The sequence below is a fragment of the Parasteatoda tepidariorum genome, chromosome 9, assembly GCF_982258835.1.
Source record: "Parasteatoda tepidariorum strain Cologne lab strain chromosome 9, Ptep-v5.0, whole genome shotgun sequence".
Taxonomy (NCBI): domain Eukaryota; kingdom Metazoa; phylum Arthropoda; class Arachnida; order Araneae; family Theridiidae; genus Parasteatoda; species Parasteatoda tepidariorum.
In genome coordinates, this window is record NC_141763.1 from 71,958,974 (window position 1) to 72,029,988 (window position 71,015).

Genomic DNA, 71,015 nt, shown 5'->3' on the forward strand with positions numbered 1-71,015 from the left:
GAATAACGGTCGAATTTGGTCTTTTTTTAACCAGCTTTTCCACAGTATTTTTTTTAAATTATATTTTTTTGTATTCATATGATGTTTTGCACACATAAATCAAAATAAAAAAATTTCAACATTTTGTCTCCGAAAGTATACGGGTACCTTTAATAATCTACTGCCCATAATTTAACATTTATACTATATGCTACTTTAATCAGTTGTAATTATTTTTCTTTTAATTATATTTTAATATTTTAATAATTTGATTATTATTTTTTCAAAGCTTAGTTATTGCTCATAATAATTATAATTTTTATAACAGTTAAAACTCTCAAGTTTTGTATTATAATATTGTAGGAATTTTAAATAAGATATTCAAAGCCATTTACTATTTTGTGACTATTATTATTAGTATTATTATTTGCGATAGAGACATAAGATACAATTATAAAAAAGAGATCTGATAATTAAGTTATAATTTAGATAAGAAAATTCTAACTATTACAATTTAATTTACAAGAAATGTAATTTTAATTTACTAAATTTTTGTTTAAATATATCCTCTTCATTACATTAGTCCATGTATGTGGATCTTAGCTTCTAAAAGCATGCTATAGGAAAATTTATACATTTCTGGATATTTAGGCTTCATTGAAGCATTTGTGGATATTTAGGTTATCTGAGGATTCCGCAATCGACACACTTTATTACAAGTGATGCAACAATGACCATTAGAGTATTAACTCAATGGGGCGTATATACCGAAAATAATATTTTATGGCACTAATAACATGACGATATTCGATATGAATATATGAAAATTGGGAAAATAAATGTATACAATGTGTTGACTAAGGTCAACTCGATTTGAATCGCACTATTGATATGAGTATATGAATATGGGGAAATGTAAATGCATGATATGCATTGACTGAAATCGAATTGATTTGAATGGGGCATTAAGAAGACTAAGCTTTTTATTTGATAAAAGCGATATATTGTGATGTGATGTTTATGTGTAGTGATAAGTGGTTGAAACGTGCTTGCGTTGCCTTGTTGTACTGAGAAACTTCGTACAGGAAGTATAAATTTTGACTATTTTTTACATCTATGTGCTTATATATTTCATATTTATGTATTAGTTATTATATTTATGTACTTTCGAATTTCATCACTTCACATCTATTTGGGTAGAAATCCGCATGAGCATAAGTGATTTTCAAAAAATAACGCTAAATCCACATGCTCGAAAATAATTTCAAATGTTATATAATTTAGTCATTCTAAAAATAATTTCTCTCTTCCGACTTAGTAGTTTTGTGATGTGTATAAAGCTTTTGAATGCGTTTTTACTTAATATTTAAAAATAATACCGTCAAGAGCATGTAGGGCCAAGTATGTGGACCTTTGTAAGTAAGGCAAAATTTAGAGAAGTAGCCTAGTAGTCAAGTGAAATCTCATAGTATTATGAGTATTCAATTTTATATCTATTTAGTAATATTTTCATATATATTTTTATTAATTGCATTATAATATTATAATTATAATTTAATTGTAACATTATAATTATAATATACTATGATTATATAATAATTATAATATAGTTGTATCCTATGTCTCTATTATTTATAGTAGAGACATAAAATACAATTATAAAAAAAAAGATGTGATAAAAAGAGATCTGATGTATTTTAATTAATTGCATTATACATATGAAATTATATTAAAATTGTAATAAAATTACATTACAATTATATTATAATTATAATATAACAATTATAATATATTATAATTAGATAATATTATAATTATAATATAATTGTATCTTGTGTCTCTATTTGTTATAGAGATATAAGATACAATTATAAAAACGATATCTGGCACGTAAGGCAAAATTTATGACAGCCTAGTAGTCATAGTATTATGAACATTCATTTTTATATCTATTTAGTAATATTTTTATATGTATTTTAATTAATTGCATTATATTAAGGTACATACATATATTTAACAACTTTAACTATTTGTGTTTTCCCATAAGTTTTGACATTTCACCCCCAAAAATAAAATATTTTTTTTATAGTTAATGCTTAATTCTTTTTAATAATTATTTATTTTGTGTCGTTTGCATAATTAAAATAGTTCAGAAAGTGAGATTTCATGCATTAGTAAGCATTGATATTGCATTTAGTTTAGAATCTCATTGTAAAAACTTAGTATTTTTTAAAATTTAATTTTTTTTACAAATAATTATTAAATATATTCACCACTGTATTTAAATAAACCATAATATAATAATGCATGTTTGTTCCCACTTTAGGTGCAATTTAATAATTGAAATATTTCTATTCTTTTACCAAATAAAAACCTGAGGTCTACGTATGTGTACTTAAAATTATTAGCCCCCCTGGCACTGTAAATAGTATTTAATTTATCTTATTATGACTTGTGGCAGTGAAATTGAAATTCGGAATTGTAAAATAATTTTTGCTATACTTCATTTTCCAATAATTTTTGCTTTTCCCCTATACTTCAGTACTGAAGAGGTTAATAAAGTAATTCCAACACTAAAAAAATATTGATTTTATAAAAATAATATAAAAATGAAAAAAAAAGTTAAGCTTTACTTCGTGAGTAAAAATTTTTAAACCTTTGTTCATATATCAGAGATTTAACTAAAATTAATATCCAAAAACTATGAACCCAGTTATTGATTTACCATGTGATGCTGCTACGAATTATCTGAAAGACCGATGGAGCAATCAAATTAAACTCTCCTTTTTGGCAAGATTTTGATCAATGTTTAAAAAAAGAATTATTTTAAATCGTAAAAATAGGTCAAAATCTAATTTTCTTTCTTTGAAAAAAAATGAATATTGAAAAGAATAAGGCGTAAAACTACACAATACCACACTGTAAAAACTGTGATGTAATATCTCGCCAAACATGATGTTGAACAATCCAAAACGTTGTGTCGAGGAACACTTCATTCCGGGTTAAACAAAAAATCGAGCATTCATATACAGTTTAAACATTTAAAATTAAATAATCTTACACCGAAATCTCGAGCTCTCATACCATACGAGAATTATTTTACTTCTGAAAATACTGATGTTGGCGACCTTTGAATACCAAGAAACGCTAAATAGAATATCGCGAGTAGTTTGTTTACAATCTGGAATAAACTGAGAGTTCTTTATTATTTTCTATGCTGTTATTTATCAACAGAAACAAAAATTTGATGCCATATGAACTGTTTTTATTGTAAAGTTTCTGTCCTTTTCCATTTTCTTAAACCTAGTTCGAATTAATCTATTAATCTTTAGATTCTCTCTGTGCTGCTTGTTTGTTTGATTTACAAACTAATTTTATTTTAAGAATTAGTGTAGTGCGCAAAATAAAATTAAAAAAAAACGAACCACCCTGAATAACTTTTGATCTAATGATCGGATCTTCATGTTCTAGGGCTCAATCTTAATGGTTCGAGGGAGAGATTTCAAATAAACTACTTAATTAGTGCAGATAGTATTTTAAGTTACGAAATCAGGCACAGAAACGTACTTTTACCGTTTTTCAACGGATTTGGATTTTTGACCCCCAAAATAAAGTAGCCGAAATCTGGGAAATATGGTCTCAATAGTTTTGTCAGGAGAGCGGTCCAAAGTTTGGACTCTTTAATGATAATTTTACTTTATGCCTTGTTCACAATATACCGAGAACTTTTTTTTTATCGAATTAAAAAATTTCCACACTATAACAAAATTCGGTTATCTAAAGATTATTCGTTTATATAAAGATTATATATTCCATTCCAGAAAAGAACTTTTAGCAAGTTTCATATATTTTTTATTATTTTATCCAATAAAAGTTGAAAAATTTTTAAATAGTAAGGTATACAATTTCTTATATAATTTTAAAGTACGTAATTTTGCATAACAAAATACAAAATTTGTGCAAAATCGGTCGAATAATCCCCGAAAAACTGAATTTTGAAAACACGACTTTTTTAAAATTCAATTTCTCAGGAACAATTCGACCAATTTTGCTTAACTTTTTCTCGTTTGCATTTTGATAAAAATTCACAAAGACTAAGACCTATACAAATTATTCGAATTTAAATTTTTTATCGTTCGAATTTAAATTTTTTATCGTAATTAGTTTTATTAAAAATTTAATAATGCAGTAATCTTATTTAGCATTGATTTGTATAATATATCAATAAAGTTTCCATTATAGAGTCAATTTATAATATTCCTAGAGGTTCATATGTGTATTAAAAATGATACAGATTTTTTTTTAAACCCAAAATGCTCTAATAAGAAACTTTAGATTTACATACGTTTTCAATATGTTATACTTGATATTCATTCTAAACGGATAGTATTCGCTCTTTAAATAAAAAGAAATTAGTAAAATTTAAACTCCATTAATATTTAAATCTATTTAAAACAATATTAATTCCTTGTTCACATTTAAAAAATTGCTTCTAAAATAAATTCAAGCAGACGATCTTTAATTAACCCTTATTTCCAGAATAGCTTAATTTTAAAGGAAACTCTTCAACTCAACTCTATTCTATTCATCAAATAAATAAATTCGTACGATAGTTTGTCAATATATTTCCCCGTAAACATTCGTTCTGAATATAATCTGATTAGATGTTGTTTACTCAAGAGTAAACTTATTATGAGTTCTCGGACATGGCATTAAGTTTCCGAATAATGGCAACAATCTTAAGCAATATGACGAGTAAATGTACCGCTTTAATTAGGAACACAGAGCAGTGAATTCTCCACTGCTAGTTCTGTCTGTTTCTCAGTGATTCGGAGTTAATGGTCCTACAGTTACAACTCCTCTAATATATCAGAGTAGTTATTCTATATTGTTTAGGCCTTGTAAAGCGGACGAAAGATATAAATAGGTGATTACGGTGGTACTTTACGAACGGGAATTTGAGCTCGATCGATCGTCTTTTCAGTGTAATTTTGTTCTATACAGTAAGAGATGCTTTTTTACCATTTTAATACGTTTTTGTTCGTTTCTGTGTTACTTAGAAATCAATCAGTAACACATTATACTTTATTAATGTTATTGTATACATTCATCAATAAGTTAACCTTATACATATAATCTAATTTATTCATCAATCTATTTTAGGCGATGTTTAAAAATAAATGTTTTTACTTGAGAAAGAAAGAAAAAAATACAAAAATATGGAGAAAAATATTTCATTGAAAGGTTGTTAGTTACCATTGAAAGTTTGTTTCAGTATTCAAAAGCTAGGTGAAACTTTTCTAAATAACTAGAAGGTTTTGTTTACCAGCTTCAAGAGCTCACTCCACATTCAAAATTGTCTCTACCCAAAATGCAAACATTTCTTACAAAAACAATTTAAATTTTGTTTTGTTAAATATGTATTATTGTAAAACAAAGAAAAATTTTGTTAAGGAAATGTAATTATGAAGCAAAAAACACATTAATAAAAATTGTATAATACTGCTGTCGATACGATTCCAAATATTTTTGTCAAATTTTATTTAATATAGAGATTATTATAGTTAGAGTCCTAGCGTTGACGCCATAATATTTTCTCCATTCAGTTCACACGAAGAGTTTCCAGTGTTCTGTACTCCCCAATTTGTGACCCTGGATTATTAGAATATGATACTCTCGTTCTCGTATAGATTGCAGCACCATAAAAGTGCAAACTATCTCCAATATCCAGTCAAATTTCTTTTTTGCGGTTTTGAAACGGTGCTAGTTGTAAATGGTTAAAAAACCGCATGGTTTTTTTCCATGGGTTTTTAAGTTGTTGTAATCGGTTTTAAAACCGTGAAGGTAAAAAATGATTTTTACTGTAAACTTTACGGTTAATTAAATGCACAGATTGCAGCCGATTATTTTACTATATTTTGGAATGGAAATTCTAACAGTGCATAAGAATACAGGTTTTATTTATTTATTTATTATACTTACTACCATTTTGCATCCGCCATTTTTAATAATGAATTTGTAACATAACGTTTGAACTACATCGAAAACCAATATATTGATAATTGTTAGAAAATGTAATCAGAAGTAACAGTTTCTGACAGCCTTTTCCGAATTTCGAACCACTGTGCGTCGTTTTAAGTATTTTTATGAATATTAAAATTCAGAAATTCTAAGGAAAAGTAGACAGACTTAATATAATTTTATTTTCGATGAAAATAGTGGAAAAAAATTTAATCATTGTTACATTGAAAATTAGAAAAGATTACTAAACCTACTTTTTTTAAAACGTTTTTATCAATAGGGGCAACTTTAAGCAGCTATTTCTAATGTCCCCTGGTTTTGCATGGATTATTTTTTAAAAAACTTTTCTATTATGGACAAGCAGACAGGGGAACAAAGAACATCTCAGTTTCAAAAATTATATTGAAGCTGTGAAATTACATGAAATATTCAATTTCACATAAACGCTTTAAACTTGTGTAGTAGAACCGTGGTGGCTAAGGAGACAAGGCGCTCGCCTACCAAAGAGGTGACTCGGGTTCGAATCCCAGCGATGACTGGTCGATACGAATTCACAAAGGCAAAAACATAGGTTGTCGTGAACTCAAAATCGGGTCGGTTGTTCAATGACTGTTATAACTCTTGTAGAACCTGATTAAAAACTTCACAAGATGGTTTATTTAATAAAATTTTTGCAGTATACAAATTATTTGCAGGGCTTAATCTTTTCTATAAAAGTCATCGACAAAAATCTTTTTAAAATAGATAATACCTTATAAAGGTGCAATACATTTCATATTTTATGTCTAAATTGTCTTTTTTTAATTTTTTTTTTTAAATGGCTGTTAAATTTTGTGTTTTTCCTTCTTTCTCTTTTTAAAGAAAAAAAGGAATGAAAATATAGCTTAAATTTTAACGTAGCAAAAGATAGTTATTGAAATTGATAATACAAATTTGAATCTCGTAATCTTTATTTTTTGGGCATAAATAGACATTTTAATTACGTTTAGAAGTACAGACGTTTTTTTTTCTCGTTTTTTTTGTATAACTGAAAATCTTTTGTTATTTTCTAAAAAAAAATTATCTATATGATTTAAAAAGTTTAAAAAAATTTTTTAATGTTAATCAAACTTCGACTATGCATAACTTTTTTTAATATTTATCTAGAAGTAATTGGTGCAAATTGGTTTTCGCTGGATACATAAAAAGTTATTTAATTTTAATAAGATATATTTTTTTTTCTAAAATTATTTTACGGTAGCAATTTTTTTTATCGTTTATAGCGCCTCTAAAAAAATTGAAGTTTAATTTTAACTGTTCAAAAATTTGTTGTAAGCAATCTTGAGCTCTTAGCGATCTTTATTTTAAAAAAACAGTTTCTTTTAATAGTATTTTATTTCAAAAACTTAAATGAAAATTTAATCTTACTTCACTTTTCTACGCCGTGAAATATGTTTAAACGATATTCTTTCAAAAAATAAATAAATGGCAACACTTCAAAATATATAATTCTAGAAAAAATTCTTATTTGTTCGTAAAGTTAAACAAAGTTTGCATGTTCTTAAATCTTCACAACTCAGTAAGAAGTTTTAAGTACACAAGTATATATATCCAACTCTTTACCAGAAAATGTAATTTTTTGCTCTTCCTCGTTTAACATAAAAATTTTTTTGATTTTTTCCCTTTTTTTTTTTTTTGATTGAAAAGTCGGCGAGAAGAGTTCGTAAATATTTTCTTTCCAAAAACCTAACTTTAAATACATCTTTCAAAACAAACTAAAAGCAATAAAAATATTTTGAAAAGTTTTAGCGAAAGGAGAGAAAAAAAATACACTGGAAATAACAAAAGAAAATTGCATTTCTCATCTGACACAATTAGGATTCTTAGTGAATATTTTTGATTCTAAGTGAAACTTTAAATTGATGTCATGAAGATTTTTAAATACTTCTTTATGAAATATTTCTATTATTTGTTATTCTTAGTGAATATTTTTGACTTTTGGTGAAACCTTAAATTGATGCCATGAAGATTTTGAAATTTGTTGATTAGAAATTTCGAAATTTTTTGGCTATAAAATTCTTAATGATCAAGTTTCTCTCAGCAAAACAACGACTTAATAAAGTTTTTTTTTTTTTTTTTTTTTTTTTTTTTTTTTTTTTAATGGGGGTTGTTTTTTTTTACATTCACTTGGGGGTTGTTTTTTTTACATTTTCCTTCGGAACCACTTTTATTCTTCAACGGAATCCAAAGGTTCCGCGTAACACCATTTGGAAACTGGCGATAAAGACTGTTTTATAATAACTGGTTTTCATAAATGCCTTTAGCCTGTCAAAAAAGAAGTAATTGATACATCCAAAACATAAATAGAGTATACTTTGTGCTGCGAAGACAAAAGCAAAGAACAACGCGAATAAAATACAAAAATGGACATACTATAGTTTTGGTTCTCTAAATAAGAACCTTCCCAAGCGTCTAAACACCAAATAACAGCAGATGAGTAAAGAGATGACAAGTGCAACCAATAAGGACAAAGGAACAAGTTTTATTTATCTACTGCTATTTGGTGTTTATACACAGAGGAAGGTTCTTGTTTAGAGAACCAAAACTATAGCATGTCCATTTTTGTACTTTATTTGTGTTTTATTCGCGTTGTTTTTTGCTTTTGTCTACGCAGCACAGAGTACACCCGATTTTCGTTATTGTTCACGTTATTTTTTGCATTAATTAATACACGTAACAGCATGTACTATTTGCTATGATGGCGTGGTTCTATCTGCTTTCCCAAGCCAGTTCTGAAAGAAATTTTTATAATTATTAGCAGTGGTCGGAAAAACTAAATTATTTTTGTAGTAAACTACAACTACTTTATTACAAATGTAGAAAACGACAGCTACAAACTCCTTTTTTTTAAATGTAGTAACTACAAACTACTGTCAAAATATAGTCACTAATTCTACACTTTTAGGAGACCAACTTTGCTGGAGAACTAAATTTACATCCACGTTCACAATGGTTTTGAAAAATTGTTTTTTAAAAAACTCTCTTATCTATGGTGAGTTCAAATTTCTTGTTATGCAAGTTCATTTTTATTGAGAAATTACATATGAGGAGTTATTAATAGATAAATATTTATTCATCTTTACAAGAATCAGTTTGTTAATCTAAAGCATTATTTACAAATTTCTTCGATTTACCTTTAACTTTTTATGCCATTCTCGACAGCGAATAATTAATTTTAGAAGTGCTAGGAAATTATTAAATATTCGCAATTTTGTTAACTGTTTAATGTTTTTTCTTTATTTTCTCTAAGAAATTAAGTATATTGAAAATTATATACTCGCTTCCATTAAAATAACATCTATGTTTCGTGAGTATACATTCTCATTTGAAGGAGCGGCAAAACGGATAAATTAACTATTTTTCGTAATAGCTAGTTTAAATATTAGTGCTAATACATTATTCTTATCGTTGGGTTCATGTCTGAGAGGCCATGAGTTCGATCACCATGTACAAAATGGTGACTGGAGCACACTAAATCTGTCAGAGTCACAAAGTCCTCCAAGTTCCTAAAAAAATCATATACCTCTAGGTATACTGGATCTGAGATTGATCGTGCTCTGGTTTAGATCAAAATTACGATGTACGGATGGTGTGTTATGTGTACTCCCTGTAAAACAGGCCGTGACGTATGTATGTTTTCTCCGGATCATCCTCGGGGATGTTTCCAAGACCGTCGCCAATAGCTCAATATGCAGCTCTAGTTTGACGTAAATAAAGGTACCGTACATTATTCTTATTAACACTCGGACACGGGAGCATTTTCAACGCGGCTATTGACTGCCCAGCTATAATTTGAACCAAACAAGTTCGAAAACCAAACCTAGTTGCATGGCTTGTTCGCGATTCTCCCTTCCCTCAATGTAGCTTTCGACCCCATGTTCTATAATAAGTTTTCATCCTTTAAATGCCACCCCCCCCTCTTCTGAATTTGAAAAAACACGAAAATCTCCAACTGTTAGCTCGGAGTCAACAAGATTCTTTTCTAACCCAGGATTCGTCTACAGGGGTCTGTTTAGAAGAAATTTGGGTCCGTTAACGGACCCTTCACAAAATATCTTTTCATAAAAACGGACCCTTCACAAAATATCTTTTCATAAAAACGGACCCTTCACAAAATATCTTTTCATAAAAACGGACCCTTCACAAAATATTTTAACTTAAAAACGGACCCTTCACAAAATGATTTTTCTTTTAATCGGACCCTTTACAAATTTGTTTATCTTCGTTATTGTTTTGTTAATTGAATAAACCCTTCCCTGGGCAGAAAACAAGAAAGATGGATGAAAACGAATTAGGTTTTGTCTTCGGCAGACGTTTCTTCCATTATTCGTCCCGAAATGAAGACTCTGCTTTTAGCAGTATAGGCTAAATACCAAATATTTGTATGTTGCATCTCTAATTTAGAAGCAGCAATTACTGTTTATTTTTGAAAATTTAATTTTTTTATTATAATTTTACAGTGCTGAGCATAATCTTGTAACTATTTACAATTTAAAAACTCCTTGAAAAAGTTTTTTTTTTTTTTTTTTGCAATAACCGGACCCTATTTGCATAAGTTCATAAAAGCAGGACCCTGGTTGAAAGAATGTGAGTAATTTTTTCACAATTTCACAAAATGTCTGGATAGACCCCTGGTCTACCACTGAGGATATTTTACGTCAGCACTGTGGTTGGTGCGAGCCAGAAGCAGAATTCGTATCCTCCAGCCACCGCTAGAATTCGAACGTGGGTCACAACATAGGGAGCCGAAAGCTCTAACCTCTGAGCCATCGCGGATCCTTGCCATGCATTTGAAAAAAGAAAAAAAACTGCCTTACGATAGATTTTGAAAAAAGTGGCTTGCCAACTATTTTCTTTCGACTGCTCAATTCTGAAATAGAATTTCAATTTTTTTTTTTTTTATTATTATTCTTTTTAACAATAAATAGCTTGTCATACAAAAATGTAAAATACATAAAAGTCTTAAATTTGAATTTTTTGTCAGTCACGTTGATTTTTTTATTACAAGGCAGAATAATGATACATCATAATATTAGTATATCGTTAGATTAGTTTTAAGAAAATGTGCGGAAAAAAAAAAACGTTTTTAGAAATTGAACAAAAACTTCGTATTAAAACTAAACAAATCAAATTAAAAAAACGTGGCTTTTTTCAAAGTTAGTTAATAATAAAAATCACTAGCATATTTAATTATACAATATATAAGCTCGATTTATAAAATTTAATTATGTCAATATAGATAGATATCAAGTAAAATTGAACTTTTATTGATTAAACAAACATCATATTATGCAGTAATAATAATATCAAAATTAGTGTTGCATAAAAAATTTATATTATTTTAAAATTTCATCTTGTTTATATGATTAAGAAAAGGCAATATTTGAAAAAACGGTGTCATTTAGTCGGTATTATATGATTTATTATATTACAATTATGAAAGACGTATTTTAAATTTTCAGATTTTTGCTAGTTATAAATAAACATTTTTACATACGATTGGAAAAAAAACTTTTATAAGAGAAATGTATTAGAAATACATAGAACAGATATTTGACTATGAAATATAAATATACTTACACATAGCAATCTTTAAATAAAGTAACGAGAAAAATTAGTCATTATGTTCTTTATTTATTGAAACGCATTCATACAAGCTTGTGTACTCAATTACATAAGTACGTCTGATAAGCCTTTGTCATGTAGTTGTTGTTCATTTACGTCGCACTAGAGCTGCACAATGGGCTATTGGCGACAGTTTGGGAAACATCCCTGAGGATGATCCGAAGACATGCCATCACAATTTTCGTCCTCTGCAGAGAGGATGGCACCCCCGCTTCGCTAGCCCGACGAACTGCACGCGAAGTAAAGCACTTTACGGTAGAACAGTTTATCGAGGACCAATACCGCTCAACCTCGTTTCCTACGCAGACTGATCCAAGTGGTCACCCACCCGCACACTGACCGCAGCCAGTGATGCTTGATTTCGGTGATCTGCTGGGAACCGTTTCTTAACCATCAGTCCACTGCGGGACCCTTTGTCATGTAGAAAAACAGATAGTATAATTCAGAAAAGGACAGCACGAAGATACATCCAGGTTTACGGCAGGATTCGAACCCGTTACCTCTTCGCTACATACCGTTTAGCGGGTGTTACCGCACGTCTAAACAGGTCCTTTCCTATCTTTATACTTTTATTTATTGGCATAAATACACATGCCTGCTAGCGTGCTCATTACAAAGTAGGAGCACAGATGGACTTGCCAAATTGGAGAATAGATAACACAATTTAGAGAAGGGCAGCACAAAGATATTTGTACAACAGGGACAGCGATGGAATTCGAACCCGATACCACGCTTCAGGATATTTGGCGGACAGATAAGGTGACCTGATTTCTAAACCGTAATTCGTGGACAAATTCGTGGACTGTCATCAAAAAATTATGTGATTTGAGGACACCCATTCATTTATGAAAAATATTATTTCATATCTGTATAGGTATTTTGTTTTATAAAATTGATATCTAGTGCGTTTTTACTTGTTTTCATTGAAAACTTTAAAAAGCATGCACATTTCTGTTTTTTATATATATATATATTTCCTCGCTTATAAAAGTATGAGAAGTTTTCGAAGACATATTTAAAAACTAGAGAACATTTTCTGTGTTTCAAAGAGTTAGAAAGATTTTGAGGATAATTAAATTTTGAAGACTGGTCTCAAGATTTGAGAACGTCGGGTCACCTTACGGATAGGAGATAGCCATCGCCACTCCTTTATATATTATTAATAGGCTGGAATCGTTAACTAGACTAGGACAGAATACTTTTTACATTATTAATAGGCTTGAATCGTTTACTAGACAATAGCAGAATACTTTTTACATCATTTAACAGGTGGGCTGAAAAGTTCGTAGGCTAACATAGAAAAAAATTTTTTTTTGATAAAATTTCATTTTATTATTCAATATAGTTTCCTTCAAGGGCGATACAACGATTATAGCGGTCATATAATTTTTCGATACCAATTTTGTACTACGATTTGTCTTAAGCCTCAAAATAGGGCTTAGTTTCGGTGACTACTTCTTCATCGGCGCTAAATTTCCTTCCAGCGAGCATTCTCTTGAGGTCTGAGAACAGGAAAAAGTCGGACCAGATCTGGAGAATACCGTGGATGCGGAAGCAATTCGAAGACCAATTTATATAATTTTGCCATCGTTTTCATTGACTTGTGACATGGTGCATTGTCTTGATGAAACAGCACTCTCTTCTTCTTCAAATGGGGCCGTTTTTCTGCCATTTTGTAGTTCAAACGCTCCAATAACGCTATATAATAGTCGATGTTGATGGTTGTTCCTTTTTCAAGATAGTCAATGAATATTAAACCATGAGCATTCTAAAATACTGACGCCATAACTTTGCCTGCTGACTTTTGCATCTTTCCAAGCTTTGGAGTTGGTTCATCTCGTGCAGTTCACTCACTGACGGTCGATTGGACTCCGGTGTGAAATTATGGAGCCATGTTTCACCCATTGTCATATATCGCCACATAAATTCAGATTTATTACGATTAAACAGCTTCAAACACAGCTCAGAATCATCAATTCGTTGTTGTTTTTGGTCAATTGTGAGTTCGTGCGGCACCCACTTTGCCTGGAGCTTTCTCATACCCAAATATTCATTCACGATATGTCTAACACTTTCCTTTGATATCTTTAGTGTCTCAAATATTTTGATCAACTTCACTTTACGGCAATCTAAAATTATTTTGCGGACTTTTTTGATATTTTCGTCGCTAACAGCCTCTTTGGGTCGTCCACGGTGCGCATCTTCGTCAGTGTTCATTTCGATTCGTTTAAACTTAGCAAACCACTTCTCCATGGTTGATTTTCCTGGTACAGAGTTCGAATAATGTTTCTCAAGCCAAGCCTTGGCTTCAAGTGCATTTTTTTTCGCTAGAAAGCAATACTTTATAAACACGCGAAATTCCTTTTTATCCATTGTTTTTAAACTAACAAATGTTGCTTCACTAAATATACTATATCTCACAAACTGTTAGTCCGACAGCTGTCAAATTTATACACGCATCTTTCGAAGGCTAGAACTAACTAAAAATCATATGTTTTTAATAATAGTAGCCCCATCTATGTGTCAGCCTACGAACTTTTCAGCCCAACTGTTATAGGCTGGAATCGTAACTAAGACCGAACTAAACGCGTCAATTTTCACCCTTTTAGCTGTCTATGGGTCGTGAGAAAGAGTTCGGATCAGAGCAACACCTCCTAGAAGTAGGAAGGCCTCAGCACAGATCAATTTAGTAGTCCGATGTGACGGCGCAGTAGATGAAAAATAAGAAAGATGTCATTACGTTTGGACTACTAAAGGATATTTATGGTAACCCGTGCTGAGGAGGCCTGCTCTTTTCTAGGAGGTGTTGATCAGAGCGCGACTAAAGATACATGCAGCTGTTACACATTAACTTTCCTCGGGGTTTTGCTGGTGAGACTGGAAAAAATAGAAATGCAGCTGACTTCCTAAAGCTCTGTAGAGGGTTTGACTCCCGCCCTAACCCTGGATGTATCATCGTGCTGTTCTTCTTTAAATTTTACTATCTGTCTTTCTACCTGACAAAGGCTTCTAAGCCCTACTTATGTAATTGAGCACACAAGCCAGCATGTATATGTACCAATAAATAAATAAAATAAAGAAACCAAGACGTGGGATAGTTGGTATGGTTGATTAATTTTGCCAACTGCTTATTTTTAAACCTGTGCTGATTTGTTTTAGCAATTGTAAATTCTGTAATTCATTCGTCGCTCACACCTGAGACAATCAAGAAACACGTAGCTTTGATTGCTAGTCTAAATACCATCACTAGTCTAGCAGTACCACAGTAAAAGCTGATGTTCTTCAGTGGGCAAAAACGAATAAGTGGCATTGATTATCTCAGTGCTCATCGGTATAAAACAATAAACTCGGTTCGTTGACAAAATGTAGTCTTTATTCAATACATTTTTTGTATGCTACTTGCTGTTAGCGCAGAATACATTCCGGGCATGAACTTTTCTGTCGAGGACCACAAATTTAGTAGTTTTGCAACCATCTTAGCTAGTTGCTTCCTGCATTGTCAACTATCTTCAGAGTACTGATCCCATGTAAATACAAAGAATAGTGTAGACTCTTTATTTTGGTTTCTTTGTCAATGTTACACTAGAGCTAAACTAATGGGTTGTTTACAACGTTCTTGGATTCACCCTTGATGATTATCTATATAAAAAAAATACAAATGTAGGCGAGCACTACACTCTCAAAATCTAGATCGGAAGTTAGATAGTGGTTCAGTGGTCACCACCACTCAACCACCGAGACATAACAATAAATTCTAAACCACCAAGACACGATTGCAGAAATTACAGCTCAATCAAATGTTCAGCCTTAAGCACAAAGAATCAAATACCAGCTCAAGCCGTGGTATAAATCCACCACACCGACTTGACAGCTGTTTACATTGAAAACGGTCTTAACAAAAAATTTTTTGCATGATTTATATACATATAGTTAGTGAGGTAGGTATTTTATTTATGTCGCACTAGAGCTGCATAATAGGCTATTGGCGACGGCCTGGGAAACATCCTTGAGGATGATCAGAAGACGCACCATCGCAATTTTGAACCTCTGCAGAGGAGATGGATCAGAATTGCGGCTCCCCTGCTTTGGTAGCCCAACGACCTGCGCAAGAAGTCGAGCACTTTACAGTAGAACAGTTTAACAAGGACCCTCAGTCCCTTTGCAGGCTGATCAAAGTGGTCACCCACCCTCTTACTGACCACAGTCAGTGATGCTTTACATCAGTGTTCTACTGGGAACCGTGTCTTTACGATCAGTCCACTGCAGGTCGTATAGTTAGTGAGACTAGGTCTATTGTATTTTTTATTTTTGTCGTATGCCTGTTTAGGCAGTGGGGATGCGTTTGTTCCTGTTTTTCAGAGGCGCCATCTATGGCCAGGAATTCAACTTCTGTCACGCCATTCACACACAAAGGAGAAAGGACATAGAACACACAGAGAGAGAAAGAAACATCCATGCCTTTGCCCGGGATTGGAACCCAGGATCTTTCTGATGCAAGAACAGTTCCCTGCCCCCTACACAGACCGGTCGGCGACTACTGTATTGAAAATACCAAATAATCGTTTTAATAAAAATGGAATTATTTTTTATCTTTAGCACAAAGTGTAAGTATTTAAGACTAATGAAAATATGATAAAAGGAAACGATATTTATTTACAACTTACAATAGCATTTTACCAAAACAAATATATTTTATATAAGTCACATAGTTATAATCCACTTTCATAAAATGTAGCTATACACGAAAATAAAATGAAGACATAATACAATTCTACATAGATTTAGTTACAATAAAAACTATCCCTCACATGACATATACTCCAACATAATTATGCTACAACTAATAAGCAGTTAAAAAGTTTCAAATTCAAAAAAAAATAAGGTGTTATTATATTAAAAAATATAAAATTATTTCTTCATCAGTACTTACTAGACGTTTTATAAATTTTTTTAAAATAATAAGATATTCATAAAAATTATAGTTTTTTTTACATAATTAGTAGTTTAAAAAACACATAAAATAAATAATAAATCTTATCTTACTCATAAAAAAATGCCCACCTTTTCATGAATTAAGATAATTAAACTTTATATAAACGCTTTACCAAAAACTTTATCTCATATATACATGAGATCGAAAATTACAAGATATCTCTTCTATCACATGTTGTGACATAATATTAAAGAAAAAGTAACAATATTACCAAAACAAAGTATTACTATTGAAACAGAGTATCAATACTGTTAGATACATCTTATCAATACTAAATGACTGCTTTAGCTCATTGATGTTGATAGTAATACTATTATCAATATTGAACTGTGTTTCAACAAGCCTCGGGATTTCTATAATCGATCTTTTGATCTGTGGTTGGTGAGTAATTATTTCAACTATCACCTCTTAGATAAATTGAATTTAGCTTATTATAATTTGGATTAGACAGAATTCAAGAATTTAATTAATAGAAGAAATGATATAGCAACCATATTTCACACAGCAATTACAGAAATGCAAAATAAAACATTAATTTAGAATAGCTTTAATAATTAAGATTCTAAACATTATTTGAAATTTAACCGAGTCTGTGAGTTTTTAAGGTTGCAGCCAACTAGTTGTATCTTGCATGGGGAACTGTTATTTCTTATGACACTTAGTCAAACAAGGCACACCAGCCATTGGTCAGAGAATTATGCTAGGAAGGTGTGCCTTTCATTTGATAAGAGAGCACCCCAAGGGTGAAAGTAGGTCTTAGCTCAAAATCTCCCAGGTAAATGGCAGCATCACTCATTTGTGAAGCCACTTCCACATTTTTGACACAGATCTGAAGAGGAAGGGCATTTTTTCCAGATCTCTGTACCCATGGTACTGCTCAGCAACTGACCACAGGACTTTAGATTCCACAGATTGGCTAAATTGTGTACACTGGCAACTTAACTATAAACAAATATGTCTATATATATTTGAAAGAAAGAAAATAAAAAAGTTAATTGGAGATAAAGCACTTTGAATAATCCTTCAATAACACAGTGTTATGGAATAATAAAAAATTACTAATAAAATTTGCTACAGAGAAACAAGCTCAATCCATTATTAAGGAATAAATCATATTTAAATTGAAATATATGATTTAGGTAGGATTGTGTTCATGACGTCAAACGCCTCTTTTTGACTAAAAAAAAAAGTACCATAAATTTTTTTTTTTCTCAAAATTTTGCTTTTTATGATATGGTACAGCAGACGAATTTTTTGACAAAATCTTCTTTACAATTAGCAATTATGTATAGAATTTTACAATTATTTTAATAAACAATCAAATATAAATTATTAAAAGTTGTGATACTTGATACTGTATTTTGATTGGAGACAAAACTAATAATCAAAACTTTGCACATATAAAATATTAAAAACATGTTTTAAAAATTTATGTTCCATACAAATTTTGCTTTGCTATTGATAACCATTCAGCATCTATATTTTTTATATACACATGGATATTTGAATAGATCTTGAAATATTTATCCAAAAATTTATAACTAAAGATAAACTATTTGAAGAACCTCAGCTATTTTATCTCATTTATAAACTTTGATTTAATTGAAAATTCTCATTAATGCAAATCGCAATTGTATACAAAATGGCATTTTTAATAATCTATGTCATTGTGTCAAAGGATGAGATATCAAGTGATTAGTTTCGCACACTTTTGGATACATAGCTGTGAAAATACATTATATTTTATTAATTATCGTAAGTCATTTTTTTTTTTTTTTTTTTGTCAAATACCTTTTATAATTTTTTTTCTAATTTTAATGTTCTAAGATACACTTCACTTTTTATTTTAATATGTAGAAATAAAATTAAAATACTAAGTCACTAAATATTTGGGTTTTTAAAATGACCGTGAAAACAGTAACACGTAAAAAACATTCCAACCCTGTAGGAGTTAAGACAATTTCAATTGTTTAATATACTTTTTTACTATGCAAATATTTTGGATTGAACAAGCTCTCTCACTCAGTATTTATATTTATTTTTTAAAAAATTGTTTAATTATATAGATATAAATGGTATGAGTAGGTTTTTATAACTAAACATCTCCTTTAACCCCTTCCTTCTCGCTCCAATGAAAATGACGGGGTGAGTTTTCGCCCGCTATTTCTCGCTCACGTGATATTGACGGGCTGGAGTGTTCAGTAGTAACGCGTCAATAATAATAAAACTAATTCATTTCTTTTGACCGGAAAACATTTTATTTCCCATTTTACACACCTGATGGTAGTACCAGAATATTTTTAAGGTAATTGTAGATAGTTAGTTTATTTTAAACTAGTTGCAGCACTAATCAAATAAGTAATACAAATACAAAAGCCAAAAAAATAGGCACTTTTATGACCGGTTTTTTTGAAAATTAACCGATTGTTAAGGGGTTAAAAAATAGAAATCTCATAGAAATATAAATAAATTTTTAAAACTTTACAACACCATAGTTCTTAGAATTATTATAACTAAAGAAAATTGAAGGATTGGCTGCAAGAAGATAGCTCCAAATTTTATCTTTTCATAAAACTAGAATTTCTATTTTACTTAGTTTTATTTAAATATAAGAAACTTATAATATTGGGAGCTATTGTTCATTTTGAATAATATAGTACAAGAAACCCATAAAAGGTTTTCCTTTGTTTTATTATAAGATATATTCACCTTACTCCTGGTGGTGGTTCTCTCTCTTATCACCAGAAGGCAGCACAAAAAGATGCATTATTAGATGATATAAATGCATTAATTACTGAGATGTGAAGTTTATTTTATGCTTTTTTATTTTAAGTTTTAAAAAAAATTCTTAGAAATGGTTTAAGTTATCGTTAATATGTTATGAAGAAAAAAAATATTGATTAAAAAATGTGAATAAAGATATAATTAGGGTGATGTTAACATATTCCATAACATAAGTTTTTTTTAAAAATAATATACTAGCAGCTTATATAACGCGGATTACAGTTTTGCATCCAAAGGATAACTTTTTTTTATTTTTAAATGCAACGAACAAACTATATCGTTTTCTTGTTAAGAATGAAAATAAAGTGAATAACTTGTAGGAAAATATTCAATACAGTTTCAATTCCATTGTTTCAACCATATTAAGGAAACAAATGTAGAAGATTAAAAGAGAAAAAGCAACATACTACTATGTCACAGATGAGCAAGACTTACAGTAGAGTTCATTTTTTTTAAAGAATAAATGGTGAATATAACTAGAAAAAGCCAAATTATTTCCTTTTTGCAACAAAAACTCCAATTATCTCACAAGATTTATATCATTCTAGAATATAAGAATACATAAAAAAAATATTTTCATAAAGTAATCATGTGAAATTTCTCCCAGTTTTATTGCTGAGAAAGATCTATACACTTTTCATACATTTATATAAGATTATCCATGAAGATTGTCATTTTCAACAAATAGAATTCATGATACTACTATAGATTTTTACTTAATTTTTTTCTCTACAAAGAATGAATATAATTTAAACGCTTAAGAAAGGACAGTCAAACTTTTTATGGTACAGTTCGGTAAAAAAATAGAACATTCAGTCAGTCAAGTCATGAAATAAAGCCATTTTTAGTGGGGAGGGGGAATAATTTCTAAACCAAATTTTGATAGAGAAAATATACAAAAAACTCTTATATATGTTAAGGGAAATTTTGTAAGTATATTTATACAATAAAATGTATTGAATGGTAGTGTCTGTTCTTAATGCAGAACATTCATTTAATCTACCATGTCATAATAAGGTGGCGTTTAGGGGAAAAATTTGTTTTCTAAATCACATCCAGAGGTTGCTACATTTTTTAAAACTTATTTTATCAAAATTAGTACTTAACATATTTTTTCCACTGCGCTCTTTAATTATATAAAAACTTACATAAAAAGACTCGCATTTAATGTGCATGGTTATTTCATGAAAAAAAAATTTTGGAATTAATAAGATTATTAACATAAATTATTATTTTTTTTCTTTATTAAGTATATGGTTTACACCAAACGAGTGATTTGACAACAGAGCATGCTTTAAATCCAAAGTAAATAAAGTTTTCCAAATATTTTGATTATTTTAGACAAAATGAATTTAAATAAGGTGAAATACAAAAATTTTATAAATTAATTATATTTTATAAAGATACTCAATAAATTAAAAAAAAAAAAACGATGAGCATTTTATGAAATGAGGATAACAGAAAACATTATAGATGCACACTTTGTCAAACATCAAAATAAAATTTTGCGAAAAATATAATATACCTAAAGCTAGAGATGCAAAGAGTATTTTAATACAATTGATGGAAAATATCTTATTAGAACATACTTCAAACATAGAACTTCATACAAATCTTATTACTCAGTTAAACTTAAAAAAAAATTAAAAATACACGTGCTGATATCTAGGTTAAATTATAGCTAGTCTTGTATGGTAATCTAGCTTATAAAATACGAAGAAGAAGAAAAAAAAAGTCTGTGTACACATTTTTAATTTTTTGTCATAAATACACACAGTTTTACGAAATACCAGATTTTATTCAGATAAATATGACATGAACACAAAAACTGGTCAAATCTAAGCACATGTATTTTCTTTACTACTGTTTCAAAACAAAATTTTACAACTTCCTTAAGTTTAGAGTTTTTCCTGAGATTTAAAATTTATTTAAAAAAAAAAAAGATGAATTATTTATTTTTATATCGTTCAAAAGAAACTACAATTTTCTGTATAATAAAACTAGCCATGAGCTCTTTTCTTTTATTTAAAGAATTAAAAAAATATTTAATATTGAGAAAAGTTCAAAGCCAAAATTGCACAGTTTTGTAAGCCAAGAATCACTTGAATTATGACATCAAGAGAATTCTAAAATAAGGAACTCAACAATCACATTAAAAGGAGAATGGTGACAGCTTCCGTGTATAAAATTATTTAGAACATAGTTTTTATTAGAAATGAATCAACTTTGCCTCTGAAGGGTTTTGCTCCACTGGACAATAGGGACACTTTAACCTGTAAAAAGAAAATTATTATAAAATATACAATTTTTTAAAAATATAGTGATCTCACTTTAATTTAAATGTAAAATATCAGATAATTTGAGGAGTTGACATTATCACTCTTAAAATTTTATTTTCACACCTAGCTCAAACATTAATTTTCAATTAAAAGTTTTTTTTTCCAATTTTATTTGATTAAAAGCCTGATCCAGAGAAGAAAAAAAAAACCTTTTTGCTTAACTTAATAAAAAATGTTTGTTAATAAATTTTCTTTCAAAATTAATTATTTTATTTTAAATCTTCCCCTTAAAAATTAAATGGAAGATTTTATAAAAATTTTAAACTAAGCCTATTTAAGCAAAAAGATAACAAAGAGAGAATAAGTGGTTCTAAATAGTGTGTATGCACACAAAATGAACAGAGCACAAAATAAATAAAATATGGAACACTTTAACTTTTGATCGAATGCATTCTAAAATTCAAGTACCATATTTTCTAATCAAATTTAGAATTATATTTCATCAAATTTGCAATCATATTTTCCAGATTATCACTATCCTCATATTTTGAGAGTTACGAATCCAAATCCCTCAACAACAAAAAAAGGTACATTTATTCAGAGAAAGTACATTTTAAAATCTGATTATGTATCTTAAAATATCATCAGCAAAGCTGGTAAGGTTTAGGACAGAATGAATTAATCCACAGTTTAAACCATCCTGTCCAAAACCCTTTTACTCAAATTATGTCACAATTTAAAAAAAAAATTTGTAAAAAATAAAAAGTTAGTTTTTGAATAACAAACAAAATGAAAAAAAGATTTTTCTTTTATTAAAAAAGTTTATTATTACTTTCAATATTGTAATATTTATCCTTAAGCAAAAAACACAATTTATCAGTATTAAAAGTATATTTATTCATATTTAAAGGTATTCACTTTTGTTGTTCAATGAATTGTGGAGTTTCACAAGTTATAAATCTATTCCTATTACAGTAGAGCTCCGATTATCCAAACTGCTCGGGACCGAACGTGGTTTGGATAATTGGAAAGTTCTTTAAAATCTAGTTTAAATGATCATTATTTATGCACTAACTTCCCTTCACACTTTTTCCAGGTTTAGTACTGGCAGTACTATCTGAAATAGCTCTAGCGTGTTAAAAAAAAAAATTCTTCCAATTTTTAAAAATTTTTGTTTTGTTTATTTACTTATTTCACTTTTTTTTTCATTTTGAATTATTTTTATCATATTTCAGCCTTTTATAATTTTTCTGTCAAATACTGATTTTACCACATTTTTCTTTATTTTTCATTGCAAAAGAAATCCAGCTAAGACTTTTGTTTCAAAGAAGATGCTCTTTTTTGAGCAGCCATATCCCTTATTCTTTCTAAATAAACCAACTGAACTGGATCAACATCATTTTGACTGTCTATCCAATTTATTGCAATATCTAATGAATTGCATGCTTTTACATGAGAAGGTTCACTATCTTAAACTTGATCACCTACTTCTTCCCTTTTGTCTGTAGAGTTTCGAATTTCATTCAAAATTTCAGCATCAGCATTATTTAAAATGTGAAATTCTGGGTCATTTTCAGTGTCTCGACACCGGTCTTCTATTTCTTCTGCTGTATAACCTGGCATCTTTTCATCCAGAAGATCTACTGGTTCAGAAACTTCAGTTTTTGCTTTTCTGTTAAGAATTTTATTCCAAAATTTAAGATTCCAGGCACTGTAATCACTAATCATTAATCATAAGTGACAACTACCCATTCACCAATTATAGAACTTTAGCACTTATCTATTCATAAAATCTTTCCGCATTCCAACCATTGTAGACAGTCAAAATGAAGCTCGCATTTTTGGATGATAATTTTCAGTTGAAGAGGGCTAAAGGGGTATGTAGGTTTAACTGTATAACAATACATGTATGCATGGATACTATAAGAAAACTGCTAAAAAAGGTTGTAAATTAAATATGGTCGTCAGCTGTAGTCGATATTATTTATTCTTCTAAATTTAGAAAAACTGCAGATAAGTTAAAAAGTATTCTAAACATTAAAACAAAAACAAAAAAACAAATTCGGACATAGTTCGGATAATCGGCGCTCTACTGTATATTATATTATTTTCCTTCATAAGTTAAAGCAAATTGTATAAAGAACATCAAATATTTATTAATATATGTAATTACTATGTGTACAATGGTTACACATATAGAATTTTTACCTTTTACCAATGTTCAAGGTTTTGGACACTTAACGACGGTTCAGGACAAAAACCCACGTGTCCTGTCCAAAACTAGTTTAGGACGTCCAAAACCCCAACCTTGATCATCAATACAAATATTTTATTATACTTAAGGTCAGTCATTGGAATCATTAAGAGTACATCTTAGTATGTAAAATACAAAATTTAAATTACAAGTTATTAAGGTGTTAAATTTTTATTCTGTTCATAATAAATATGAAGGGCTTAGAACAATGTAGCGATAATCCAAACTTTATTAACAGGTAACACTTTTTACTTAATTGGATATATTTCAAAATGGGGAAGAGGGGTTAGTGGTGATATGGTGATAGCATGGACATCTTGAATAATTTTTTTATTTATCTGTCTAATTTCCCCAATGAGATATAGATTAGCAACATTAATGTGCGATTGGATAATCATAATCACACTGAGAATATTTTGAAAGAGATTTGTAAAAGAAAGTTTTTTAAGGTAAAAATTTTCTCGTTATTAAAATATTATATTATTAGAACTTCAACAAAATTCTGAAAATAAAATATTTGATAATTTATTTTATAAATGATACTGTTTTTTATCTATTTTGATTTTAATTATTGCTTTGTAAAGTTTCAGTTAATCAGCATTATGCATAAACAAACATGTGTCCTTGTAGGGTTAGTGTCGACATGTGGTGCGGCAAGTATGGACATGGCCACACTAGTCCCATTCTATTTTTAATGGCAGAAATGTGAATTGATAAGAAATATAACGCATTTGACTTAAGAACTTAAATATCAATTAATTAAAGCCCTAAAGCATTTTTTAGGCTCAACTCCATACCTCAAAAAAGAGCTGAATATATATATTAAAATCAGGGTTTGAAAAAACCCGGGGATTTTTGAAAAAACCCAACCCGCCTGGGTTTTATTGAAAAAACCCGGGGAAAATTGGGTTTTATTTGAAAAAACCCGGGGAAAATTGGGTTTTTTCATTTAGTGCTCATAAATTTTACTGTGAAAATATTTTTATTTATTAAATAGTATTGTATAAGTAAACACTAAAATTTCAATCTGACTTTTACCTGTAATAAAATTAAACTGGAATAAATATTTAATGGTCTTCAATGTTTTTGTAATACGATTAATAGAAAGTGAAATTAAAATTATGTATAATTATAAAGAGTATCAGTTACTTGTCCCTTTTTCAAATATTTAGATAAATATATGCATTTTAACTTTATAGTTTCAAAAAACAAATTAATCTTAAAATTATAAAAAAGCATATATAAAAAGTTATAGCTCATTTTTTTAAAATCAGATAATAAAACTAAATTTGTTTATTGTTGTTTAATGTATCACTTAATAAATTTTTTTTTGTTTGCTTTCAATATTTTTAAACATGATTAAAAGAAACAAAATAAATTGTATTCAAATGAAATCTTAAAAATGTTTAAAGAATCTTAAAAGTAATATTTTAATTTTTAACTGTTTTTTAATTGTGATAAACTTTCTCCAAATAGTTAAAAATTGTCAGCAGATGTTAAGAGTTAACTTTAAAAAAAAGGTCAATTTTTTCCTTTATTATTATTATCATACAACAGATTCAGAGTGTCTACATTTCTCTCTTAGATGGCAATACACTTTTACGAGTTTTGTAGCTTTATCTATTCCTAATCTATTTCGAAGTTTACTCTGCACCAAACCGAAAGTTGAAAAGTGTCTTTCGATAGAGACAGAGGCTGCTGGTGCTGAGTGCAAAGAAAAAAGAATTGACAGAAATTTTGTGGAAACTAGGAATTTTATTTATTTACTTATTTATTTATTTTTTTTGCCATAATTTTCCACTATTTTTTGATGAAAACTGTTCAATAACAGTGTCAAGCATCATTGATTTTGGAAAGTATTCAGGATCGGAAATTTTGGATGCCATAACACGTGGCAGAAATTCTGGATGATGCTTAGAAAGACAGCTTTCTGCTAATTGGTCTTGTTCATCATTTAAAAATTGTCCCCTTGTTTCGGGATCCAGGATGCATATGCTAATAAATGATGTGGCTGAACAGCCTGATTGAATCTTTTTACAAAATGTGTGTGGGGTTCTAATTCATCACACGGTAGTAAGTTGATTCATATTTCAACAGGTTCTGAAATTGAAATGTTTTCTGGTTGAAGCTTTTTTAAAGCTTCAGAAACAATTGATATCTGTTTTTCCCAATTGATAGTTTATTGGTAAAGCCCAACATTATTTAATTTTTTTGACATATAAAATTGTTCAAGAACAATCTCTTCATATTTATGGTAATTATTGGCAAAAGCTTTTACGCGCTCACAATATGAATTCCACCTAGTATCATTTGGTCATCAAGCAGTTTTTTTCATTTGCCCATCCATGTGCTTGATGCACATTTCTAAAATATTTGTTAACTTCAACGATATGTCCAATGATAGTATTAGGAGATACTTCTTTTTGAACCAAATTTAAAAAAAAAAAAAAAAAAAATTGTGAAAAAAACCACCACGTGGGATTTTTCAAAGTGTGCCCACTTGGGGAACACTTTGTTGGGTTATATGTATTTTATATTAAGTTTAGATAACGCATTATCACTAATACATATTTGAATCTTCTTTATTTTTAAGTACATTACGTTTCATAATTTTTTAACTCAAGAGTTATAAAATATAAATGCAGTAATATAAAAGGAACAAGTTTATTAATCTTTTTGTTTTCACACACATTTATTTACTATATTTATTAAACATATGGATATTACCCATTATAAAATTATAATCTGTAAATATTTATAATCAGTAAAAACTAAAATTTCATCTGACTTGAGTTAAATAAAAAACTGAAATAAATATTTAATGGTCTTACATGTTTCTATAATAAGATTAATAGAAAGTGAAATTAAAACTACGTATAATTATAAAGAGTATCAGTTACTTGTCCCATTTGTTTTCAAATAATTAACCCTAGGAAAAGGATTTCATTTTTAGATAAATAATTTTAAAAAGTTCTCCTATAAAAAGTTTTAGCTTTTTTTTTTTTTTAAGCTAGAAAATAAAACTGTTTAAATTTGTTGATGTATCACTTGGTAAAAAAAGAAAAAAATTGTTTCTTTTAAATTTTTTTTAATATATTATATTATTATATTACCTGTATGTATTATATTACCTGTTTATTAATATATAAAGCATGCAACTATAGTTGAAAAATTGATCTTTTCAGACTATATTATTTAAATTTTTATTTGATTTAATATCATTAAAATATTACTTTTTTGAAAAAACCCACTTGAAGTTTTCAATAGCACCTACTAAAAAAATTATATGAATATTTGAGTTTCTTTTACTTTACTAATATTAAAAACTTAATCATATAAATCATGCAACTCTATTTGACAAATTTATGCTGCACAATAAATTATATAAAAATAAATGTGAAACAATAAGTTTTAGTAAAAAAAAAAAATATTTTTTTTTTTTTTGAAAAAACCCACTTATCGTTCCAAGTGGGTATTTTCAAGGTGGGCCCACCCAATAAAAGCCGGGCGGGTTTTTTCAAAGTGGGCCCACTTGGCGAACCCTGATTAAAATACATATATTACAGTCAGACCTCGATATAAGGTCACCCCGCATATAAGGTCACTTTTCCAAAGTCCTGGATCACTGAATAGGAATTCTTTGTTACAGATTATCGGACATATGGTCAAGTTTAAAAAATCGTTATCGTTTATAAGGTCATTTTTATCTGATGCGTAACATGGTGTCTACCACATGCATAGCAAATTGTTTTCGTCATGCTGGTTTTGTGAGTTCTCTGAATATCGTGAATGACGGAACCGAAGAAGACGATATTCCTCTATCTGTTCTGATGGAAGATTTGAAAAATCGTGCCCATGCCATTGAAGGGGAAGCTGAATATGGTTTGATTGATGAGAAAATTGCCACCACTTCTGAAGCAATAATTTCTGAAATTGTTTCACAAGTTGTGGATAATGGCAGTGATCATGAGATTGTAGCTGTAACCCAAAGGAAAGCCTTCAATGCAATAAATGCCATACAAATTTTTTTTACAAACCATGAGGGAGTTGAGGAACATTTTGAGAAGTTACAAAATCTAGAAAACATTGTTCAAAAAATGAAACCAAAAACGAGACGCACCTGCATAAATGATTATTTCAAATAAGGTAAGATGTAATGTATGTATGTACACTTTGAGGAAATTTGTAAACAGCTTTATTTTAAATTAAAAAAAATTTCAAAAATCTAACTTTCTTTAATTATTACTAATTCTGTTAAAATTGATTGACTTAAATATTTAATTTATGGCTGATCGCTTTCGTTTGTATTACCATTTTTAAAAAATCATAATGTGTACTATTTACATGCTTAGTTATGAATTGCTAATGAATCTGTTAAAAGGTCACCCCACTTATAAGGTAACTTTTGTGATGTCCCTTAGGGTGACCTTATATCGAGATCTGACTGTACATGTATATTAAAATGGAAAAGAGCAAAACAAGATAAGAAACCATTTCATTCTAGCTTGTTTTGTAGAAGATTTAAATATCCATTAACAGTTATAACGTATATGACTTTTCTAGTCTCAGAAAAAGTAAGTAATAGTGAACAATTTGTAATTAAGAGTAGTAAGAACTTATTTACTTCTCCCGAGAACCAGCTATAAATGAAATTGCTTTACTGCTGGGTTTTTTCTCTTCTCTGTCCAACTTTCATCACTACCTCAAATTGCTATAATTTTATACATATTATAATGTTCAGTTTTCCATAAATGACTTAAATTTTTCAAAAATAAAAAATCACTCTTTTCAGCTTTGTAACTGATTTTAAATACTAAAATTTTGGTTAATTTTTTTCTTCAAAAATCACAATGGTATCAAGTCGATATAAATAAATTAAAACTTAATCCCAACAGTGACTTACAATTTATTGCTAGTAAATTTAAAAAAAAAAAAAAAAAAAGCATTGTGCATTATTTTAGTAAAGAAGTTGTTTATAGATAGTTGATTTTAGAAATGATGTCAAGACTCTGAACTAATTTTTTTTTTGTAATGCAATACAACGATTGAAATATAGAAAATAAATCAAGATGCTAATACAAAAATTACTCACTCTAATTAAAATTATTGTCCAGGCCTAAAGGTGTTCCAATTCATATACTATGTTTTAAGAACTTTAGATATTTGAGAAATTTTTGGGGTCCAAAACATTAACTTATAAGTTGGAAAATATGGCAATTTCAACTTAAAATTAATAAGTTGAAAGCCCATCATTTTCCAATTATAACATAGCGTTTAACTTATAAGTAAAACTATAAGTTGAAAGCCTCTTATTTTCTAATTTGGTATGCTTGCAGATTAAGAAAGTTAGTAAGTGAAGAAAATTTTAAAAAGTGGAGATATTTTGGATTTAAAAACTTTACAACACATTTAACTAAGCACATGTCCTCTTAAAGTAACCTTTAAAAAATACTTTAACAAGTATTTGACTGAATACAAAGAAATTTAATAATTAAAAAGCAATTAAAATGTGATAGTACTTGTTTCCATTTGCTAATTTGTGGAGAGCATCCCTTGATATCACATGACCACAAACAAGTCTCATAGGTGGATTGTTTTCTGAACTTTGTTGCCTTAAAATCGGACAGGCAAAAATGGAATGAAAGTGACATTTTCTACCAAGATCAATTTCGATCTAAAAATTTTTTAAAAAGAAATTTAATCATATAAAGAAAAAGGAAAAACCACTATATTTTTACAATAAAATAAAGAATGAATGCGAAAATAATGGAACAAATTATAAAAGTGCATAAAAAAAATCATAAAAATGAAATTGGTTAATTAATTTTTTTTAATACTAATCAATTTAGTTGCCTAAGCGTTCTGCAAAAAAGTATACAAAGCTTTACCTTTTTTTAAGGAAAAAAAAACTAAAATTTTAAAAACAAAACTCTTTCTTTAGTAAGCTTTTTCATTTCTTCTATAGCAAACATAGCTTTAAATAATTGGTGCAAAAATTTCACACCCTATTTTGTTAAGATGAAAAAGTTACATAAAGATAAAAGAAAACATAATTTTAATCCTAAAATAACAATAATTTATCTTTATTTTCAATAATTAAAGAGAAGGTATGACAAGGAAATATATTTTTTAAAACCAGCATACAATTGCAAAAAAGTAAAGGAAATAAAAAATATAAAATAATACTTTTAAGAAGCAATTAAGACTATTTTGTGTGCAAATAGTTTGCCATCGAATGTCATTTAAGTTTAAATGCTATTTTAAAAGATGAAACTATCGAAATTTAACACTACATAATAACTAGGTGTAAGTTTTTTTAGAATTTTAACGAGAGGATTGATACAACCTAATTATAATATACCAAAAAGCCAGAAAAATAGCCTTTGAAAAATGTACAAATAAACTTAGGCCAAAAGAATGTTAGTAATTAAAAGTTTTGATTACATAACAGATATTTACAAGATAATACCACAAAAAAATTAAATTACCACATAATATAAATAAAAAATTTATGTGTATTATGCGCAATAAGATTGATTAAAGATTTAATGCTTTTGTTCCAACTAAAAAGCAGTTTGAAACTAACTTTTGAAAAATACAAGAACACAACAAAATAAATGAAATGCAATAAAAATTAAAGTAAATAAACAATTTTATAATGCTACTCTTATATTCAATCTGGATTTTTTACACAAAAATGAAAGAAACAGTAACCTATAACTTACATTTAACAAGATGGTTAAAACTAAGACACTAAATGAAAAAATTTCATTAATCTAATTTTCATCAAGTTAACAATACATGTGAAAAAAACTTATTAAATGCACCGAAATTTAAAATTTGATTAACATCAGGTGTTCAAATAAGCTTTGTAACTTTTCATTTCAGAAAATTACTAAATTTGAATTTAAAAATCAAATACATAATTATTAACTAAATGGTCACTAATTAAAAAATAAAAGGTTTATAAAGGTTAACAGTAACATCATTTTTCAAAAGCTTTAGATGAAGTTAATCTAAGAAAGCAATTTTTTCTTTGAAAAAATATGTATGCATCAAAACTAAGCTGCACCTATGCTACTTAAGAAGGATTAAATTATGCTACACTAATAATTCCAACAGAAACAACCAGAAAAAACATTGCAAATAGAATGTTATGTTATTGAAGTACAATATCGCCAATTTAATTAACTTGAGTGTGATACAAAATATATTGTAAAAGAAGTATAGAAATTGCATTTTTCTTTATTCATTGATTTTGCTATACATATATATATATATATAGTAGAATTTAAGAGATTTTTTTTTGCACTTACTGAATTTTTTTAAATACAAAAACTATAAAAAATACTTATGAAAATGCTTACAGGTAATTCATCTCGAGTATTCCAGACACCAGTTACCAATCTCTGCTGCATAACTTGTTTAATGTTCAACAATGCAGGTAATGCAATACATCCAGCATTAGTACTATAAAAAATAAGCATTGTTGGGGTATAATTGAAAAGTTTAGTGAAGAAAAGGTAAGTGATGCTTTGAAAGTATCCAATTTCCAGGTTTTTGAACAGAAATGTTTATCAGAATAAAATCATAGAACTATTTTTTTGTTATGTTCTGTTTCTAATTCCGTGAAAAACGAATAATTTATCTTTTCACTTAACATGTTCATTCACTAAGCTCTTTGATTCAAAGTAATGAGTACTATCTAGCAATCACTGACAGTAATAATATGTTTGATTAAATGCTTTTAGAGTAGAATCTAAATTTAAAATGGTTTTTTAAAGCTCTTTTTTGCCAAGGAAAATAAAAAAAGCCACAATTTAAGTGCCTTACGCTTGAAGAAAAGTTATAATTTTAAACTATATATACTATCTTGCAGGAAAGAATTATCTGGGCTTTAAAATGAATAAAATTAAATATTTGAAAAGTTATTGAAATTTTTAAAAAATCGATAATTTGAGGACATTTTTCTACTGTAATGAAAATGATCAAAATCACCTTTTAATTCTAAGTTTTTATAAATTTTTATGAGCCCAGATAATACAGCATTGAAGTCAGTTTTTAAATATTAAAAAATAGATCACAAATGCTTTTCATTTTCATAAAAGTGTGGCTTCTCACTGTATTGACATTTTGCACCATTTTCAGAATGAACATAGAGCACACTGACCTTAGATAGGCTAAACTTGATGTAACAGTCATGAATAACTGTTGCAAACTCAAAGAAGGTATGAAAATAGCATATTATTGACAAAAATACATAATTTCACAATCTCAACGCTCGTTGGACTAGGCAAAAACTTTGTCAAGACGAGATGTCGATAAACATGAAAATTACAAAGAAAACTAAATTTTAAATTCCTACAAATTTAATTATATTTTTTTAAATACCTAAATACATTCTGAAATAAAGGGGGACTAAACTGGACTTAAAAAGCATTAAAATCAGAAAATCGTTATTCGCGGGTGATGTTTAATCCATGTTCTACTCTGCAAGTGATGTGTACAGGTGTACATTATTACAAATGAGGTTAGGCTCACTTTTAGAGGCACGAGGAACATTTCAGAGGCTAAAGACCTAAATCTGAGTCTACCCAAGCTGAAAATACATATATCAAAATACAGCCAAAACTCGCAAGAGCAAAGGCCAAGTTATTTATCATTAGAGATATTTTGGATTAAGAGAGTTAACGCATACATAATGATTTTTCATACTTAAATTATATATATTTTTTTATAATTATTAACTGCGTCATGAGATACAATCTATATTATATAAAACACTAATATATAAATTGTTAAAAAATTGATGACATTTCTTTTTTGCATTGGCTTAAAAGAACTGAAATATCACCCGAGTAAGCAACCATAAACATAAATGCATAAACCTACATGTTTACAAATTTCTGAATGAAAATTCTTTTCTCGCATTGACAACAAAAAGCTGAAACAAAATGAGCTATAAGTCCTACGGAAATAAACTTGTTGAAGGTGAAAGTTTCATATCGGAAAACAAACTGTTCTGTAATTTTATTTCAATTATACTTATCAATTTACTCAAAATTATAATTGAAAGCTATATTTTAATTTCATTAGTGCTTCATAATTACAGAGCAAGTGACGAGAACGTTTGATCAACTAAGATTGATCTGTTATGCATTTTTTCCTTTTCTGATATTTTCCTTTGGTTTCAATTCAATTCTTTCGTTGCCACCTCATTTTAGCTAAATTCGTTTGAAAATAGTGGATTTTTTTTAAAGATGTTTTATTTTTATAAAAGTTTATATTGATTCATACCACAGGGATCATTTTGGTAAAAAACCAAAAAAATTTGAAAATAGAAACCCAAAAATTTTATGTGCAAAAATACTTTTTAAATAATTAAAAATTACCTGAAATTTAAGCAAGAAAAAAAATGTACGAAGGAAGCACTTATCCACAGAATGTTATCAACATTTTAATAAAAAAGTATCAGTGCAAGATTTTATTTATTTATTTAAATTGTGTGAATATGAATCTCAATGTGTGATTTTTAAATCATGCGACTACGAATTTTGATATTTGATTTTGAAATAGTATGAATATGAATCTTGATGTTCGATTTCAAAATCAAGTTAATATGAATCACGATGTTTGATTTTAAAATCATGTGAATACAAATCTCGAGGATTCATTTTAAAATCACAGAAATACCAACTCTGATGTATAATTTTTAAGTCACTTGAACACAAATCAGACTTGAGTGTCACTGTCAAATCAGGCATTGTGTTTACATTGGTAGGAAAAAGCGTAAAAAAAAATTTTTTTCCTCGGGAATTTAAAATGACAAACTTTCTTTGAAGAAGCAAATTATTTTTTCTTTTTTAGAAAAAGCAAAAAATTTGCCACAATTTTGACAAATTTTACGTGAACGACACGTACGTATGTGTTCCTGTATATTACACAGGTCTACCTACTAAACATTTTTTTTTAAATTAATATTTTTAAAATTCTTTATATTTCAAGCAATGAAAAATTTTGTATGAGAAAACTCCATCATGAATTCAGTTAAAGAGTCAAGCCTTGGCTAATCCAATTTCATCAGGGCAATATCTATGGAAATAAATAGATTGAATGGTAATCTAGTGAAGGGTTAATAAAACAATTTTTTTTTTTTAAGTGAATAGAAATACCAGATCTCTGGACAAACAAGAAATAATCTTGAAGACATCTGTGTATCATATCAGAATTTTTAAATTTTTTAGTTTTGTTAAGTTGATTATTTATTGAACAACCAAGTAAAATGTACTAGAATTAAGTAAGTCAAATACTCAAATAAAATGAAGATTAGTACCCATTAATTAACAACAATTTTGATCTGATTTTAAAACAATTATTTATAGTGAATATGATGATTTGACTATGTGATGATATAGAAAAAACTTTTTGTACTGAAAAAGCTAAAATCTATAGTTAAAAGAACAAACACTGAATATTATAAGAAATTTAAAGCACACAAAAAATTTTTTTCTTAAATTATTTATTCATACGAAGTACATGAAGTAGTATAATTATAGTTTTCAAGTAGGATGCAAGAAAATAATAAAATGGATTTACTTATTATTAGACATCATTTATCGATTGATTTTCACGAAATGAGGAAATAGAAGTTATTTTTGAAAAATAAAACTGCGGTTTAAATCAAAGCATAATAAATTTAATAATTTTTTCACAATTGCAAGTAATTATTTTAGAATTAAAATTGAGAAAAGAGTGAACCAATTCAAGTAATATTTATAAGAAAAATAGAATACTTTAAATAAGATTCAATATTAAACATTTCAAATAATTGTGGCGTATTGCATAAATAAGAAAACACTTTGTGTGATTAGTAATTAACAATTACTTTTAATTAACAATTAATAAAATATCAGTTAATTATTGATGTTGACTCACATTTTAAGTATTGGCAGTTACATTAAAGTTTGTTCTTAGAACTCATTAAATAATAATTTCAGAAAAACTGCATAATGTTGCAATTAGCCTAAAAATATAAAATAGTACTTTATCAGATTTTTGTTATCAGATTTTGTTTAAAGCGAAACAGATTTTATTATTACTTACCAAACAGCTAGAGGACTTTCTACTGATAATCCTAAGAGTGCACAAGCATCCCTTGTAAAAATATCACAGATTTCTACCCAATGAATGGGGTCCAGTAGATAACTGTAAGGTGAGTTTTGAATACCTTGCTTTAGATACAACAAACTTCCCATTAAGATTTGTATTTCTGAAGAAAAAAAATAATAATTTACCAATATGCATTTAGAATATTTCCAATTTACGGAAACTAACAAGACTAGTGTGAAATGTATTAAACACATTAAAATGTTCATACTAATAAATTAATATGCACATCCACACCGAAAGTTGATTTGGAAGAGAGGATAATAAACTAACTATTTGGCTAGCAAGTCCATTTTAAAGTTACAATTAAATTTTCTTCTAAAACAAGTTAAATATTTTTAAAGGTCAGACAAATTTAACTATATCAAATAAGACTATTATAAAAATTTAACAAGTAACAAGTTTAATTTCCAATAATTTTAACATATAATAAATTGAAAAAAAAAAATTTACTTCAAAAACTGAAATATTTGTATCTGATTGCCAAAGTATAGTAAAGTTATAGTAATATTGACAAGGATAAGGCAACCTTGTTTCATATAGTTTTGTTAGCAGCCAAATTAATAATTTGAAAGGGGAAAAATTCCTATACTTCAAAAACTGAAATATTTGTATATGATTGCCAAAGTATGGTTAAGTTACTGTTAAAGCCATATTGGCAAGGATAAGGAAAGCTGTTTCATATATTTTTGTTAGCAGCCAAATTAATAATTTGAATGAGAAAAACTGCCCCCTTCAAATAAAGATTTAAAAACTGCAATAACTTTTAAACAGAGAAGAAATAATAAAAATATTTTATATATATGATATTTTATGTCAGCACAGTGGTTGGTGCAAGCCAGAAGCAGAATTTATATCAGGGTGCCAATGAACCAACCATTTGAATCTGGGTCACCTGTTTGGGAGTCAACTAAATTACCAAGGCTCTACTCAGGCTTATATGAAAAAAAGATGTGCTAGTCACATAAAAATTCTTCAGGGTGCGTAGCCAAATCTTTGAATAAAAAATAAGCACTTTTTAAAAACTTTTCAAGCACTTTTCAAAAATTTTCAAGCGCTCAAAAAATTCATATTCAATCAATGATATTACTGAAAAAGAAAAACTTTTTATAAACAGTTTTAGCGTTAAAAAAAACCCAAAAAGAAATGGGCGTAAATCGAAACAATCAGTACTTTCCCACATCACCGAGTGAATTCAACTTGACCCTGTACTCAGAACAAAAGTACCCTTACCCCCTACGTCAAAAAAAGTGTTAGAAGTAAAATAAAATAAACAAGAACAAAATTAAAATAAATTAAAAAGAAAAATATTTCATAAGGATCGCCATAGAAAAACATTTCATAAGGATTCTCTATCCGAATTGGAGCACTCGGGTTTCGGTTTAAAGTGTGCGCGCATGCACAAGTCATAACGTGGGTATGACATGAAGTCCGCGTGAATAATTACGTAGCAAACACCCCATTTTTCGTGAAATGCATGGGATCCACCAGATATCACTGAAGGGAGAAAAAAAATTTCGGAAAAAAAGCACTTTTTAAAAACGCCAGCTGAAAAAAGCACCTTTAAAAGCTTTTAAAAACGAAATCCCCAAAGAAGCACCTTTAAGTACTTTTTACAAACGCTACGCACCGTGTTCTTATAATCAGCGAGTAAATAAATATTTTTACGGTAGGTTGAAAATTGGAAACAATGAACATAACTTTTTTCTTCGTCTGAAAGCAACGCTCCTTCTTAAAAGATTCACCACCATTGTCCCATATCTATAGCACAAAGAAAGAAAATTCAGAAAACAATTAAAATAATGTACCTTTTTCATGTTGCACAGCTAAATGCTGAAAGTTTTTTCTTGCATATGATATAGCTTCTTCCTGCTTAAATACTCCTTGTTGTAATAAATCAATGAAATGCAATCTATGAAGTCGGAATTCTAAAGAGCTGCTTTGTTCCAAGAGCTTCTCACGATTTGATTGAGCCCACCTAAAATATATAACATCTCATGGTAAGTTTATTACTGTATTTCAAGAGCAACTTTTAATAAATTATTACTTATTGACAAATGTGTCATCCATTGAAAAAGATGTGTAGCGATAATATTTCTAAAATAAGCATTTTTCTTTCTTAATTTAATCCCATTTATCAATAACAACTCTAATAATTACATTAAAATTCCAAAGATAACACAGACTGAATACTTGCATTTGCTTTTTTACACATTAATTAGCTATAAGAAGGTTATTAGTTCAAAATTATTTGCAATGGCATATTTCACATTTACAACGAATGCCCAAAATATGACTATGAAAAATTTATTATTTTAAATAAATCAGAACATTGATAATTTAAAAAAATAACATATGTTAAGGTATTGAAGATCTAAATATTAAAAATAAACTGGAGTATTTACATTGACAAGATTCATAGAAAACTAAAGCGAAATAATAATTCTTTAACTGTCAACCTTGACCTAAAATTAAAATAGGAAATATAGTAGCTTTCCTGGACATTAATAATAATGAATTGAGAAATAAAATTCGATAGAGGAACACTTACATATATTTGCTTAAAGATCTTAAAAAATACAATAGGAAACATGTTTTCTTTTTAGAAAAATAATTCTCCTTACTATGCTTTGATAATTGTTCTTCAATTAATTAACAGTATTTTATCAAAATTCAGATTAAAAAAAATAACTACACAGTAACAAACATTGAAATAGATTCAATTTTTCTGAAAATCTTAATTTTTATAAAATTATAGATTATTTTAAATTATAAGTTACAAAGATTAAAGTTGAAATTTCATTTTTCAATTTCTGGGAATTGTAAAAATTCTCTTAACTATTATTAATACTTAAATTAATTTCAGTTTTAAGTAATAGATATTGCGGCAAGCACAAGCAAATCTGTGTCTGATGTAGAGCAACAACTACAATGTTTTGCAACATTAGACACTATGTAATACACTATGCTTCTTATAATAATTACTATGCTGTGTAAGTATCATCAAGTATAAACAAACAGTTCTGACTAGTTAAACTGTTATTGCTTGTTTTTTAATAATAAATAATTTTACTTTGCCAAAACTAAATTAGAAAAAAGGGAACTTCAATTAGCAAAAATAAATTAGAATATGAAACAAAATTGTTAACTGAAAATGAAACAAGAAAACTGCTCTGAGAGGAAGTGGATGCAAATAGTTCTGTTCCAAACATAAAGTGCTCTTGTTAAGCTGTGTGCATCTTTGACGAGGCATCATGATAACTTAAAAAGTATATTTAATAAACCAACAAAACATATATATATATATAACAAAATAACATACTACTATTTAGGTAACATAAGATTAGTGGTGAACATCTACTAGTAAAGTCTTTATATACTCTCTGGATTGGTGAGGCAGTGCCACTGTTCCACAACTTAAGACTGTTGTTATTGATTTGTTAATAATGACAAAAGTGACGTCTGCTGACATCACTACAGTTCTACAGAGACATTGATTGTTTTGTAATATACCTAGCACTTAAAAATTTTTTTACATAATGTTTCTTTTTCTTACAACCTTTGGAAAACTAAAAGAACCCTAAATATCACAAGAAATGCTTGAAATATTGAGCCTAAGAGATAACTAAATATTCCACATACAGGGACGAATTACCCATTAGGCCAGACTAGGTCATGGCCTGGGGCCCCCTTAAATTGGATTTTTTGAAAATAAATTAAAAAAAATTAAGAAAAACAATGATTTTTCAAAGTGTTATGATTATTTTTTAGTTCTAATTTAATAAAATAAAGTAAAATTTAATTTATTATTATTTATTTTCATTTTAAATATGCTTTCTTAAATGAAAAGATATATAAATACTTTATATTTGAATAAATAAAAAATATACAAGAAAAGAATTTAATCTAAGGGCCCCCAAAATTTGAATGGCCAAGGGCCCTGTGAGCGCTTAATCCGGCCCTGTCTACACAAATCACAGAAGTTTAAAAATATTCATTAAAAACATACGTCAAAGCAGGTTTTAGATCTTTTCGTTTCAATGCATCTAATATCCTGTTTAATTCTGAAAATGGCTCTCTTTTATTTTGTTCCATTTGTAGACCAGTTTCCTAAAGAAAAAATCATGGTTAGGCTGAAATGTTGATTAAAAATACTTCACAATAAAAATAAAAAACATTCCTTCCTATATTTAAATGTAGAGGGAAAAAATTATTTTTGTATCTTTATAAATTATCCCAAAATAGCAACCTTTTTTAGACAAAAACCTTGTTGATACAGATTAGCTGTGTTTGTACTGTGTATAGAATAACATTAGAACATATAATATTGGAGTAATAATATTAGTGTATAGAATAATATTGGAACATTTTAAAATAGGAATTGTAGTCAAAATTTGTAGAAATATATTTTGATCTTAAGTTTAGAGTTGAGATTAAATTATAGAACCTTAAATTATATTATTCAGAGTTGTTTTATATCTTTGAAATTTCATGTTTTTCCTATGGAGTTCATGTTTTCTATGGAGTTTTATAAATCATGAAGTCATCTTTAAAATCTAAAGCCTTTAACATATTAAATGAAATCACACTGTGTTCAATAAATAAGAAATATTGAACACATAGCAACAACTACAAAATCTAAAAAAAATATTCAGTTATGGATTTTTAATTTTATCTCAACAATACCTACAAAACACAAGACTTATTCCTATAAAACATTTACTTATTCCTACAAATATTTCTACTATAGTTTAGTTATTATTTTTTTTAGTATATTAAAAAACATAAATTTATTATTACGTTAAAAGTATTTTTAAAAAAAAAAAATGAATTTAAGAGTTAATTATTGTCTGGCAATCAAGAGAAATGATTTCAGTGAGAACGGAGGCTCATCTTGTAATTACCAGATACCTTACTTACTTTAATTAATTCTTCAGCAATTTCAAGCATTCCTTGTCTCAGAAAATGTTCACTAATAACTTGATTTAAAAGTTTTGCATTTTCTGAACCTTGAAAAACATCTTCATTGCTTGTGGTAGCAAAATCTGCTATGAAATTCTAAAAGTAAATAAAAAATATAGTTTAAAATACATAAAACTCAAGTCCTCATATCAGGATCATTTTTATTAGCATATAATTTTTTTAGAAGAAGAACAGAAATAGATAAAATGAGTTAGTGGCACTATTGTGCTATTTCAGCCCTGAAAGGGGGGGGGGAGAACTGCTGAATCACAAAATAAAGATGCAAGTTAAAACTACTAATTAAGTATCACAATTTTAGCTTAAAAAAAAAAACAGTAGACGATGATGATTTAAAGTTTCTGAAATTAAAAAAGAAAAAGCTATTGAAGAGCTGATAGTTATTAAATTCTTTAATAATGAAAAAAAAATATAAACCTGTATATATTTTTAAATATTTACGCTTTTATTCTGTATTTTATTTCATTCAAAACTTATGATATAATACGGTTTTCGTAGCATTCTAAACCAGTTTCTTTTTTTAACTAATTGTGAATAATTTGACTTTTTAAAATTAAAAACAGATCAGAGATATTTATTTTAAATTTGACAATTTAGGAAGAAATATATAGCTCAGAAGATAATCAAAATCAACAGTAAGTTCTTTAATTGAAAAGCTAAGAGGATGAAAGTTACAAATGAGACTGAGTATATTAACTTCAAAGTCTAAGCATTGACAATAGAAAATAAAGATTACGCCTATGATTTCTTTCTTTTTAGAAACACAAACATCTCTTAAAAACTTCGTTCACTACTTCAACTGATTCATTTGCAGCTGGAAAGATAGTAGATACAATATAATATTAAAAAAAATATAAGGAATTCATATCATTAGTAACTTTTAAGCTATAAAAAATCTCACAGAATTATTGACAGTGTGGCAAAAAATCTACAAATAAAATTAAACCAAAAATATAAAGACTAGATGCAGGAAAGCACTCCAAAGCATGCCATCAGCTATTGTACTTTTTTTTTTTTCTTCCTCATGGGTAGTAAGGGTAAATGAAAACATTCCATAACCTTATTTCAATTTAAAAATACACATATTGTCAATTTTGCCAACTTTTTATTCTTACACCTCGAAACTTATGACAAATTATCGTAAACACCACTCTTTTTCAAAGATAAACATTTGTTTAAATTAATTAAAATTATGATTTAAATCTCAACGGGCCAAAAAAAAAAAAGTAATTAATAAAGGGCAGAAGTTTCAGTTACCCAAAAAGAATAAAACATCAGCACATTTGTAGAATAAAAGAAATTTAGATAATTTTCAATTTTTGTATTGGATAAAGCTGAAGATTCTTTACACATTTATTTATATAATTATGAAAACAGAAGATTGTATGGGTAACAGTGATAAAGAAAAAAAAGGTTAATTAAATCTTTAAGAACTAAAAAATATAATAATGAAATATTCTTTTATTTACTTTATCAATAGCTTTTCCAACTTTTGAAACAGTTCCGTGAAGGTCACGATGCTCAGTTGCCAAACTGGTAACAACATCTTTAACTCTAGTTGAACATCTGCTAAGAATGGAGCTTTGTGCAGGAGTAATAGTCTCCATCACTGAAGCTGCTACAATAAAATGGTTTTATTAGACGGTACAATGAGTCAAGAATACTATTAAAATTTATTGAATATTATTGTAACATAAATATTACTTGACTTTAAAAAACAGAGGAAATATAATTTTTTTTAAAACTTTAACCAAATAAAATTGTAATCAACAAAAGTAGGAATAATACGATACATAGTCTTTTAAGCAAATATGTGGGGGTTAGATAAATGTTAAAAAAATAAATCTTAATCACTTATTAAAAGTTTTTCATTTACAAGGAAATTATACATCTGTACTATTACTATTGAAACAGAATCAAGCTTAAAATAAAGAGCAAAGTTAAAAATCTCCTATAGGCTTTAATAACATACATACATCTCCTTCTCATTATTTATTATCATAAATTTTTTTTGGCAATAAATTGAATAATAGTAGTTAAACAGATTGAATAATAGTAGTTGCACATACATACTAATGTAAAACTAGAGTAGTAAAAAATATATTAAATATTTATATTAAAGTATGCCTTTAGACAACTTGGAAAAAGATTCTAGAATGGATAATCTTAATATGAAATGAACAAGCTCCATCTGAAGTAAAAACATTTGTCTGGCATCCTTAATGCAGCCATTGCTAATATTAAACAGGAGACATGTAAGGAGGGTATATTTCCATTTTGAAATCTATGCCAAGTCTTGGTAACTCTCAGGGCAGTGGGCTGCGAGAAACTAAGAAAAAATGACAGAAGGGGGACCAACTCCAAGGGTATAACTTGTAACCACCCCCAGACAAACCTTGACTTGCTTTTTTCTTTTTTTAAAAATTGCAAGTTTAAAACCTCATTTTAATGCATATAATAAATTGAGTAACAAAGATGTAGATCAAAATTTAAAAAATTTTATTACCCATATTCCTAATGATTTTTTTTGCAAATATGAAAATTAAATTTATGGATATTTAAACCCATTTTTAAATATGATGTGTCCTTTTTATTCAGCTATAAATTTCTTATCCACACATTAAAATATACATAAAATGCAAATAGAATTCTGAAAAAGAAACTAATCAAATTTCAACACGTAAGTAAATCGAATTTGACAAGAAACATTTCAAGTACAGAAAAGAAAATCTTAAGCAAATGCAATCTTTTCATCTATAAAATATGCAAGTCGGGAATAACAGTTAAAGTATAAACACACAAATAAATCATACATTCAATGTATTCTTGTTGAAGATTTTGAACATATTCAATCAGTTCATCCAGCGTTCTGCGGACATGCTCATTGAAAGCTCCAAATTTAGTCAAGACTTTTTCTATTTCTTTCTCAACATTATTGCAGGACTCCATGACTTTCAAATTAGATAATTAATTTATAAAAGTTAAAAAAAGCTTTTCTCTTTCTTAAATTTTAGACCCCATTACTAAACAATTTTTGTAATAGTTCCATTATCGTTCTTTTTTTCCTTTCGAGTTGGTAAACAAGCATACAAAAGTTACAGTTAGTATTTTCAATAATAGTATTCATTTTCCATAATTCATCGAAATTTTTCAACTTTATCAACTTTTTAAGAACTAAAATTACTTTATATTTTCTCCAATGACTAAAGAAACTGAAAATACAGTTCATTCGGTTTGCAGAGTTGAGAAATTTTTATTCAGCATATAATAATGAAACAAGAAGAAAATTATTATTGTTTTTTTTAAAAGGAAAAAGTATGTTTTAAAGTAATTTATAATTAAGTTATTGCCTTATCGATTCCAAAAATATTTTCTGTTGTGGTAAATTAGTAAATAGTTTAAAATAAAAATTATTGAGAAATATCGTCGGCTAAAAAGTGTTTACTTTCGTTTTCAAAACCCTGAGTTTAATTGAAATTAAAGGATAAAAATCGAATTTCTTTATTCATAAGAACTTTAAAACGGAACTTCAATTATTTATTATATAATTCTACTCTCATCAGAACTAACCTAAAAAATAAAAGATTAAAACTCATGATAAAAGTTGTGCAACATGATGCCTGTAGGCTGTATTTGTATTATTATTTACACTACATTAGCTGACTTACGTCAGGGCTTCTTTATTCAAAGGGCTGCATTTGTATCAAACTTTCTTAAATGTTTGATTAATGCCAAGCCCCTTTGAGTTAATATGGTTTAAAATAGCTGAATTTTTATTTCTTTTTTCTAAGAACTGTTCTTAAATTATCCAAACAGGAAAAGGATAATTCAATAACTTCCGCTATTTTTTTATGTAAACAAAGGAATCAACAGGCAAGTTATAATTGCTCGTATTCGTTCCATTATATTTTCACATCTTTTTCAAAAATTAAAACAATAAATATTTTTAAATTTCACGATCGTTAACATTTTTCTTTTTTCTTAATAGGTGATTTCTGATGCTAATTTTGAAAATTGAGTTACGAGCCTTACTATGTGGTTAAAATTGTTATTGTTGACTCTGTATTTCGTTTTTTTATTCGTCTTGTGTCGAATGTTGGAAGCTTTCTCCTGGTATAATGATACAGGATCATTAGTTACATCTTTTGTTGTTTTGGATCCGATTTCATTGAGTGTGAAGAAGTTGAAAGAGCTACTGGATAACCGAGGCGTGAGTTATTCTGGAGTATTTGAAAAGCCAGAATTAGTGGAACTGGTGAAGTCTTCAGGTTACATTTTTACTAAATTATTATTTTTCATTTCAACATATGCTCATTACATGTTTTTATATGTTAGATAATTAAAAATGTTGATAAACATTCTGTAGATTTGTAACGAAACAGATGGTAACCTTGAGGGTAAAAATTGATTACCAGGATCTCATTATGTTATAGGAAGAAGCAACATTTACTCCTGGCTCCCAAATTTTAAGAGTCCCACATTGTAGTTTTAAAGATAATAATATAAGGTTTTTGAGATTTTAAATTTATGCTTTCTTGGGGATTGTAACTTGCTAATTCAGTAAACTTTTGTAATACTCCAAAATTGGTCTTTATAATTAAAAAAAGCATTGAAATTAATGGAGAATATGTGCTAATGCTTATGTTTATTACTGTGAAAAAGTAGTTACAATGCATTTCTATTTTAATCTAAAGTTTTTGCATTCATTAATAATGGTGCACAAAATCTTGTGCATAGAGACAATGCAGTGATCAAATTCTCTGTTGTTGGGTTGACGCAAATCATGCAATCTAACAAAGTAGTCATTTTATTATTGAACTACAGAAGAACATTCATGACAGGATAACATGCAAAGCGAGAGTAATGAAAAACATTCAACTAAGTTTTACAAATGTATCAGTTACTGGACATGCACAGTGTTAGGCTCCATCGAGATTCGGCTCCATACTTAGTAATCTGCCCGGGTCCTCTGCTTGTTTTTATCTTAGTAATATCAGGGGTCTGTCTAGGTTTTTCTGAGAGGTACCTATTTTGTGAAAATTTAGACATAATTTGTGAAAAATTAAAAATTATATAAAAAAATCAACACAAAAATATGGTAAAAATATGAATTTATCGTGTCTTAAGAGTTACAAAAATAAAATTTTAAGAAAAGTATTTTGTGAAACTACCGTTTTTCCTAAAATTGAATTTGTGAAGGTACCGCTAAACGGTAGTAAATTCGGCCTGGACAGACCCCTGAATATCTTAACATTTTTAAAGCTTTGAGGTTAACAAATTTTCCTCTCATATATATTGCAATAGATGTGTGACTTTTTATGAAAATATACCTGTATTGTACTGTTCTTTCCAGGGTTCGCCAAGTGGGCCCACTTTGAAAAAACCCGCCCGGGTTTTATTGGGCGGGCCCACCTTGAAAAAACCCACTTGGAACGATAAGTGGGTTTTTTCAAAAAAACTTTTTTTTTTTTTTTTACTAAAACTTATTGTTTCGCATTTACTTTTATATAATTTATTGTGCAGCATAAATTTGTCAAATAGAGTTGCATGATTTATATGATTAAGTTTTTAATATTAGTAAAGTAAAAGAAACTCGAATCTTCATATAATTTTATAGTAGGTACCTACTATTGAAAACTTCAAGTGGGTTTTTTTCAAAAAGCAATATTTTAATGATATTAAATGAAATAAAAATTTAAATAATATACTCTGAAAAGATCAATTTTTCAAATATTGTTGCATGCTTTATATATTAATAAACAGGTTATTATTATTTATTCATATGTTTAAAAAAATTGAAAAGAAACAATTTTTTTCTTTTTTTACCAAGTGATACATTAACAAAATTAAACAGTTTTATTTTCTGGCTTTAAAAAAAAAAAAAATGCTGAAACTTTTTATCAGAGAACTTTTTAAAATTATTTATCTAAAAATGAAATCGCTTTCCTAGGGTTAATTACTTGAAAACAAATGGGACAAGTAACTGATACTCTTTATAATTATACGTAGTTTTAATTTCACTTTCTATTAACCTTATTATAAAAACATGTAAGACCATTAAATATTCATTTCAGTTTTTTATTTAACTCAAGTCAGATGAAATTTTAGTTTTTACTGATTATAAATATTTACTGATTATAATTTTATAATAGGTAATATCCATATGTTTAATAAATATAATAAATAAATGTGTGTAAAAACAAAAAGATTAATAAACTTGTTCCTTTTATATTACTGCATTTATATTTTATAATTCCTTATTTAAAAAATTATGTAACGTAATGTACTTAACAATAAAGAAGATTCAAATATGTAGTGATAATGCGTTATTTAAACTTAATATAAAATACATATAACCAGGGTTCCCCAAGAACACCACTTTGGAAAGCCCACTTTGAAAAAACCCACTTGGTGTTTTTTTTCACTAATTGTTTTTTTTTTTTAATTTGGTTCAAAAATCTATCATTGGACACATCGTTGAAGTTAACAAATATTTTAGAAATGTGCATCAAGCACATGGATGGGCAAATGAAAAAAAACTGCTTGATGACCAAATGATACTAGGTGGAATTCATATTGTGAGCACGTAAAAACTTTTGCCAATAATTACCATAAATATGAAGAGATTGTTCTTGAACATCAAAATGAATCTAATAATGATATGTTGGGCTTTACCATAATAAATAATGTTGGGCTTTACCAATAAACTATCAATTGGGAAAAACAGATATCAATTGTTTCTTAAGCTTTAAAAAAGCTTCAATCAGAAAACATTTCAATTTCAGAAACTGTTGAAATATGAATTAACTTACTATCGTTTGATGAATTAGAACTCCATAAACATTTTGTAAAAAGATTCAATCAGGCTGTTCAGCCACATCATTTATTAGCATATGCATCCTGGATCTCGAAACAAGGGGACAATTTTTAAATGATGAACAAGACCAATTAGCAGAAAACTGTCTTTCTAAGCATCATCCAGAATTTCTGCCACGTGTTATGGCATTCAAAATTTCCGATCCTGAATACTTTCCAAAATCAATGATGCTTGACACTGTTATTCAACAGTTTTCATCAAAAAATAGTGGAAAATTATGGCAAAAAAAAAGTAAATAAAATTCATTGCTTCCACAAAGTTTCTGTCAATTCTTTTTTATTTGCACTCAGCACCAGCATCCTCTGTCTCTATCGAAAGACGCTTTTCAACTTTCGGTTTGGTGCAGAGTGACCTTCGAAATAGATTAGGAATAGATAAAGCTACAAAACTCGTAAAAGTGTATCACCATCTAAGAGAGAAATGTAGACACTTTGAATCTGTTGTTGTATGATAATAATAATAAGGGAAAAAATGGACCTTTTTTTTAAGTTAACTCTTAACATCTGCTGACAATTTTTAACGATTTGGAGAAAGTTTATCACAATTAAAAAACAGTTAAAAATTAAAATATTACTTTTAAGATTTTTTAAATATTATTAAGATTTCATTTGAATACAATTTATTTCGTTTCTTTTAATCATGTTTAAAAATATTGAGAGCAAACAAAAAAAATTTTCTATTAAGTGATACATTAAACAACAATAAACAAATTTAAAGTTTTATTTTCTGATTTTAAAAATAAGCTATAATTTTTTATATATGCTTTTTAGTGTATGTATTTTAAGAGTAATTTGTCTTTTGAAACTATAAAGTTAAAATGTATCTAAAAATGCATATATTTATCTAAATATTTGAAAAAAGGGGCAAGTAACTGATACTCTTTATAATTATACGTAATTTTAATTTCACTTTCTATTAATCGTATTATAAAAACATGGAAGACCATTAAATATTTATTCCAGTTTAATTTTAATACAGGTGAAAGTCAGATGAAATTTCAGTGTTTACTTATACAACTCTATTTAATGAATAAAAATATTTTCACAGTGAAATTTATGAGCACTAAATGAAAAAACCCAATTTTCCCCGGGTTTTTTCAAATAAAACCCAATTTTCCCCGGGTTTTTTCAATAAAACCCAGGCGGGTTGGGTTTTTTCAAAAACCCCCGGGTTTTTTCAAACCCTGTTCTTTCTCCACAAAGGCTCAAACTCTTAGGGTATTGTTCATGAATGTGTTGCTAAAACACTTAGGTACTTTGGTTAATAAAAGGTAGCAGAGATAAATATTGCTTACCTTTGCTTTGTGCATGTTAACTTGTCTGTCTTCACTTTATTCTTCAATAGTGCAAGTTCTTAGTGACATACTCAAGGATTAATAATTCAGTCTAAAGTTCAGATTGCCTTTTAATACGAGTTTATTATTAATTAAGCATAATAAGTATCAACAATGTAAGTGGGTGAGCTAGTGTTCTTCAGATGAAGGATAGACGAGTAGTGAAGTGAAAGTTATATATTGCATAGTTCAACAGCACTATTAAGTGGCTAAATTAATAAACATTGTATTTTAAGATTAGTAATAAAATATCTAGTTTTATAACGCACTTCCTTAATCTTACAAGTTTTATTTTGAAAGGGAATACTCTTATTTTTAAGTAACAAGCATTCTGCTTTAAAATGATAATTTTTTTTTTTTTTTGACAATATGTACAAAATTTATTTCCAATCTTTCCTTTATTAATTTTTGAACATTGCACTTTTAAAAGCCTTTGAAGAGGAAAAACTATTCGATGCGTCTGCTTCGATTCTTCACCTATATTCATCTACAAGTTTTGATTTAATATATTCAGGAATAAGTTCTTCTGGCTTAGCTTCGAGAGCGGTTATTAGATTTTCATAGTCATGGGTAGACTACGCAGCAATAAAGCTAAAATGTGAGAATTAGAAATATTTTCATTAATTGCTTTCAGTCTATCAACAATTTCCAAAATTGACTCAATATGCTTTTGCATGTCATCCCCTCACTAACTTTAATGCTGTATAATTTTCTCGGTAAATATAATTTACTTTAGATAAATTTGTACGTTCATTAGCAGTTTTGAATTTCTCCCATGTGGTTTTTGTACTTGTTTCGTAGTTTACGTGTATAATTTGACTGTCATCTATTCTATATATAAATCTATTATGAACGCGCGTGTTCGTCTGTTTTTATCCATTTGGTGCTTGGCGTTTCGGGAGTTTTTTTTTCTGTACCCATGTTTTACTGTATTTATATTTGATTATTAAAGCAGACAAATTAAAAATGTTTAAATTAGGTTTGATATACTGAACACTTGACATAATTTTTTTATATTTTATGACACTACATTTATTAAAATTTATATTTCTTAATAAAATGTGATTCTTGAAAGTAAGAATTTGTTTGACTTCGAACTTTTGTTTTAAATATGATAGGCAATTGCTAAAAGTAAGTAGAAAAAATTAAAAATGAAAATAAATTTGTAATACATAATAGATTTGTTTTTAAAAAAAAGTTTCGTTACATGAAATGACATGTATTGTACACCAATCTCTAACCTCCATTATGTGTAATAACATGTATTTCTGACATGTCATGTATAAACATTACATGTCATAAATATTAATAGAAGTGCATTGTACACACATTGGAATCAAAAGTGCTTAAAATTTTATAACAGTCAGTGAGATTTCATTTGTGAAGGGAATGCACTGGTACACCAATCTATAATATCTATTACATGTTATAAATACATATAATAACATGTATTTATGACAAGTAATTTATAAAAATTACATGTCAGAAATTGTAACAGAAGTTTGCTTAAAATCTCAAAACAATCAGTAGGATTTGATTTCTGGTGGAAGTGCATTGGTACGTAACTCTATAATCACCAACTTAAATATTTAATTATAAAAAATACATTTAATCAACAAACGAGTTTGTTTTTATACTATTATAAGTCTAAATTATATGGGTTCTATAACTTTCCAGCATCAAGTTATTCAAAGATTTTTTAGGAAATACTGCAGGTTGGCCTACATGGCAGGGAAAAGTCAAAAAACTTTATTAATTTGGAGAAATCAAGGTAATTTATTCAAATAATCTTAAAATATAACCTTCATTATTTGTACCTGTTCCCACCTACTGAATTGCCTACTTCTTGTTCTTGGAATAAATTAGAAAAGCACTGGATTAATCATAGGGGTTATGAGTTTTTGTGTCAAAGTTTTCCTCATTTTGTAATTTTTTTTTAGTGTCTTCCCTACTTATCAGGTCAAAATTATGCAATCATTTTGGTCTTTGTACTGATGCACAAATCTTCCAGTTTTATAAAAGGCTTTATATTTATTATTTAATTACTTGATTACTCATTAGTTATTCAGTTGCTAATTTCAGTTATTAATTGTTTGTCTTAAGAATCATTTACAAATCATTTGACTTTATTTTTTCCCTATGAAACTATTTGACCAACATGCATATCTGCCAAGTCTCCTGTTTTTTAACAAAGACTTCTGTATTTTACGACTATCTCTTGTTTACCCGTGTATTCACAAATTTCTCCATACTTCTTAAAGAAATTTAAACAAAAAAAAAAAAAAAAAAAATGGCGATGAAATATTCATTCACGGCAAACATATTTCTCTTATTCCTCAACTGATAGTGATATTGCCAGTACTGCAGTATGTTGAGTGTTAATTGTTTAAGTTAAGTAATTATAAATATTGGTTTTAAAAATTTTTCTTTAGATTAAGATGTATATATGTATATTTTACTTTGGCTAAATGTAAGTGCTTATATTTCCAATTTTGAATTTCTCTTTTCGACTTACATGATTATGCATGATGTATCAAAATTTTATTTTATTAAATATATTTTTAACCTCATACATCTTAATACATCTTAATCTAAAGATACATCTTAATCTTTATATACATCTTAATCTAAAGAAAAATTTTTTCTTTAGATTAAGATGTATATATGTATATTTTACTTTGGCTAAATGTAAGTGCTTATATTTCCAATTTTAAATTTCTCTTTTTGACTTACATGATGTATCAAAATTTTATTTTATTAAATATATTTTTAACCGAGAGCACTAGTCTTTAAAAACTTTATCGATGTAATATTTTTTAAATTATTACCAAAAATTAAGTGTTTTTTCGTATCAATTCTTTTTTTTTAAAACAATATGTACATTTTTTTTTAGGTCAAGTGACTAAGGAGGAGTTGATTGATGCCTTGTTTCCTTCCAAAGCTGCTCCCGAAACCACACATTTCACATGTGGCTCACATTTCTATGAAGAAGTGGAGGACACTAAAGATAGTGCCTGGTTAGTCCAAGTTGATGTTGATGGAGCAGAGTCAACTCTTCTCTCGGAAAAATCTTGGGAAGAAATTAGACAAACAGCTGGGAATTTTGGAGTGAGAAGTGGAGTTTTTAAATGCTCCCTAGATAGAAGGTTTGTTATTTTAGAGCAAAATGTAACCTGTTCTTTTTCCATGTAAATGTAACCATGCTTTAACCTCACTCTGGGGTAAAGTGGTTATATCAAAATATGTTCCTTTAAATGCATTACTGTAAGCAAACAATCAAACTAAACACATAAATTATGCTTCATATTTAATCTATATGAATTCAATGTATATGTTACCGTTAAAGTATATGATGCAGTTATTTCATAGAATACCTAGTTATTCCATGAAATAACTGATCGTGTCCAATAAAGTGTGTAATATGTTATTAATTTGACACTTCAACTTGTTATTCTATGAAATAACTAGGTATTCTATAAATTAACTAATGAGAATCAGTTAAAGTGTAAAATAAACAATTTATCTAAAATGAAATAACTAGGTATTCTATAAATAAACTAATGATAGACAATTAAAATGAAAAGGAAGCAATTTATCTGATTTATGCAGCGTATAAATGGTATTTATGGAAACGTACCATAAAATCATTTGTTACAACAAGGATTACTAAAATGACACTTGGAATTACAAAGAACATTATTTATAAAACAAAAAAAATTTTTGTTGACACACTGGGTTTTACACGAAAATTTTTTTAATCCCTGACCAGTACCTAAACTTTGAGCTGTAGCAACCGACTGGAGCGATATTTCTACATCCGGTACTTCTTCGATTTTAATTAATTTTTGTTCGCAGACACTGAACTGGGATCGGGAATATAATTGTTTTATGCGGCCGTTTCTTGTACCCAATTGGAAAAATCATTCTTCAGTTATTTTTATGATGATAGCTAAAATAGATTTGGCATCACCTTTTCCTCTGTCAACTTCAGGCACTGGGATATGGACGGTAAACCCCACAGAGGCTTCAGAATGAGATTTATGCGACATTAATTTAATCTTTTTCGCTTGAATTTCTAAACATTTTTTAGACTTTTCTCTTTCTCTTTGAACATTAAGTTCATTATAACACAATTTTCAGATTTTCTGCTCAACTTCATCTTCTGAAACATAATCTTCCAAACAGGATATATGGACAGGCTCCATACATTTGAAGCAAACTATATCTTCACTGCATTCTTTTAAACAGACAACACATACTTTCGTAATGGGATTATTTAATACTGTTTGTTCAACTACTTTTTCATTATCAGGTTGAGAAGAAACATTCATTGCAGTCAAAGTATTTTGTAATTGATCTTCGTCGACCAACGAATTAAGTGCTTCCTTCGGAATGGCAGTTCTTGACAGTCCAACTCTAGCTGCGCAACCAAGCATAGCCTCGTAGGGAGACCTTTTAATACCAGAATGGAACACTCTGTTCTTCATAAACTGGATAAATTTTAACCCGTAAGTTGACTGGTTGTCTTGCATCCAAGTTGTCAACATATTTTCTGTGTCCTGATTGGCTCTCTCAACACTGCCTTGGCTTTGGCTATGTCTTGGTTTGCCATGCACGATCTTAAGCTCTGGCCAAGTTACTTTTAAGTCATCAATAAGTTTGTTACAAAATTCTCTTCCATTGTCCGACTGCAATATACGTGGGGCTCCAAACAACAGGAATATATCAAGCAACTGTCCTGCAACTTCTTCTGCTCTCTTTGTTTGAAGAGGTCTTGAAACCACAAACTTTGTAAGGTGATCTTGATAAACTAAAATAAATTTATAGTTTCCATCAGGTTGTGATTGAAAATCTATGAGATCAGCCAGACATCTTGAATTCATATGTGAAAAAATCATGGGCTTATCAACAACACCTTTTCCTCCCGCTTTGCGTTTTTGTTGACAAGATTCACAAAAATTCAGGAAAATCTTAATATGATTTTGCGTAATATTTTTGTAACGACGATTAAGTTCTTTATCATTCGGTCTCAACCACCGTGCCCAATAGATAAATGAGTTTCGTACAAAATGTCAAACAAAGAATCACTTAAGCAATAAAACATTACATCTGGTGTTGCATTTGTTACTGGGACTATAAATTTTTCTACTCCTTGAACTTCAAGGACATCGTAATGTTGAAGTAACCAATAATCATGTGGCACTTTCTTATCTGATGTTTTTTATTTCTTTACATCAGCTATCAAACTTAATAATTTTTCACGGGTGAGCAAAGAACTGTTCTCTTTCACATCACACTTATTTAGTAAAGATTCAAACTAAACGTTTCATTCATTGCAGCTTTTTTTTCGTTATCACTTAAAGAATTAATTGTTCAAGGCATTTTAAGGTCTTAAAAATAACTGCACTTTAACGTAAGCAAACTAAATTAACATAATAACAAATGACTAAGTTAATGTATCTCAATACCTGATATGTTTAAACTGTATTTGACAAACAGCAGCTGGCACTGTATGTGTAAGCAATCAATTAACTGGAATGAACTGGCGCCAACATGCTAAACAAGTTCTCTCCCTATGGCCTGGAATTAGGTTCATAAATGCAGTAGAGGTGGAAGGTAAATGTATTTGTCGTGCGAGATATATGATATAGATTATTTTACACTTTAATGGGCTGCAGATCGTTATTCTATGAAATAACTAGTTAAACCATGAAATACAAGAGAGTTTTACACTTTAACGGACACGATCAGTTATTTCATGGAATAACTAGGTATTCTATAAAATAACGGATTTCATACTTTAACGGTAACATGTATAAAATGATCAAAATATTTGGTAAAATTAGTTTCATGGCTGGTTTTAGAACCTTTTTTTTTTTTAAAGAAAAGCTTGATTTTATGCCCACTGGACCCTACTTTGAGTAAACCATGCAGTTTGAAATGCTAAAAAAGTTTATTAAGAGACTGACAAATTATGACAGGATTGTGCAATAGAGAAGTTATCCTGCAACAATTGGTTTTCATTTTGATATTTTGAAAATATTTTTCAGCGTTTAAAACTTCATGGTTTGGCCTAATTTTACTTTTCGTTAAACTTGAAATTTTTAAATACCAATAGAGAGGAAAGAGAGTTTGCCATGAAAAGTTATTTCCACAGTGTAACGTCCTCTTAATGGCTTTCATTACAAAACATCGTATTGATTCATGTTTTCTGTCTCTCCTGTTAGATTGTGCCATCGTAAAGGTTGGACTACTTCCAGACTCATTTTAGCTTTACCACGTGGTCATAAAGCCAAAGAAGATGTCATTCTTCACAACCATCTACTACCTTCCACGCCTTCATCCATTCTTCATTGGGTACGCAAACATCTCGCTTCACGTGTTCATGAAATACAAACAAATGAGGAATTGGACAAATGGCTAACTTATCCAGATGGTAAAAATTCCGAGATTCGAATTCTGTTTTTCTCTCTGTTGAAATCATGTCCCATGTTCCTTTCTGCAATGGCCATTAAATTCAATGGCCGTGTTAAGATTGGGACTGTGGATGTGACTACAGTAAAATCTTATAAAAGATTTTTAAAATCCGAAGATATTCCAGCATATGTTGTTATAACTCCAGAGAAGACTTCTTCCTATGGAGCACGCCGAGGAGAGTGTTACAATTCCAAATCTTTGGAACTTTATTTGAGGACTTTTGTTCCAGAAATGAACGATGTCTTCCTTTGGTCGTTGCTGTTGGTGAATGTTCTTGCAGCTTTTGAATTGTTTTATATGAACTGTTCTTTCTGGAAACATTTCATCCTTTATGCTGTGTGTGTAGTGAAATACAACTGTGCACTGTTCTTGCTGTGGCTTTTAATTTTGGCCTTATACCGATTCCCCGTTACGATGACCCTTACAGAAATTTCTCTGAAGTGTTTGAGAATTGTTAGTGGGTCCAGTGTGGGTGCCATTTTGAGGAATGATTATAAATGTTTTTATTCTAACCCTTTTTTGCTATTTACATTCGCATTTTTTGCCAGTGTATCTGGATACTTCTTGAAAAAATTTAAATGGTTACAACTGGTGGAGGAAGATACAATATTCTCTTCTTTTCAATCTCTGGCAGCTTCTCGGAGAACCGTGTCTTTCCAAGAAATCGATTTGGAAATAGACATGGATCTTTTCGTAGAGCGGTTGTCTGTCCCAAACTTGTATATTCAACCTGTGATATTGATGGATTATATAAAATATCTACCCATGTGGAAATACGAGGGATGGTGCGACGCTGACGATGAACTCGAGCGAAGAAGAGATGTATTATTTTCTAGTGATGATGAGAGTGTAAAAATTTCAAACAAACCCCCAGTGCCTGAAATTAAGACATATACCTCGGATGGTATCAATTCCATTGATGTATCAATCTCAGACAATGTATCTAGTCAGACGCAGTGTGATGTGAATGCCGGTGTTGTTCTTCAATCCAGACCTACAATACACTCAGAACTTGAATCTTCCAGATCTATATTACAGAAACCTAGAGCTCCAGATGGAATGCTTGAATTGCGTGAATGTTCTATTTGCTTAGAAAATTATCGATATTCAGAATGTCTTTGCGGATTACCTTGTGGTCACAATTTTCACATGAACTGCATTATGGTCTGGCTTACACGTGATAATCATTGTTGTCCAATTTGTCGCAGGCCTTCCTACAAACCTAGAAATGCAATGTATCATCAGCATTCTCAATGATTTAAAATGAAAACTAAAGTGAGTTTTCGGCTTCTGTGAAAATATGAATAACAAGGAGATATTTTTTGAATCTAAGTTTAAATAGTTTTTTATCTCCAGAGTTATACTTTAATTGCTATGTATTTTTAAAATCCTTTAGAATATTTATAGAATAGCATAATAATTTTACTACGTGTAATTTAAATTTTGTAAAATGTAACTACTTTGTTTCTTTATTGTTTTAATCTTTTTTTCCTAATAAATATAAAAAAATAAGTCTAAACCGAACTTAGATTATTTTTTATTTGTTAAATTAATAATGCCTTTTTCTTAAATTTTATTTTCCTGCAAATTTCTAGAATATTTATTTTTTGTAATTCTTTTATTTAACAGAAAGTGCATGCATAAATTTCCAAAAATTTTAACCACCTAAAAACGTTGAACTTAAAAGACTAACAAAATAATTTTGCTTATTGTAGTTTATTTATTTTTATTTAATGATGTTAAAAATGTATTAAATTAAATTTTAACATTTTAAGAAGAGAATATAATTGTTTGTATTTGGTCACTCATTTAGTGTCACTTTTATAATGTATGACATTCTGTTTGTAGATTTCTGTCGCAAAATTAGCCTTGCCGAAAATAATTAGAGATATTAATATTGTAAATGTATATTTTGTAACGTTATTGCTTAATGAGACGCATACTGTTGTGTAATTACATTCCTTATAGTATGTTGTTTATTGCTGTTACATTATCTTATTTTGATATACCTAAATCTCTCTTTTATTTTATTGTAAATCTTTATTTTCTTTGTTAATGTGGATGCTTAAAAATTTATATAAAATAAACACATAAGCGAATTTTGAAATTGTTTGCTTAGCTAATTATAATTAATAGTTTGATTAATAAATTGTTTTTTATTAGATTATTTGATTAAAAAAAGTTACTAATTTATAATATATATTTTGAGTTTTTAGTAATGTACAAATTTAATTTATATTAACCTTTCTTTTCAGCAATGTAACATTAAATTTTAACTGTGACTACAACATTTAATAAGCCTGATTGCAGTTTAGAACCATGTTTTAAGTATTTCATTTGAATTTTTCTAAAGCATTCTCTTTTAACTGTGAAAATTGCAATTAAATGTATGCTAGAAATAACTCTGAAATTTAGTTAAACATTTAACTGTTAACCAACCCTGAACTCAGTTTTGATTACAGCCTTATTATGGTTTTCATTGCTTTCAAGCATAGTAATTGGAAAGAGCTAAAAATTACAAAATTAAATTTCATGTTTTAAACAATTCAGTTTAAAATTATAAAATATTTATTTTATCTTTAAAAGAAGATATGAGGAAAAAAAAAAGCTATTTTATTACTAACCAGAATAATGTGGTATTTTCTTTCAGTAGGGAACATGTATCACACAAGCAAATTAGTTAAATAAAATACCATATATCCTTGTGTATAAGTTGACTTTTCAAACCCCACGCTTACACAAGAAATTGTGATGCATTATAAACAATGAAATAGAAATGAATAACGCAGTATCATGTTGAGCAGTTATGTTTTCATTATAAAGAGAAAATATTAGCTTTTTGCACTGTTATTGTACTATGACTATGCATTTTGTGATGTCATATACAAAAGTTAAACCTGATTGGTTAATGCATCTTTATTTGCGGGTAGACTTGAAAATTTAAAATTTCAGGTACTAGCCAGTGATCTGTAGATTCCAGTGACTTGGTAGTCACTTATTCCTCAAACCTAATGAGTTAGTGACCGATATCAATTAGTTTTTTTCATTAAATGACCACGTTTTGCGAATTTTATTTTTAGAAACATTTCATATTAGAAATAATCTAAGGCCATAAAAAGTTAATTTAACAATCAAAATAATATGATTATGTGACAAAATTTAGTTAAACGTACTGAAGAACTTAATGTAAAAATATTTGTGGAGGCAAAATATATTTAGTTACTTTACAACTTTGTTTGAAGAACATGAATCTTTTCACCCGAAATTAATGGATTCTAAAGGATCAAAATTTTGAATAGGGACTTTTTAATGAAAACTATGTTTTCCAGAATCTCTTTCTACATTGATGTACTTTTATCACTAAACGATTTTTTAAAAAAAAGTTACGGGAAAAAGGTTGTTTATTTAAGTCGCCTTTTTTTCTTGTTTACTTGCCATGTGGTTAGTGGTTATTTTCAGATCTATTTGAGGGTAAATGTATCATATGCAGAGAGAATCGTGAGAAATATTTTCAACTTGACAAAATTTTGTAAACTTATTAAGATTTTTTTTAATTTTAGAAATTTACAAGTTTTTAATTTTTTTAGTTGATTAAAAATAACTCTTAAGAAGCCATTAAAATATTTAATAGTTTAGTAGTTTACATTAAAGCAAATAGGAATTTCTTTTTTCAAGATACCACTTTAAAATTTTGAGATATGGCAGGGTAGAGTTTTTATAAAAATATATTTTATTTGAAAAAATGATAAATTGACAGGGTCACAAATATTTTTAAATGATTTATATTTTCTTAGTGTTACCGTTTTTAAAATTTTTTTAGACATTTGAAAACCCTATAAGACGCATGTGTTTCTCCCTTGTCAGCAAATCACAAATATTTATGTATGAAAATCACATCTTTCCCTTGTTTTTCACCATCACTTTGACTGTAGTAATATAATTTTAAGATTAAATTCAAGTTGATGTAACTTTGCATGAAACAAAATTTACATTTTGACTCTTTGATGCAGATTTTTTATTGAACATATTTTTCACACTTTTTTCATTATTTTGTATTAGTTTAGGTCAAATTAAGTAAAAAATATTATATTTAGCGGTTTAATAATTTATGGTTATGAAATGCGGCATGAACCACTTGTCTTTTCTGCGTTGAAAGTGAAATCTTCCAAACAATAATTTTTCAAATTTGCACTTATTTTCATTTATTTAGATCTGAGAAAAACAGTTAATCTTCATTAAAATTTCTTTAATTTACGAAATCAGATATTGATAAAGTTTTCATGAATGAGGAAAACAATTTCAAACTACTAATTTTTTTTATATTTTAGTACAAATATAATTCTGATAATCTAATAGATTTTTTTAAGGTAATTATTAGACTGTTTTTTATAATTAAAAAGTGCCAAAACGTATTTTTACTTCTAATTAGAGTATCAGAAAAAAAAACATTTAAAAGATTCACTGATGTCCCATCTGCATCAAAGAGTTAATATATTTTATTAAATTTTTAATAAAATAATCTTTAAACATCACTTTCTTTCTTTTTTCTTTTTTTTTCTTTCTTTTTTTTTTTTTTGCTTTTCTAGTCGTCTTGACTTTTAAAGCCTTTAGAAGAAATTGGTTTTAAATTTTTCTTCTTCTCCAAATTAAACTTTTTGTTTGTTTTAGATTTGCAATTTTTCAAAGTGAAATTTTTTTCCTAAGTGTAATTTTTTACTACAGTTACAAATAAATCAAAGATGATACAGTTAAAAATAAATTAATGATTTATCCAAGCATTGCTCATACATCATTTTCTTGTCAGCAAAAATAATCAAACCTTCTCACCCCTCAGGTGCTTAGATAAAATTTGTAGGACCCCTAAAATAAGAGATATGTTTCAAGCATCTGAAATTAATTATAATTAGTGCATAAGAAAAAATTTATAAAAGAGACACTGATGTCCCATCTGCATCAAACAGTTAATTTATTTATTAAATTTTGAATAAAATAATCTTTAAACATCTTTTTTTTTTTGCTTTTGTAGTCAAAAGTCTTGACCCTTGAAGAAATGTTTTTTTTTTTTTCAATTCCCCCCCCCTCTCCAAATTAAGCTTTAGTTTTAGATTTGCAATTTTTCAAAGTGTAATTTTTTTCTTCATCTAAAAATGAATCAAAAGTAAGGAGACTTACCATTTTACGCGAGCATTGCTCATACCTTTCTCATTTTGTCAGCAAAAATAATCAAATCTTCTCACCCCTTAGTTTGCTTACATAAAATTTGTTCGACCCCTAAAATAAGAGATATATTTCAAGTTTCTAAAATTTAACTACAGAAATTCAATTATGCTTTAAAATTTTCATAAGTCATAGAAAAACTAGAAGAAAAAAAAGCTGTTTCTATTTTGAAAATTTAATAAGAGTTTTTAAATCGAGTTGAATTTTGATGCTTTTTCTGCTACCAAATGTAAAAGAAAGCCTTGAAATAGGTGACCTCTTTTGAATAAATTTTTCTTAATTTTTTTTTTTTTTATAGAATGCATTTTTCATTTAATTTCATTCTGGTTTTGGAAAAAATTGTTTTTACATTACAAAATTACTTTTAATGTAAAAAGGTATTTTATTTGTTATAATTTTTATTAACATTTATAATTTAAAATGAGAAATGTATTTTATAGCCCTTCTCATTTGTTGTTATTGCATTTTTTGCTAGAAAAAAAAAATTCCATATTACAATAACTGTGATAATTGCATAGCTCTGCTGAGCTTCAAATTGTAAATAATTTTGTCTTTCTTCTTGTTGGATTTATTATGATTAAATTGATATCTAAACAAGACATTTTCCAAACTGATATATCATATAGATTCTTTTCATTTTGAAAGTTGTAAAACTTGTTAATTTGAAATAGTTTTAGTAAAACTTGTTAATTTGAAATAGTTTTAGTAAAACTTGTTAATTTGAATTTTATGTCACAAATTACATAAATAATATTGTGTTTATTGTATTTAGAACATATGAAGGGTGGTAAGTTTCTTCCATAGCGGTATAAACCGTGGTAAAAAACCGCCCTAGCAGAAATTGGTTTCTTCATATTCAAGTGGAAGAATATGTTTTTATTAAGAAAAATTATAAAATAATTTTTAAAATTTTTTTTAATTGCAATCCAATATTAATAAAATAGTAATAATTTCTAAGAAAATTTTTCAGTAAAGGAAAACTAAAAAACCAACCATCAGATAGAAAAATAAATGTATTGATTTTTTAAGAAATTAAAATAGCTGTATCTCTTCAATATTTTAAAAAATTGAGTTTAATGAAACTTAATTTTTTTTAATTATATAAAGAACTGTTAAAATATCATAATCAAATTTTGCTATTGCTTTTAAATTAACTAATTACCTACTAAACATAAACACTACTGCAAATCACATATTGATATTCACAATTGCAAATAGCTTGTTAATTTTTAAAATCAAAAGCAGTTAAGTATGAATACTCAATCTTACTCTTATATAATATGATACATTTAAAATTTCTGCATAATTCTTAAATAAATTTGTATGAAAATATTTTTTATTTCAGAAAAGTAGATATGGTACCATATTAATTTTACAATATTAACGCTAGGTATATTAATTTTAATATTAGTGAAACTACTATATTAATTTTAATCTGTTTAAATTTAAGCTATTCTTCTAATATTAATTGCAAAACAACTGTATTCATCATTTTTAGTTTCTTCCATTTCATGCAGTCTGTCCCATTTCGTATAGTTTCTTCTAGTATTTTCCAGTTTTTTGAAAGAAATAGGTTTCTTCTGGATAAAATGCCAACCCTGTTACATAATACCATTATTGTAAACTTATTTTATGTTTTTAATGAAAATATTGTTTGAAACTTATCTATAATTCAATGATACATGTTGATTACATCCTATACTGTACTGCATGAGTTCTACAAATTTGTACGAGAATATTTCATATAACTTACGATGCAATTTTTAAACATAATTTGAATTGCAGCAAGGCCTCAGTTATTTAAAGTATTTGGGACCGGTTCTATTTTGATTGATCGAAATTTTAGGATTACAGAGGAAACAATAAATTTTTAATCTCACACACACTTAAAAGATTTTGCTTAGCTTGAGGTATTCAGATTAAAGAGGTTCAGATAATCAAGTTTTAACTGTAATATGAATTATTTCTGAAATCTGATTCCAAACATAAGTATTTCAATCATTATTTTTTACAGATGTAATTTTTTTTTATTGCAAATTAAGAGTAAATATTATTTTCACATAGCTGCCAACTCTACTTGAGTTTACCAATTTCTCCCGGTCTACTGGTTTGATTCTCCTGGTTTTTGTACATTTTAGAAAATTCCCTAAAACTGAGTAAGTTATCCTAAAAAAAAAATTTCTATTGAAATAGAACTTTTGTACAGATTATTGCTTGCTTGCTAGAATATTTAAATAAGTACTGATGTGTAATGAAGTGAACCTCATTTATAGAAATCAGTGCAAAACTTTTTTTGTTCTATAATGTTCAATTTATTTTTATTCAGAACTCTCTTTCTAAATTAATTAAAAACATATTTTAACTATCTTTGAGAAATTAAATGCCAATAATATTCGAAATTATGAGTAAGCATAATACATAACATTTCAAGTATGTGTAATGTCAATCATAACTGGAAAATATTGCAGTTTTTCTGTTTTGATGACTATGAATATCCCTAAAATTCCCTATGTGTAAAATATTTAGTACATTATGCAACAATTACCATGAAATTTATATTATTTACGTAAAATCTACTGTTTTTTTTTCCTATCCATGTTGGCAGCTATGTTTTCAGATTAAAAAAATTCAGGTAATTGAGGTTTTACTGTAATTTGAATTATTTCAGAAGTCTACTATAGCAAACATTAAATTTTAAATTTTTATTTTCTAAAGACGCTTTTTTATTGCTAATTTTGCATAAACAGTTAATTTACTTAAATATAATTGCTGATTTAGTTATTTTTAAATTTCCTATTTTGTGCTCTATCATTTTGCTTAAACCTTAAAATAAATTTGAAATTTAATTTCTTTTTCATTATATGCATTTTGAGGTTTAGTCCGCCTTTTTTTCAACGTGAAAAGGAAGTAAGTCTTTTTAAAACTATTTCCTCCAATTAGTCTTTCTTATTCTACTAAAATTATAAGAATATTTTTATTAAACATAAATTATTAGTCTTACAGTAAACTAAGAATTGAAATAAATAAAATATGCAATTTTGGCAAGAAACTATATCTAGCCACGAAAAAGGACAATCAAATATTTTTGAAACATATATCAATCTTTGTTATTATACTGTATGAAATTTTCCTTATTATATATCAACTATTTACTTTGTTGAATTTTGTTGGATTTGCAATTATGTGTCCCAAAGATATCTTGTTATGTTTTTATTATTGTTTTGAAAATGCCAATGTTTTGTAATTAACATTATGTTTTTTTCTCTCCTTTTGTAACCTTGTAAAAGGTCGAAATAATGTGTCACAGTAATTAAATTGTATTCATACGTAGTTTCAATTGGTTGAAATGGATTCTTTAAAAAAAAAAAAAAAAAAAAAAAACGGAACTATACTTGAATTAAAAATTAGTTAAGAAAACGAAAAATTTAAGAAAAATCAGACCTCAAATTAGATGTTCTGTAGTACATGAAAAATTTATGCTCAGCATTTTTATCTTAGAGATATTTTAATATTATTATTCAGGGTGTGTAGAGTTCTTAAAAAGTGCTTATTTTCGATCTTTAAAAGCCCTTAAAGGTGATTTTTTCATTGGGTGTTTTTAAAAAGTGCTTAATTTTCCTTTTCGGAAATGAGATTTTTTTCTTTACCATGTCGATTTTCGCCATGTATTATCCAAAAGCGTGCTTTTCACAATTCATTTAACCACAATTTATTTCTGCGTCCCGTCGTCCATAGTTCATGAAAGCGCCTATGTAATACTTTTGGGTCCGCATGTGCATATACTGAGCTGGGTTCGGTGAGATTCTTACACTCTCATATGCAATACTGCTGAATTTTGTAGGATATTCTCAATTTCAGACTTCATTTTCCACCCTCTGATATCGAACCAAAAAACCTCTTGATCTTTTTATAATGGCTAATATAATCAAGAAAAAAGTTCTTTGTCAGAAACTGGTTATATTATCTTGATCATGTAAAGTCTGAAAATTATTATGCATTTTGTTAATGTACACAGTGCTTACAAATATTTTTTGAGTGCTTAAAAGGTGCTTATTTTTTGTTAAAAGATTTGGCTATGCACTCTGTTATAATTCAAAAAATTTAGTAAGAAACTGAGCAATAACATGCAGAAGTATGTAGATGCCTGGGGTGATTCCTCAATTAGATGAACTTAAAAAGTGGGTGTAATAATGCAATCTCTGGTGAACAAAAAAGTATCCCATTAAATCAAAAAGAAAAAAAACATTGGAAAGACACGTATACTTCATTATATATGTATACTATATACAATATATATTCTTTTATCCATGTATATACATGGATAAAAGAATATATATTCGTGAAATTCATTTTGATGTTAATGTATGGGAAAGTTTTTATTCTTAAATTTAAAAAAAAAATTCAATTTTAATTATGTTTTACTTCATTATTAAATTTGTTTAAAAAATCATAATTTTTTCTGTAACAAAATATATTTTGTTTCAGCCAAGTATTTACCGTAATTTAAAAAATAAACATTGGATTTGTAGTCACTTGGTTGGAAAATCAAACATGCGATTCGTTTTCTTTCGATTTATGAAACAAACATCATGATTCGTTTTTACGTAATTCAAAAAATAAAAATCGGGATTCGTATTCAGTTCGATTCAAATCCGATTCGATGCAATGAAATTCAAAACATATTATTGTAACAGTTAAAAGTGTTCACACATATAATTAAAAAATAAAATTAATTTTTCCGAATCTATTTTATTTTTTTTTTATTACTCAAGAATAATCCAAATCAGATCTATTGGCTATCGAAATGGGCTACAGGTGGCGCAGAGCAGAACTCATTATATATGGCTACACTTTGCATGCTTCCATCATTAGCGTGTGGACAATCATAGGAGAAGGAACTGTGGTGGTTCAGGGGATCAAGCGTTCCCCTTCCGATGAGTTCAGCTGGGTTCGAATCCCAGCGATGGCTGGTCGATACGACATCCACACCCGGTCACAGTGCTGATTTGAAATATCCTCAGTAATAAACGGATCAGGGGTTAGAGTCCCCTTGTCATCATTCTAACCGTGGGAGGCTTTCGTGGTTTTCATCTCCATGTAACGCAAATGCGGATTAGTTTCATCAAGAAATCCTTCATGAAGGCAAATTTCTCCCAATACTTGATCATGGAGTTCCTTCGTCTTCTGTGGATTCAAAATTACAAGGCTACGGAGTTGAACGTTAGTAGACGAAAACCCAAAATTGAGTCGACTGTTCAACGACGGTAATAAAATGAAGTCATAGAAAGTTGTCGAGATAGCCTGATTGATAGGGCGTATTCGAGTGTTGCGATCGTGATTATTGTTCGTCTTAAGTATTAAACTTTAAGCATTCTAAACTAAAATGGTTTAACTGAGCTAAAAGTAGCCGATCATTATTATTTTTTTTTTTTTAACTTTGTAAACTTGCTTACTGACAATTATATTTTAATCGTTATAACTGTTGCTGAAAAACTCTGCTATATGTCATCAACTAAGTAAATGTTGTTTCACAATTATATTCTTAACTACTTATTTTGAATTAGTCCCAAGACAGTACTATATAAAGTACTTATACTGACATACAACTTGAAATCGAAGACTATGACTTCAAAAGACGAATGTACAATCGATGCATCGAAAAAAAAATCTTTCGAAGTATTTTCGGTGGTGTCTGAATTAACGGACTACGAAAGAGAAGATTCAACCATGAACTTTACCGGCTTTATAAACAACATGACATTATGAAATATATCAAAATTCAATAGGTGAATGAGGCTGGTCATCTAGAGCGGTCATCGGATGAAGTACATCTAAAAGGATTTTTATGACTATGCCATTTGGGAATCTATTAAGGGGACGATCTAAACTCCGATGGTCCGATTCTGTAGATAGGGATTTCTACATACAGAACTGTAAAAGCTGCATGACCATTGCTGAGAAAGGGTCACCCTGGGCTGTTACGCCAATGATGATGATTATATGTCAAATGATATATTTTTTAAACTGTCTAAACTACTAATTAGTAATTATTTTTATGAAGATGGTTCTGCATTTGGTATTAGTTATTAATTTTTAAAAAAAATCATTACTGCAAATGTGGATGTTTTTTTTTAAATATCCGTCGTTGAACAACCGACGCAATTTTTGGTTTACGACTACTAATGTTCAACTTTGTAGCCTTGTAATTTTGAACCAATCCAGAAGACAAGGATACCCAGAGGTTTTGATTTGTTACAGGAACACAGAGGATTTTGCGACTCGACAGATTTAACGTGCATCAGTCAACATTTTACTACACGGGGAGTCTTCGGCCGGCGGGGATCGAACCCACGAACTCTTGGACATGCGCCCATTGCCCTACCAACCAGCTATCTCGGCCTAAATGTGGATGGTTAACCGTGTAAAGCTAAAAATAAATGATTCTGCTGGTCGTAAGATTAAGTTACTACTTCCGATTGTTTTTTACGCCTAAGAAAATACTTCGCCTAATATTTGCTCTGAAAATATAAACAAAAGCCGGTTCTGTTTTTTCCCTTTCTCAAATATGCTATAGGTAATAGAACCGATTAAAATCGTTTCTTGCTTTGGAAATCACCTTACTTATGTGACAAACATAATCATTCAAACCGAAACAAATAACTGACTCCGTCCCATTTGCGTTGTGTATTAATTTACTTTTAATCAAATAGTAGCACAATTTTTCCTAGAGGAGAAAAGGTCTTCGCTGGGTTTACCATTATTGAGAAATCCAATCCTTCAGTAGTCCGAAGATTGCGACATCTTTCTAATCATCACCTCCACTGCTCAGTTTATGTTTGTTTTTTTTGAGACTACTAAAGTGATCCACGCGATGGCCTTCTTCGTCTTACGAGATTTTGGTAGTTATAGTTAATTTTACGTCGCACTAGAGCTGCACGATGGGCTATTGGCGACGGTCTGGGAAACACCCCTGAGGATGATCCGAAGACATGCCATCACAATTTTGATCCTCTGCAGAGGGGATGGCACCCCCGCTTCGGTAGCCCGATGACCTGCACGCTAAGTCAAGCACTTTACGGTAGAACAGTTTAACGAGGACCAATACCGCACACCCTCGGTCCCTACGCAGACTGACCGTAGCCAGTGATGCTTGACTTCGGTGATCTGCTGGGAACCGTGTCTTAACGATCAGTCCACTGCGGGACGGTTTTCGGTAGGAGTGAGTGTTCTACAAAAAGTCGAGTTCAACAGCACGCACAAAAAGTGTTCTTTAATGAAAACTTTAATCGGTAACAAAAAAGGAATTGAAAAGTTGAAACAATTCGGTCCTGTATCTGGAGGTTTGTGTCTTCAATGACAGAACAGATTGTCAAATCAAAGACTGAAACATGCATTTAAGACTACGGGGGCAACTTAACCTGCCACCTCCATGTTTTAGAGTGTTAGGAAAATGACAACTCTTTTGCTTTTTATCATTGGTGCTACTTACTCCCCACACGCTGTAAAGCGAGGAGGTAGCTGGTCCGAATCCCATTGTAACCTTGAATTGATTTTTGTGCTGTTTATTGTTCAATTTAGCAAGACTGTAAAAGTCGTTCTTTGCATTGAGCTCACAAAAGTTACACATGTGCGTGCAAAATATGTTTATACCATGATGGGAACCTCCCTAGTCTAGCGATTTAAGATATCTGCTAAACGTCGCTTAGGGTAGAGGTAGCGGGTTCGAATTTCGCCGTAAACCTCGATATATCTTAGTGATGTCGTTCTCTTACTTGTGCTGCATGTTCTTTAACTTGAAAAATGCTTACAAATCGTATTTTGTAATGAGTACACTAGCTCGCATATGTATTTTATTTTATTTTGTAACCATCGTTGGGTTTTGTAACCCAATTTTGGGATTACGACTACTAATGTTCAAGTCTTTTAATTTTGAACCCAGTCTAAAGACAAAGGAACTCTTGGATCAAGTATCGGGAGAAAATTTTGACTTAGTGGAGGACTTTTTAGATGGAACTAACTCGCATTTGCGTAACAAGTAGAGGAAAACCACAAACCCTCCCACGATTTGCTTGCCGACAAGGGGACTATAACCCATGATCCCGTCTACCACTAAGGATATTTTAAGCCAGCACCGTAGTCGGGAGCGAAATTCGTATCGACCAGCTATCAATGGGATTCGAACCCGGGTTATCTTATTGAGAGGCGCGTGCTCTAGTCCTTGAGCCACCCCGACTTATCTTGCATAAGTATGTGTAACGTTAAATAACATGATGCACCAGCGTTATAGTTGATTCTTTTGGGATTTTCCTGGTCGAGCGGTATTGTCTACCAAACACTCTTTAGCGTGGAGGTGGCGGGTTCGAATACCACAGTAGTCCAAGATGTATCTTCGTGCTGTCCCTCTCTGAATTGTATTACATGTCTTTCTGCTTGACAAGTGCTTAAAAGCCGCACTTATGAAATTAAGAGCACAAGCCTGCATCTATGGGTACCAAATAAAAATCAATCGTTCTTTAATTGTGTTGTTTGAAGAAATTTATTGAATGTTAGACCATAAAGTTTATAAGTTAATAATACCCGATACTTTTTCATTCAGATTCACAATAATCAAACGCTACTTTAATATATATACGTCCCGCAGTGGACTGGTCGTTAAGACACGGTTCCCAGCAGATCACCGAAGTCAAGCATCACTGGCTGCGGTTAGTGTGCGGGTGGGTGACCACTTGTATTAGTCTGCGTTATGACCGAGGGTGTGCGATATTGGTCCTCGTTAAACTGTGCTACCGTAAAGTGCTCGACTTCGCGTGCAGGTCGTCGGGCTACCGAAGCGGGGGATGCCATCCCCTCTGCAGAGGATCAAAATTATGATGGCATGTCTTCGGATCATCCTCAGGGATGTTTCCCAGACCGTCGCCAATAGCCCATTGTGCAGCTCAAGTCAACAACAACAACCGAATTGATTCTGCACAGACGAAATGGTAAATACACATAACCTAAATATTTTCTTGTCATCATACCAAAATAACTTTGGTTTATTCTTGAAAAAGCAGATTTGGATTAATAAATAAATAGAAACTTACTATTTTGACAAGGATTTCTTTTTTCCTTGGAATTTCACTTTAAGTTCCTTGCAATCTAGAGTTTCTGAGAATTTTTCTCTCGCTAAGTTCCTTTTTACGTCAAGGTTTGGAGTAAAGCTTTTAAATCTGCGTCATTAAAGGGTAAGCTCTTTTGCCGGATTTATTTGAGATTGTTGTTGACAGATCTCTTAATACATATATTTTTATCTTCTCAGAATGTTAAAAGAATTATCAGCTGTTTCGTTTGTAAGACAATTCTTCTCTCAACTGATCGGTCGTGATTCGATAGAGTTATGTGTGGGACATTCCATAAAAATAAAATGTTTGCGTTGAAAAAAATAATATAATTGATTTATTTTATGATTTCTTTTCGTAAATATAATAACTAACTGGTTCTGATATGATACCGAGTTATACAGGGAAAGGACAAAAACTTCTACACGAATAAATTTCTTCATGTTTCTCAAGAGATACTAAGAGAATTATTTTATAACTTTAGAAGTGATTAGATCATGCGATTTCTCATAACTTTTGAATTTCTCATATCAGATAGCCTTTAGAGGTTTGAGGGACTGGTAATAAATTACGAACGGAAAAGAAAGCATTTGAACATTCCATGTCCAAAAATGTAGCAAAAAATATGTAACTTAAGACAGTTATTTTTGTTATTATATTCAGTAATTACGCAAAATTTCGTGAAGTCAGTTTAAATATTTATGGAGATAAGGACATTTTTATAAAAAAACTAATATTTTTGCCTTACGTTTTTTTTCTACAACCTTAAAATATTAAAAAAAAAATTAAACAAAATTTTTAGAGTAATTTAAAATTAATGACAAAATTTTTGCTTTAAAAAAATTAATTTGAAACTAATTTTAAAAAAATTTATTTTAATTTAAAAAAAAATTCATCTAAATCTGTGCAATATTTAAAGCCGTTCTTTTATACCGCCCAAAAGCTGAAGAAATTAAATATTCTTTTCCTTATAATTTTGCAATATGAATCGTATTTGGCGAGTAGTGAAGAAATTCCGATTGGAAACGTCTCAAAAATTTAAAAAGTTTCACGCAATTTTCTAAGTAGTTTTTGTACTCTCTAAAAGAAAGCCCAAAAATGATAAGGGGTTTTCTACAAATATTATTTTGTTTCAGAAAGCAGAATTTAATAACAAATGATAATATCCTACGATAAACGTTCATACACCAAAATGTGGGGGTATTTTTGTAGATGATCCCCAACAATGTTTGTGTCATTTTAATAAACCTTGTTTAATAGTGCCAAATAAAATTTGTGAAAAAACCCTTATCATTTTGAGCTTTCTTTTATAAGTACGAAAATTCCTTAGAAAATTGGTTGAAACTTTTTAAATTAAGATATTTACATCGAACTTTTTTTAATAGCTGCCAAATACTATTCACCTCAAGATTAAGAATTTTTTTTTGTAATTTTTTCCGCCCATGCGCATTATATATATAACCTGCTATAATTATTCATACTTTACGCAGTTTTAAACGAATTTTTCTCAAATTTCATAGCAATAATTTTGTAATTAATTCTAAATTGTTCCAAAAAACTTTGTTCAATTTTAGAGTTTAAAATTATAGCAAAAAAACGCTTTTTAATAAAAATGTCCATTTGTTCATATATGGGTGATTCTCACGAAACATGACAATTTGGACCAAAAAATTTCTTCAAATTTAAAGTTTTCAAAATAATCAAAAAAATTTTTTGTATACTTCTTTAGCTACATTTATTAATATCTTATAGACAGCAGTGTAGTTTATTGACATTTGCTCGAGAAAAAAAATAAAATAGAAATTCACCAAATCTTGAATGCCAGGAAAATGACATATTACCTTAGAAGTTTAAAAAAACAGTCATTTTAAGTTAATAGTAAGTAGCTCAACT

The 71,015-nt window shown here is 28.7% G+C and overlaps 2 protein-coding genes across 3 annotated transcripts; one reads left to right on the top strand and one right to left on the bottom strand.

Moving 5' to 3' along the window:
* Window positions 1-21,188: 21,188 nt before the first annotated feature.
* Sou (required for meiotic nuclear division 5 protein souji) lies at window positions 21,189-43,356 on the bottom strand. 2 transcript variants are annotated; one of them, XM_016061660.4, is made up of 9 exons: window positions 42,934-43,356; window positions 41,590-41,735; window positions 40,061-40,198; window positions 39,150-39,250; window positions 36,949-37,118; window positions 35,078-35,243; window positions 31,342-31,444; window positions 29,494-29,648; window positions 21,189-21,714 (listed from the first exon to the last, which is right to left on the bottom strand). In XM_016061660.4, exons 1-9 carry the CDS (start codon window positions 43,067-43,069, stop codon window positions 21,651-21,653), a joined length of 1,179 nt encoding a protein of 392 aa, XP_015917146.1. In that variant the 5' UTR covers window positions 43,070-43,356; the 3' UTR covers window positions 21,189-21,650. The 2 variants fall into 2 exon arrangements, with proteins under 2 accessions (XP_015917146.1, XP_015917145.1); XM_016061659.4 differs by having other exon boundaries at window positions 41,590-41,738; window positions 42,934-43,210.
* A 243-nt stretch (window positions 43,357-43,599) lies between these two features.
* On the top strand, window positions 43,600-57,408 carry LOC107446886 (E3 ubiquitin-protein ligase RNF103). Its single transcript, XM_016061665.4, has 4 exons — window positions 43,600-43,993; window positions 44,109-44,388; window positions 51,224-51,476; window positions 54,558-57,408. Exons 2-4 carry the CDS (start codon window positions 44,154-44,156, stop codon window positions 56,062-56,064), a joined length of 1,995 nt encoding a protein of 664 aa, XP_015917151.3. The 5' UTR covers window positions 43,600-43,993; window positions 44,109-44,153; the 3' UTR covers window positions 56,065-57,408.
* The last annotated feature ends 13,607 nt before the right edge of the window (window positions 57,409-71,015 follow it).

Coding starts and splice junctions, on each gene's coding strand:
- LOC107446886 (XM_016061665.4), top strand. CDS start 44,154: ATGTGGTTAAAATTGTTATTGTTGACTCTGTATTTCGTTTTTTTATTC. Junction 44,389..51,223: donor GGAACTGGTGAAGTCTTCAG/GTTACATTTTTA, acceptor ATTTTTTTTTAG/GTCAAGTGACTAAGGAGGAG. Junction 51,477..54,557: donor AAATGCTCCCTAGATAGAAG/GTTTGTTATTTT, acceptor CTCTCCTGTTAG/ATTGTGCCATCGTAAAGGTT.
- Sou (XM_016061659.4), bottom strand. CDS start 43,069: ATGGAGTCCTGCAATAATGTTGAGAAAGAAATAGAAAAAGTCTTGACT. Junction 41,739..42,933: donor TCAACAAGAATACATTGAAT/GTATGATTTATT, acceptor ATTTTATTGTAG/CAGCTTCAGTGATGGAGACT. Junction 29,649..31,341: donor ATACTCGAGATGAATTACCT/GTAAGCATTTTC, acceptor AAAAATTTTTAG/ATCGAAATTGATCTTGGTAG.